At 43.6% G+C, this 66,341-nt stretch overlaps 1 protein-coding gene across 1 annotated transcript; it reads left to right on the top strand.

Moving 5' to 3' along the window:
* The first annotated feature begins 23,027 nt into the window (after positions 1-23,027).
* Positions 23,028-53,060, top strand: LOC140695063 (trafficking protein particle complex subunit 9-like). The gene is made up of 9 exons (XM_072958000.1): positions 23,028-23,370; positions 24,742-24,911; positions 41,509-41,567; positions 41,765-41,917; positions 42,454-42,577; positions 47,147-47,206; positions 47,305-47,462; positions 47,741-47,861; positions 52,963-53,060. Exons 1-2 carry the CDS (start codon positions 23,147-23,149, stop codon positions 24,749-24,751), a joined length of 234 nt encoding a protein of 77 aa, XP_072814101.1. The 5' UTR covers positions 23,028-23,146; the 3' UTR covers positions 24,752-24,911; positions 41,509-41,567; positions 41,765-41,917; positions 42,454-42,577; positions 47,147-47,206; positions 47,305-47,462; positions 47,741-47,861; positions 52,963-53,060.
* The last annotated feature ends 13,281 nt before the right edge of the window (positions 53,061-66,341 follow it).

Raw genomic sequence — 66,341 nt, forward strand, 5'->3', positions numbered from 1 at the left:
CAACGAGAGCCTGCAAAGGGAACAGCACCAGCCCCACCCGGCACTTAGGGCGCTGAGTCTGCGTGACGTTGAGCCAGGCTTCTGACCACAGCTCAGGGGTCTGGTCTGACCAGTTAGCCTTTGAAACCAACCAGCTTTGGATTCCTCAATCCCACCCTGAGGTTTTACCTGAACCATCAGCTTCTGTATCTCTGAAGACAGATGCTGAGGACCCTTCACGTAAGCCGTTCGCACAGCCCTGTTCAGGCCTTTGTGCTGCACGGTCTGCCCGGCGAGCTGACCGAGGTTGGTATTTTACTGATGTTAGAAGTAGTCTGGTTTCCCGATGTACTGTTTCACTGAACAAGCAACAGAAGCCACTTCTCGCTGATAAAAGCAGAAAAGGGACATAATGAAAAGATACTGGGAGGGTGTGTGGAGTGGCCAGGACCGGAGCCAACCCAGGAGCTGTAGGAGGTGTTAGGGAGCCCCAGGCACCAGGCTGGGAGGGGTGCTACCGGGCCCCCTGCCACCCCAGAAGGGACCCCCCTCCACCCGACCCTCCACCTCACTCACTGCAGGTTCATGTCCCGGCAGGGCCAGGTCACACTGAAGCCACCAGCACACACCTCAGTTGGGGAGCTGGCCCCGTCTGAGCTGCGGGCGTGCCTGGTGTGGGGAGAGGCCCAGTTAGAGGAAGGCAGTTCCCCTACTGTTCCGAGTTAAGGTGCAAGTCAGTGCCCATCACTCAGGAGAGCCAGGCTGGACGGACCTCATTGTGGTGACTAGGCTGTCTGAGTTCACTTATTACTTTCTACGTTTGAAGGCCCTGGAGGGAGAAAAAGTGAAGGTTCTAGTACTTATTTTGTGTTTCCCACATACCAGGTGTGGTAAACAAGCCACTTCAGACAAGGCCCGGAGCAACCACGTAAATAGGCCACGGAGCAAGTCGTGCAGTCAGGCCTCTGTGGTCCCGAAACCCGTGTCCCCATCGGCTCCATAGTTACCAGTGGAAACTAGGGGGATTTATGGGACTGTGTGCTCCTGTGAGGGCTGGGATATGTGTGTTTAAGTCCACATCTTCAGAAACTCGGCTAGAACCACAGCCACTGATTGCATGGTGGCAGAGGAAGGGAGGATTCCAGCCTCTGGTCCAGCTCGTGTGGAGCTCAGAAGTTCTTCCTCCTGTCCTGAAAATAACACCAAATCTGAGGGAGCTGCAAACCCACTGCTCTTCTTAGATCCCAGAAGACTGAGGGGGAAAGCTGCTTCCAACCCAGAGAGGTTGCAAAGGGAACAGCGGGCAGGCTTGGAGAGTCACAGCTCCCAAGGCAGAACCTGCTTTTGTAAGAACCCCGGGGGCAGGCAGATTTAACAGGTCCCTGAGGCCAGCAGGAGGCTCAGTGTGGGGAAATCAGAGTGTGACAACTCCAGGGGGCCAGTCAGAGGGGCCCCATGCTCTTTTTCATGTATTTTACATCCAGGACCGTGTCCTGTTCTCAGAATGAAGGTCAGAGGATAACTCCTCATGCTTCCTGCCTGGAGAGGAGAAAATAACTGTATTGAAATACACCCAGAACATTCTGTTCCATTGAGGGAAGTTGTTTTTTGTTTGTTTTTTTAATGAGAAATTATTTTACCAGAGCCTAACCAACCTGGGAGAAGGGAAATCCCTTCTGTGTCACCCAAATTGGGGTGGGGGGAAAGAGACACACTTGTGGAGGTCACAGCTCAGGGCACAGGCTCAATGAGAACTAATCACAGGACTGCAGATGCCCTGCTCTGTCCCGCTCCCCCAACACCTTACCTCCATGTCAGTAGGGCCCGTGTGTAATAACAGGAATAATACTAACAGAAGTAAATGTCTCAGGAGTGTCTAGGGAAAACCCAAAGACAGCGGGGAGATGAAAACAAGGACACACAGGCTGTTTTAGCCTCTCACACCAATAGCTGTAGCAAACTACACACAGCCCAGCCCCAGTAGATAAACAGACAACCTCACAGAAGAAATTATTTATTTTGGTTCTCTTACCCAGTGCATTCCATGGTGCATCCTCGCCTAGAATTGAGTGGAAGCAAGTCCATCTCAGAAGGGACATAACTGAAGAGGGATGGCTTCCCAGACTCTGAGGGGCAGAGAGAGCACCAGCCTGGGTTAGAGAAAGGTGAGGGGTGGGGTAGGGTGTGGGCTGCCTTCTTCCCCATATAAGGAACCTTCCTGAGGCCAGCACAGTAGGAGGGAGGGCCATGGGGTGGAAGCAGCCAGACTTCATCCTGAGAACTGTTGGGATGCCTCAAAGGGACCATTCAGGTGCCCAAACTGGGCCCTGATTGAGGGAGCCAGTCGGTCTGACTCAGAGCCCAGGACTGAGGTGGGCTCACAGCAGGCCGGTATTACTTGGCCGGATCCATTTCACTTCTCCGAAGCCCTGTGTAAAACATGAAGCGTGGACGGCCTGGTGAGCACAGCTCTGCCCTCAAGACCGGTTTCAACTCCTCTCTTCCCAGAGAACAGCATCTCTGAACCCGTCCTGGGTGACCTCACAGAGATCACCCTAGTGGCCCAGGCTAGTGACCGGGAACATGTACCTTCCTGCAGGCAACCCCTGACGTCCACTGATGCATCATATACTGGCAAAGAGTGAGTCACTGTGCATTGGTCTAACAGCAGAGACTCTGCCAAAGGCCCAAGAGGTGGTGTGTGGGACATGCAGGGGTGCAGGAGTGTAAGCAGTGCAAAAGTGTAACTGGTGACAGGGGTGCAGGGGCTGTGGAGGGCGCAGGCATTTCAGGGGATGTGGGGGTGGAGGGATGCAGAATTGCAGAGAGTAGCAGGGGTGCAGAGGTGCAGGGAGTGTAGGGATGCAGGGAGGTCTCAGGGACCTGGCCAGGATAAGAAGGCAAGTGCACATCCTTGCAGTCAGCCTGACCCCGGTAGGCTATTGCAATGCTTTTGGGCGGCGGCGGCGGCGGTGGCGGTTGGGAGGCTGCCCGGGCAAGCCGATCGATTTCTTCTCTTCCCTGCAGCCTGGCCTGGGGTGGGGCTTGGCCGCCGGAGATTCGCCAGATGTTGCACTCCAGGTAAGCTTGCTCCTGGGAGGTGGGGCGGTTAGGTCAGAAGGCAGTGGCAGCGGCAGAGGGGCGGAGCGGGTCTACCCCTGGTGAACGGGTGGAATAGCTGCCTTGTCCCGGCTGCTGGGCCTGGGAGCGGCCTCTTCTTCCCCAGGTCGCCGGACACTCCTGTCCCACTCAGCTTGCTGAGTGCGGAGTGGGGGCGGGGCCGTTAAGGTGCGGGACCCACGGGGGGAGGGAGGCTGCCGCGGGGGAGCCGATCAATTCGCTCCGCTCTCCCCAGAGGCGGAGCCAGGGGCGGCTTCTGCTGTCCTAGAGGTGGGACGCGGGTCTCCAGATGAGCTTGCTCCTGGGAGGCGGCGGCGGAGGCGGCAGGGGCAGGGGATGTGTTCCAGGGAGTTGCTCCATTTATTCTCTCCCCCACGGCCTGGCTTGGGGGCGACGTCTGCCGCCGGAGATTTGCCTGAGGTCCGACTCCAGGTGAGCTTGCTCCTGGGAGATGGGTGCGGTGCGGTCAGGGGGCTGGTAAGGTGGTGGCTGCAGGCATAGAGAGGCTGCCCCGGAGGAGACTGTGGATTAGCTCCATGTCTGCACCGCGTGGCCTGAAGGCGGCCTCTGCTGCTCCAGGTCCTGGGACACCCCTGTCCCACTTTGCCTGCTGGGGGCGGGAGGCAGGGTAGTCAGGGTGCAGGGGTGGCGGTGGTCGGGGGCCTGCAGCGGGGGAGCGGACCATTTGCTCCCATCTTCCCCGCGTCTTTTCCTGGGGGCGGTCGCTGTTGCCCTGTGTTATGAGACGCGTGTATCCTAGTCGGCCTGACCCCGGGAGTTGGACTTGGTACTTTGGGGGTGGTGGCAGCAGCGGCAGGTTTTCCCATGGAACTTGTCCATTTGCTCCCACTTCCCCCCATGGTTTGCCCTGGGGGCGGTCCCTGTTGTCCCAAGTTCGTCGGACGTCCATCTCCAGGTCAGCCTGCTCCCTAGAGGAGGCCACTGTGAGGTCATGGGCAAGAGTGGTGGCTGCTGCGGGGGTAGGGGCTGCCTTGGGGAGCTGGTGGATTGGCTCCCGTCTCCCCGATGGCCTGGTGTGGGAGTGGCCTCTCCTGCCCCAGGTCACCAGACGCACCTGTCCCACTCAGCCTGCTGGGGGAGGGGCGCCCTGGGCGGTGCCTCTAAGGTGCGGGGGTGGCGATGGCGGGGGTAGAAGACCTGCAGCGCGGAGCCTGTCAATTTGCTCTCCTCTTCCCCGTGACCAATCCTGGGGGCGTCCTCTGCTGCCCAAGAAGCCGGATGCCCGTCTCCAGGTCAGCTTGCTCCTGGGAGACGGGCCCGATGCGGTCGAGGGGCAGAGGCAGTTGCGACGGCCGGCTGCCCCGCCTAATGGGGCCACTTCTTCTCCTCTCCCCTGACCTGGCCTGGGGACGTCCTCTCTGGCGCAAGATTCGCCTGACACCCCACACCTGGTCTGACTGCTCCTGGAAGGTGGGCGCGGTGAGATCAGGAGGTGGAGAGGACAGGGGCTGCCCCTGGAGAGCTGGAGGATAAGCTCCAATCTCTCTGCAGGCCTGACGTGGGGGCGGCCTCTGCTGCCCCTCGTTCCCAGGTCACACTTCTTCGGGTCATATTTCCCCGGGGTTGCGGTAGGGTGCGGGGGCGTCGGGGTGTTGGCGGGGGTATGGAGCCTGCCGCTCGGGAGCTGGGGGTTTAGCTCCCATCTTTTCCGCAGATTGGCCTGAGGGCAGCCTCTGTTGCTCCAGGTCGCAAAGCAATTTCTCTGACAGCTTAGCCACCGGAGGTGGGCAGGATGGGCTGAGAGGGCTGAGGCAGCCGCCAAGGCAGCGACGGAGGGACTGTCCCTGGCCAGCTGGTCAATTTGTTCCCATCTCAACCTTTGCTGCCGCAGTTTCGCAGAACGCCCTTCTCCAGTTTATTCTTCTCCAGGGAGGTGGGCGCAGTGCATGCAGCCCGAGGTCTGGGCTCTCCCTTGGGAGGGGCAGAACTCTCTTGTTCTCCTTTGTCTTTATTCTTCAGCGAAGTGGTTACTGGACGCAATTCTTAATTCTGAGAAAGTGTAGCCTGTGTTATGGAAGAGCTGCTGGACAGTGAGGTTTCTGGGTGGATTTTCACATCAGCTGATGCCCCAGGCAGGCAGGAAAGCTATTACTCAGAGCTTCTTAGTCTGGGGTTGGGGATGGCCCCGCCATCCTCCCCATGCTTTTTAAAAATGTGTTAGTCCCCTCTTTTTCCTAGGTGACATTTTAGGTTATTGGGTCTCAGATTGCTGACACACTCATCCCTGTTCTCAGACATCTTTTAAACTTGGGTGAAGTGATAAGTAGGGGAAGATGATTTACTGAAAGGTAAGAATACTTAAATTCGCATTAAAGCTACATTCTGTCAAGCTTTCTAAAATGATTTTCCTCTGATTCTAAATCCACGACCTAGTGAATGTTGTACTCCTGTGTAAATTATTGATCTTCACATCACATTTGTTGAGTGGTCAACGAGATTTGTTAATTAGATTATTCCTGAAAGGAAAAGTTCAGGCTTTTCAGAATTCCTTGTCTGATGTCACCCAGGCAGTCACAGTAGAAGACAGAGCTGATATAAAAATCCCTCAGCTGCCTGAACTGCAAAGCTTCTGGGATTACTGATCCCTGAAATGCAGGTGACTCTTGATGATAATCTGGGGGATGGTTTAAATGATCAGATTCTTCCAGTCCTATAAATGGGTTCCGTGGCCCCAGCCCCGGGAGAACTGGACATAAGGGCCATATCGTGTGTGGTGGGATGGGAAGGCAAGGTGTAAGAGCTGGAATCACTGAGATTCCACACTCGCTAAACACAGTCTTCAGAGCCTAATTGTTGTCAGGTTCTGTTCTGGATTTGAGAGTGTGTTCATACATGATTCTTGCCCTTCTGGAGTCACTGCCTGGGTGGAAGTAACCTTTACATAGATCTGTGGAGGATGACATTTAAGTAGATGGGCTGTTATGGTTCTCAATGTGCCCAGGCTTGTTCTTCCAGGCACTCGTGGGACTAACGCGAGTCATGTTATTCACTCATTCACTGATTTATTACCCTTGAATTGATCACTCGTCCCACAGTAAGTGAAACAAGGTAACAGGAAGCTGAGTTTTGTCCCCTCTCCTATCACTGATTGTTTTTCAGTCGGGCGCCCTGCGTATGCATTGTGAAACGGTGGTATTTCGTGCCCAATGGGGCAGCACTGTCAGTTCTGAGAATCAGGGGAGACACATGGGTAGGACAGCACCCTGACACACATGGCACCCCCCATCCCGTGAGACAGAATTGTCGATGCTCAGGTGACCCGATGTAGACTGCGGTGCTAAACCTGAGCATGTTTAGTTATCCTGGTGGCTATGAAAATACAGACTACCAGTCGCTACCTCTGGAGACTCTGAGGGTGTGCACCCCAGGATTCTGCATTTTAAGAAGCACTTTAACGAATCCTGATGAAGAGATCTGAGTGTCCCACGGAGAAACACTGGTGTGCGAGGCACCAATATTGAGGATTCTCAGGGAACGATGTCTTTTTAGGATGGTCCATGGGCCCTCACTTTAGACTTTTGCCTTGAGTTTAATTTTATGTGTTCAGAAGTGATGTCTTTCAATTCCAGTGCATGTCAGCATGCTCTGTGCAGGGATTTACTCTCAGTAGATGGCAAAAACTATGATTCTTCAGGTCACCGAGCTACACTGTGAACGATATTTTATTTTGGTTTTCTTTGTAGCAATGCAGAGTCTCCCGAGAAGAGATTTAGACTCAACAGCTTTGTGTCAGACTTTGGAAGACCGCTGCTGCCCAAGGTGTTCTCTGGCAGTGCAATGACGAATCTAGGTCCCTCTTTCACTGCTACATCAATGAAGTGGACCACTTGGACAAGGCCAAAGCTGGTATCCCTACCATAGCCCTTTACAGTGTTATTCGGCTCCAGGAAGCCATCAGATGCAGCAGGTGGCCAGAGGAGGAGCCGAACAGACTCATGAAATGTGACATCCCCAACTTTATCAACACGGACCAGAACTCTGCCTTTGTGGAAGATGATTTCCTGATTTTGTAACTACCGATTGTTCTAGAAAATAAGCCAGTTGCCCAGAACTCACACAAAGACTTGAATTGAGAAACGTGCTTTCTCAGGTATCTTTCTGAAGATGTGAAGTCTGTCTTTGTATGGAAGGAAGTCCCCTTTCACAAAACTGAATGTGTTTGTGTCTGAGAGAGGGAAATGGAGACAGAAAGACGAAGAAGCAGAAGAGAGCCCCCTCAGAAGAGATCTAGTTAAGGTGAGATTTTGTGCCTTTAAAAACATTTGGGGTTTTAGGGGGAACAAAGTATTTACACTGTCTTATTCTCCTCATTGGAAACCTTGGCCCCGTCGTCAGAGTCAGCGGCCTTGAACGGGGGTTGCACGCTGCGTTTCATCTGGCACTGCCACTTCCACGCTCTGCCTTTAGCACGTTGCTTTGCCTGTCAGGGTTGCCACCCTTTTAACTGTAAGGTGAGGAGTCTGGAGTAGATGATCCACCCCAGCTCTGCTGTTTTGCAAATTTCTGATTTCGTATTCGGATGAGTCTGGGATACACCCAGAGCAGTATAAACCAGGCCCTACCTCCTGCCTATTGCTGGGGCATCCCTCAGGTCTGTGCCTTCTACTCAACCCTTTGCTGAGCCCAGCTTTTGTCAGGAGCCCAAGTGCCTACCGGGATGGCAGGGGACTTGTCTTTCGTGGTCACGGTGGCCAAGAATTCTATTGGTGTGCTGAAACAACTCTTCTGAGATCCTCCACCCACCCCTGCTCAAACCTAATGACAGCACTACGGTTCCTTTCCTAGGAGGAGAATCAATCCATGGTGCATTTTATGACAATCCTGTCCCCAGGGATGCACGGAAGTTTATCAGCTGAGTGAGGGGAGGTGCCTCTGTGTCCCTGTATCTCTGTCTGCTGACAGTTCGCTGCCACCGGCTACTGAACAAGAAAAGTGCTATTCACCATGTTGTGTGTTTTCCAAATGTGTAGGTGATGGTCTTGTGGCTCGTGCGTGGGCTTTGATTTGGGATGGTGAAGGGCTTATAAATACCTCATCAACATGTATTCGAGGTGGCCTGGTGCCACACAGATTTGATTCATGAAGGCATCAAGCCTGCACACTGGTTTGGAAACAACTTGGTTTTGATCATTCACACTGCGTGCATGACTCGCTGCTAATCTCTGGGTGGTTTTTTCATTTCAGATTTATTCACCCCATGTCTTGCTTAAGCTGAAAAATACATTTATTTCACCAGAATATTCTCTGATTCTTTGTTTACACACATCCAGTTTTTTTAATTCCTTTAAAAATGATTCTGTGTTTATAATGCCTCCTAATTTCTATCATCTCTATGTTGCCAGTGGCCTGAGACATGCACCAGATTTGATGCCGGAACAGTTCCACCAAAAGAAATCCCTTTGCCGTAATATCTTTTGAGGAAAATATTATTCTTTAAGGCTCTAACAGTAAATCGTAGAAGAAAGCATGGAACATTTCTTGTAGTTAATACATGTTCATGTGAAAAGAAATGATATTTTCATTAAACAATGTTGATTTTAATAACTTTTACAAATGTGAACATTATTATTCATAATTTAAGTAACCAGATAAAACCACAGTTATTTATTATGAAGATTGAAAACTATTTACACGGTCTCTTAATTAGAAGTAGCTTTATTAGAAGACTGAAGGGTATTTAAAAGATGGAAAAATACCCATGATGACACCATCATTTTTATTAACTAAATATCAAGAACTGTGCAGGGATAAGATTTAACCCTCTGCAAACTGCCAAGTTAGCATGAGGTAGTTTGTGGATGCTGCCAGAGGACAGGACACTCCCCCAGGATCAGAGACAAAGGACTTCCTGCCAGCACAGCAGGCAGCCTGTGGTTCAAGTTCATATTGGTTCCTGAGTTCCTTTCCTATTGCTGTTGTAACAAAGGACCACAGACTCAGTGGCTTAAAGCAATACACATTCATCTTCTCACTGTTCTAGGGTGCAGTAGTGCAAAGTCAATGTCAGTGGGCTAAAACCAAGGAGTGGCCAAGGCTAAGTTCCACACCGAGGCTCTTGGGAGGGATTCGTCATCCTACCTTTCCCAGCTTGCAGAGGTGCTCACACTCCTTGGCCCAGGGCCCTGTGTCACTGTGACCTCTGCTGCCACTTTACATCTCTGTCTCTGACTATATAGATATAGAGGAAGAGTCTTCTACATCTGGTATGGACTCTTTTTCCTACATGGACATTGTATCCCTATTTATGTGCAGATGAAAACCCCTTCCCTCCAGGGTGCGGTGGCATCAGCTCACAAGATGACCACTCTGGGCTTTAAGTGTCCTCTTTGTATTGTCATCAGGGAACTTCTCTCTCCATAGTTAGCTCTGTGTTAATTTGTTGTTATATTTTACCCAGAATTACTGAAAGTTTTACTTAAAAGGGATCCTAATTAGCTCTGTTTACCTGTTTCCAGAGCTGAAAGCTTCAGTTCTAGAGTATCAGTTTGACTTTTCCTAAAAATACATTCCAGTATAATTCTCTGGTGAAAGTCTCTAAACTGTTATCTATTGTCCCATCATTTCCTTATTTTCTTGAATATATTAAAAGTATTTTATAGCCTTTATTGGTAACTCTGATGCCTACATCACCTGGGGTTTGCATCCTTTGTCTAATGCTCCTTATTCTCATGTTATCTGTCATATAGTCTGGACATGTTGCATGTCTAGAAATTCTTTATTACATGGCAGACATTGCAAATGAAAAATCCATGTTATCTTCCGTGAGAGCTTTTCTACCTTCCCGTTAGGCAGACAGTGTGAGGGACTGATCATGTCACTCCAATCAGGCGCTGAGGTGGATCAGGACTAAAGTGCCTTTTTTCTTAAAACAGCTTTGAGGTATACTTGGCAAAATAATTTTCACACGTTTAAAGTGTACAGCTTAATACGTTTTGACGTAAGTATATCCCCAAGGAACCATGAGCACACTCAAGACAGTGAACATACCCATCACCCACAAAGCTTCTCTCCTGACTTTTGTTGTCCCTCCCTCCCTCCCCGTCTCTTCCCCTGGGAACCATTGATCTGCTTTCTATCACAACATAGTGGTTTGCATTTTCAAGATCCTTATATGAATGGATTCATGCAGTATCTACTCTATGTTGTCTGACTTCTTTCATTCAGTGTAATTATTTTGAGAATCATCTGTGTTGCTGTATTAATAGCTTGTTTGTCTTATAGTAGAGTATTGTTTAGTGCTGAGTTTTTACTGAAGAGTTTATTGTGAGCAGTGTTTGTATAGACCATCATTTCTTTCTGCATTTACTTCTTGATGGATGCATGGGTTATTTACAACTTGTGCTATTATAAATAAAATAGCAGTGAATGTTTGGTTACAAGTCTTTGTATGGACATATGCTTTTCCTTTCTAAAGCACCAGATGAGGAATGTCTGGATTATATGGTACACAGGTGTTTACCTTTTTAAAAGAATCTGTTAAAGACTTTTCCAAAATGGTTGTACTATTGTAAATTCCTCGTGGTGTGTATCAGTTCTGGTTGCTCTACTTCCTTGCCAGCACCTTGTAAGGTCAGTCTTTCTAACTGTATTCATTCTAGTGTGTATGTGAACTAGTATCTCACTGTGGTTTTTAAAAGCATTTCTCTAATGACTAATGACACCTTTAATCAGCATCTTTTCATATGCTTATTATCCATCTGGATATCTTTACTGAAGTGTGTTTTCTGGCCTCATTCATTCAGGTGTTTGAATTATTATTGAATTTTGAGACCTCTTTATTCTGGATCAGATACAAAGAGAGACCTTTATCAGATATATGATCTGCAAATAGCTTCTGTCTATGGCTTGTCTTTTCATTTGCTTAGCAGTGTTTAGAAGAGCATTGAAGAGTCTTCATGTTCATAAAGTTCACTCTATCAGTTTCTTTTTAAAATAGATGATACTTTTGGTGTCATAGCAAAGAAAAATTTGCCAAACCCAAGGCCATAAACCTTAAGCCTATGCTTGTTCTCCTAGCTGTTTTATAGTTTTAGATTTCCTATTAAGATCTATGATCCATTTTGAGGTAAATTTTGTATATTTTGTGAGGTGTGAATCAAAGTTCATTTTTTTTTTTTGCGTATCACTATCTAATTGTTCCAGCACTACATGCTGAAAAGATCCTTTCTCCACAGCATCCTTTTTGAGAATCAATTGTCTGTATAAGTCTTGGTTTAGTTCTGAACATTCTATTGTGTTCCATTATTCTATTTTCCTGTTTTACACCAACACCCTAATTTCTGATTACTGTAGCTTTATAAAAAAAGTTTGAAAATCAGATAGTGCAAGTCTTCCAACTTTGTTTTTCTTGTTCAAAGTTGTTTTGGATTTTTGGGATCCTTTGAATTTTTATATGAATTATAGAATAAGTTTTTAAATTCCTTACATCCTGTTCTGCCAAAATTCCACCCATGTCTTTGGCCGTCTCCAAAGCCACATTTTCTGAAGAAGTCTCTCTAGATCCCAGGTGAAAGGAATTTCTCTTTCGTCTGTGCTCAAATCACATTTGATATTATTTGATTACATTTAATCATATTTGCCTGTATGTACTTGTCTGACCTTTCCAGCCATTTAGTAAATCTCAAAAGATTAGGAATCTTGACTTGGTTCCCTCTGTGTGCTGAGAAACTAGTTCTATGCTTTGCAGGAGTGAGCCCTGCAGTAAGAGGTATCTGCAGCACACATCTAGCTCATTGCTTGAATATTGTCAAGGAATTCTGCAGATTTAGAATTGTTTATTGATTGTTGTCTCCAAGACGGCTCAGTCTTTTTATTTCTATTGCTACTGCTGCAGTTTCAAAGAACAATGGGCTAGTTATTTTGCAAATATCAAATCATACTCTAATTGTGTTGTCACGCAAATTATGTGCTGCTGTGTCTTAACAACCTGCTTAGTGTTCACAGGCTCCTTCACTCATGGAAAATTTGGGAGAATGTCATATCCTTAGAGATAGCAATGCTGTCTTTGGCGACCTGAGCAGCAGTATCTGAATTCACTCCTGCTGTTTTTCCAGTGTCCCCTCTAGACCTCCTCCAGCCCTCCATGGGGGGCCCTGCAGTTCTGCCCTAGAAAAGCCTGTTGCTTCTCAGGAAGACTTCCCTATGAAACATAACCATGTCCTTCTTGTGGGGACATTCAGTCCAGAGACCTGAAAGCAGGGGAAAATATTTAGCCTGCTTTTGGTAGTACCTAAATTCTTCCATACTTGTTAGAAGCAATTTCAATGAGGAAACTGTTTTGGCATCTAACAAATCAGCATAAATGACTGATGAGGAAGATCAGCTTCCCCATCCCACTCAGTCGTCATGTTGATGTGACACACACATTGGTAAACATTTTCTCCTGTGAGCAACATAAAGTTCAAGACGTTATGAATGGCTTTTTGTTTTTATTTCTTAGTCTTTCCACATTCACTGTGTCTCGTGAGATTATATGAATCCTGCTTATTTTCAGCCCAGCACTAAACTTTTTAAAAGGATCACGTGTTTAAAAGGCTAGTGGACAATTTTTTAGAAGACAGAAATCCTTAGATTTTGGTCCCAGAGTTGAATCTTGGTTAGTGGTGAATGAAAATTCCCGTTAAAATTTTAAATTCAGTGATATAAAGTCTTAAAAATAGTTAAATATTAGTCAATTTCATTAAACACTATAAGAGTTATTTACCTTTAAGCCTGTTTCTGGGGCAATTTTGCAATGATTCCCTCCCTTTATCGATTCCCTCTTTATCAGAATCCTTGAGAGGCCCCTGTCATCATTGTCAGTATCATCATCATCATCATGGAACTGATTCTTCTGGAAGATTCTAGGAAAATAAAGAGATGGACGGGATTATGTGTAGGTCAGTGTGTGCATATACAATAAGAACAGCTGTCAGACATTAGATGCAAGATACCCATTTCATTTAGGGGAGAATGTGGTCATGAAATCCTGATGTGGTGAATGAAGGAAGCGGTGGGAACAGGATAGTCAATGGAAAGGAGGAGGAAGTGAGTGAATTGGAGAGCATAGATCCTTGGTTAGTTGATCAGCACATTGGTGAGAATGAGGGGAGTGTGATGGCAGAAACATGTCCCTCCCCGGCCACAGGGTAGCCACCTGTGACATGTTACTGTACATGGCAAAAGGGATGACAGATATTTTAGGATTAAAAATCTTAGAGGATTTCTGTCTCCTAAATTGTCTATTAGTTAGCCTTTAAACCCATGATACATTATTATAGATTAGTGCAGGGGCACAAATAAAATGGATTCATATAATCTCACCAGACAAACTGAATGTAGAAAGGATAAGGAAGAAAAACAAAAAGTCACTTATAAGTGCCTTGAACCATAAATTGCTCATGAGGAAATGTTACACAAGGTGAATGTCACAGCCACATACACACTGCCTGAGTGGGATGGGACAAGGGGATCCTGAGATGAGACAATAGGGTGAGTAGTCTGGATTGTCCAGGTGGGCTGAATGTAATCACAGGGGTCCTTAAATTGGAGGATATTTCCCAGCTGAGTTTAAAATCAGAGGGAGGTGTAGCGATGGAGCAATGTTCAGAAAGGCTGCTGACCATGAAAATGGAGGAAGTTGAGGGGCACAAGCTGAGGAAGGTGGGTGACCTCTGTAAACTGGAAAAAAAAAGGAAACATTCTCTTCTAGACCCTCTAGAAGGAAGGAACCCTGCTGGTATCTTGAATTTATCCCAATGAGAACTATATTGGATCTCTGACATCCACAGCCATAAGCTGATAAGTCTGTGCTGGTTTAAGCTATTAAGCTTATGGGAATTTGTTACAGTGGTAATAGGAAAATAACATAGTGAGTGGTAGTGTAAGGGATTAAAGGTCTAGGATGGGGTGTGGAGAGAATTCTGACATTTACACCTAAAAAACAACCAGGTGAAGTGGGAAGGTGTTTTAAGGAAGACCTACCTGGCAGGGCTGTCAAGCAGACTGGAGTGAGCGAATCCTTGGAGTTAGAGGAATCAATTAAACCTCACAAGGAAAATAAGAAATAAAATGTAGCAGGGCTTCAGTGTTAGTAGATGTAGGAATGGAAATGGGCAGAGAGATATAAACATTATTTTGAAATTAGCTACAGGTTTGATGACTGCATGTTTGGGAGAGTTAGCCGATGTGTGGACTGAATGCATCCCCTCAAAATCCATATGTCGAAACCTCATCTCCCAGGGTGATGATATAGGGATGCGGGGCCTTTGGGAGGTGATTAGTAGGATAAAATGAGGTCATGAGAGTAGAGCCCTCATGAATGGTATTAGTGTTCTTATACAGGGCCCCAAAGTGCTTGCTTCTCTCTCCTCTCTGGGCCATGAAGATAGTGGGAAGACAGCCATCTTCGAGCTGGCAATCCTCTCCCAGATACATTGACCTTGAAAGCCTCAGCCTCCAAACCATAAGGAATATGCTGGTTGTTTAAGCCACCCGACACACGGTAATTTGTTACAGAATCCCAGACTGACGAAGACAGTGGAGAATGCCACTGTGTTTTGCACTGATTGCCTGGAGAATGCTGAAACCCAGGGAAGTGGGCAGCACAGACGTTTACTCATTTAATCCTGCCAACACTGTAGGGGATAGAGTCTACATTTTCCTCGCTATTTAAAAGGTAAGGAAAAGAGGCACAAACAATAACAATGACAACGACAACAACAACAACAACAGCAACAATAATTTGTCCAAGATTCACACAGAACTCCCTGGAGGGAGAGTGAGAATTAATACTTATGCAGGCTGGCCCCAGAGCCCCTGCTCATAACTACTAAGTCAGATCACCTTGCTTATTTAATCAGTTTTTTTCAACTGTGATATGAGTGTACTGTGTCCAGTAACTTATAATTTCAAAATACCTCACTGTAAGGGAAACATTAGTCGCAGGCATTACAACCCACAGAAAGCTAGACATACAAAAATAACTTGTTAAGGCAAGATAACCAATAATGTTTTTAAATATTATACCTGCTGACCCTTTGCAATAAAGTGTTTATTTATAATTCTGTCTGGCTACAGAATAACATCATAATCCTGCATGTGGCTGGTGGCTCCCGTGTTGGACAGCACGGGTCTAGAGAATTTAAATGACTTGCCCAGCCTTGCCCAGGAAGCTCGTGGTGGGATCAGAGCTATAGTCTGGGACTGTTCCTTCCTATCCAAGTCCCTCATGGAAGTTTAGAAGCTTCTCCTTTGGTGCCCAGCTGTCTATCCGTACTTATGACATCTTGTCAGGTGCCCCGGTCTGCTCCTGAACATCAGCCAGAACCCACTTCTGCTCTTTTTTGGCCAGGTAATACCTTCTAGCAACTTCCATTGCCTTCTTGGCATCAGTTTTTACATGGAAGGGTAGTGGCTAGAGAAGGAAATGTGTCCACATGACAGGTTTTTCATAAATAAAGTAGGAGTGGTCAAGAGAAGAAAACCTCAGGAATACGAGTGGAAGCAGGTCATTTAATATACCAAATGCGTACTTTCAATGTATGTTTGTGTTTCCGAGTCCACGCTTGTTCTACTCGTGCATTATAGGCCAACACATCAGGAGACAAGGATTTGGGGCAAGAAATAGCGGCTTTAATTTGTAAAGCCAGGGGAGAAGATGGTAGACCAATGTCCTGGAGAACCATCATCCCAAGTCAGAATTCAGGCTCTTCTTATATTAAAAAGGGGAAGCGGGAATGCTTGGTTGATGCAAACTTGGTGTACGAATTCTTTGTTTTTAGAATCCTTTGTTCTTGCAGCTCTTCACCTGGGTCAGATCCGTGTAAACCTCCAACAAGCAAATGTTATTTTCTATTCTGTATCTTGTTATCTTTATACGAATGGAAAAGTGATAATATCCTTCAAAGTCAGAGCCTTGAGAATAGGGTCTCCTGTATAGTTCAGGATCTAGGCAACATTGTTTCACAAAAGGTGCAGAAACAGCAAGACTAAGCCTAGGAAACAGGGCACAGGTTTAAAGTCAAAGGAACAGATCTAATATGGAGTCAGATTTGTTCTTTCCTATTTCAGTAGTGCCATGGAGAAGGCACTGTGGGCAGCTTTCTGTAGGGTCCTGGAGGCTTTCTCTCTCAGCCTCTGTGCGCCTCTATTGAAAACCCGTCATCGCTATCTGGCCTGCTGGAAAACCAGTCCGCCTGTTTTGCCCTGAAGTTGTGTTCTGTTTATAACTCATCTCTACTCCTTGGAAAACAACTCAATAAAAACTCAGTTGGTTTCCCACCAGCCCTGAGCAGGGGTGAGGGATAGCATGTTATTATTTTATAAAAAAATATATAAAAATGTTTTAAAACAGCACTGGGCACATAGGAGAGAGACAATCAATGCTTCCTGGCTTAAATCGAAAATGATGACTCAGTGAGTCTATGGCTGCTGTATTTGCTGAACTAGTTACTCCTTTGCTCCATTACACATTTATTTTAACTGAAAAAGAAATATATGCATATGGTTAAAACAATTCAAACAGAGCAAAAAATACTCAAGTGAAAGAAGTTTTCCCTCATCCTCTGTTCTTACACGCCTCCCTGGAGATGCCAATGTTTACAATCCTTTGTGTGCTTTTCCAGATATGCTATGCAAGTTCCCACCAATGTATGTAAATTCCTTTAAAGTTTTACTTATTTTTAACTTTAAGGGATTTAAATCCTCAAGTGGCTTCTGCCACAGTAATAGAAAAGAAGAAATCTGACTCCATATTAGATCTGTTCCTTTGACTTTAACCCTGTGCTCTGTCTCCTAGGCTTCTTCTTGCTTGTAAAACAATGTTGCCTAGAGCCTAAAATATACAGGAGAGCCTATTCTGAAGGCTCTGACCTTTAAGGGTATTTAACACTTTTCCAATCATATAAAGATAACACGTTGCAGAATAGAAAATAACGTTTGTTTTGTTGGAGGTTTACAGGGATCTGACCCAGGGAGATAGCTGCAAGAACAAAGGATTCTAACAAGAAGGAATTCCTACACCAAGAAGTTTGCAAAAACCAAGCACATAGGAAAGCAGCCTGAATTCTGACTTGGGGAGATGGTTTTCCAGGACATTAGTTTGCCATCTAGGTCTACAGAAACTTGCTATTCCATGCCCCAACACTTGGTCTCCCAACTTACTGGCCTGTCCTGCACTGAGGAGAATGAATTTGGACTCAATAACACTTCTACCTACCTAGCAAGTTGGACACTGGGACTGAGGGCAGCTCTCCCACACACAGGGGCCTACGGTGAGCCCTTGATTATTCCCCGAGGTTGGGGTGTGGTTTACCCAGGAGGGATGGGGACTCTACACCAACACTCAGGCAGTCTGCTCCTTCTGGGGCTCTGACATTTTACCTCCCGCTCCCTGCCAGCCCAACATTTGGGACAGTGGAGCTAAGGCAGAGATCGTGCCTGCCTGTTTCCCAGCGTGTAAAAGGGGAATATGTACTCTTCCCAAGGTAGTTCTGAGAAACAACACCTGCGGGTGCTTGGTTCCCTGAGCAACAGTAAACCTAGCTCCTTGTGGGGGCAACGGGTATGATACCCGTAGGGTTTCTGCAGAGACCTTAGCTGGAGGGCTGGGCCAGGGACGTAAAAGATGAGCTGTGGGCAATGACGGGTAAGAGAAGGGTGTATAGGCAGGACTGCTGCCTCCTTCGGGGTGCCACAAGAGGTAAAACGCTTTCTCCCCATCTCTGTTACTCCCCTCCCAATTCCAGATAACTGCCTTCCCTCTGCTCCTCCTGTCCATGTGTCTCCCTCCACTTTTCCCCGCCTCCCCTCCTCCTCCCCTATTCTCTCCCTCCCTCGGTTCCCCTTCTCTCTCAGGACCCAGAGCGGATCGCTGGCCCTCCTGCGCATGCGCAGTTGCTGCCAGCTGGACCGCGGGTTGGAAGCTCCAGCTCCGAGCCGGGGATCGGCCCCAATGGCTTCTCAGCTCTGTCGCCCTGTAGGCCTTTGGCTACTGCCTGGGGCCGGGGCCTCTGGCTGTGGAAGTGCAAGGTGAGGGGATATCGGGAAAGGGGTGAGGCGGCTGCGGGAGGGCGGTCGGCGTGTCACAGCCCCCCAGGGCGCCAGTCAGCGTGTGTTCAGCTGGATTGCTCGGGCCAGACCCCTCTGCCCGCGCCACCTGCCCCGGCGCCCCGGCCACAGCTGTCCAGGGCCAGGTGTGCCCCTGCGCCTCTTGGCCCAGCCGGGCTCCCCTCAGTCCGCGGCTGGCGTCCGCTTCCCCTCTTCCGCCCGCGAGTCCTCCCCTCCCGGGCTTCCTCTCCTAGGCCGCCGACCCGTCCCCACCACTGGGCGGGCTGTGTCCCGGGCGGGCGGGGTCTGCACACCCGGACGGGGCGGGCGGCTTGGGCTGGGGCTGGGGCTGGCCTCCGAGCGGGGCTGCAGCCCGCACCCCCCCTTTCCCTCCCCCCTAGGGCTGCCCTCCTTTCCCTTTCACCCTCCCTCAGGACCAGCTCAGTGGCGTGTGTGCTGCTCCCCGGACTGAGCCTCTGGCTGTAGCGCCCAGCTTCACCTGGTGGAGTCGGGAAAAGGGAGCATGAGTGCTGAGCAAGCTTCTGTCTCCTCCCTCAGTGTTTCTGCCGCAGGTAAGTATCTTGAACACTTTCAGGTGTTATGATGGCGGTGCTTGTTGATGTCACATGTTTTTATACTGAGAGGGATTACAGTGGTGAAAGCAGGGCTTGGTTCAGTGAAAAATGTGCTGAAGGCATGAGGCTGTCTCATCCTCCATCATTCACTCTCCCAGGGTGAAACGTGAGACCGTCGATCTTAAAAAGATACTTATAGTCCCTAACTAGTCCAGCCCAGCTATTGTGTGTTAACAGGAACAGCACAACCTGAGGCGTTGGAGACCCAGGGACATTGCACTCCTAAAGAGCTCCTGGCAAAATCTGGTTTGTTTTGGTTTTTTTTGTTTGTTTGTTTTAATTAAATTGTGGGACAGACTAGTAGTATAGAGGGAAAAATAATTGGCAAGAAGGATTTTTTCATATAACAGCTTTATTGTGATATTGTTCACACACCATGAAGTCCACCCACTTGAATGTTACAATTCAGCAGCTTTTAGCATATTCACATTTGTGCAACCATTATTATTCCAGAACGTTTTCATCACATCAGAAAGACCAGTTGAAATGCATGACCTATCCACCCCTTCCCAGTGGTGGTTCTAAAGAAGTTTCTTGGCTGTTCCTGACCATAAATTAACTTGTTACATTCCATGAAATATCTGGGAGGAATTCTAATCAGAATTGCAATGAATCTGTCTATCAAAGCAGGAAGAATTAATGTCTTTATGGCATAAACTTCTTCTACACATGAATATATCTGGGACCCTATCTTTTCATCTGTCCAGAGCCAGGCCTATGGGAAATCTTGGGTTTGTGAATGATGAGATTCAATACATCATTAGATGCAACTGTAGCCTTTCACTGAAGAGAAAATTAACCTCGTAGAAGCCAAGTGATTCTCTGATGGTTAGAATGAGTGACCGCCAGTGCTGGAGTATTCGAGTGGACTTGGTGCTTGCAGAGTTCTCCACCACCTACAGCTAAGGGGATTACCGTGTTCTTTTACTTTTTTTTTTTATGGTGTTGCTTTTATTTTTACTTATTATATAAAATTATTTTTTATTGAAGTGTTGTAAATTTACCATGTTAGCTTCAGATGTACAGCAGAGATTCAGTTATAAGCTTATGCATATGTATATAAATGTTTTTCAGATTGTTTTTAGTACAACTCATTACAAGAAATTGAAAATAGTACCCTGTGCTATATAGTAGGTCCTTGTCATTTATTTTATATTTATTAATGTGTATCTGTTAATCCTCCCTTTCCTGCCTGCTAACAACAGTTTGCTTTCTATGTCCATGAGTCTATTTCTAGCAGCACCGTTTTTGCTAGCAATATATGCTGGTTGGCTCTTTTCTGTTTCAGTAGTTCCATCTTATGTGTGGGCGTTTTTCTTCTGGTGGGCCTGTGTGTGGTTTGCACACGTGATAATAGAGATCTGTATTTGGGAGAACTCCAGGCCTCGTGTAGTCCCTCGTATGGAGCGCCCACTGAACTGATGCTTGAACTTGGAAAAAAACAGTAAATGTTGGAATTTCCACTATGGTTGAGACTTCCAGGTTTCTATAACCTCTTTAGCCCACCTAAATTTTGGCTGCACCCAATACTGGATAATTTGGTGGAACTTCATGGTATGGTGGTGTAGAGACAGGGCCTTGTATGCTTCTTCTCTTTCCTTTTTCTAACAATCATTTTCCTGGGCCTTCCAGGTACTCCCCCAGAAGGGCCCAGGGCTGGCTTGGTGTTGCACTGAGGCAATATTTGTTAATAAGTCCCTTTCCTCATCTCTTCTGAGCCTCCATTTCCTTCTCTGCACAATGAGGGCTTAGACTAGATAAGTGCTTTTCAGTTTCTTTTAAAGCCATGTTTCCTTTGAGAAACAGAAAATTCAAATCTCTCCTCCCATCACAACCCTTTAGATTTTGACACGTCCTCCAAGGAGTCACATAGCTCTTTGTGGTAAATTGACGTGATTGTGATTCCACGTGGCACAGAAAAGACTCTTCAGAGATTTATTGCAGGGAGAGGGCAGGAAAGGGGCAGTATGTCACACTTTCTTGTGTGAGCACTGGAGCAAAGGCTTGGGTTTAAATACAGTGTCTGATGTGGCATCTCTCTAATCTTGCACAATGTGATAAACCTCTATCCCTAGTTTCTTAATGTGTCAAGTTGGGGTGGTAATGTTTTAAGGCTTTTGTGAAACATTATACACATAAGCCATTTGTGTCTCGGTAGATACAAGACCTGCTAGAGAGTCGGAATTTCTTTAAAAATACATATATATTGTCCACATCACTCTGTCTGTGTGTATTTTGAAGTTCCTGGAGGGTGAGGGTTGAGTGTAATGTCCATCGTGGGACAGGTGGCCCATGGGTCTGTGTGCCTCAGATTGCCCCCTCCTCCCCAGTCCTCTTCCTCTCAGTCCAGGATGAAGTTCCCTAGTAGATTTACACACAGGTCTTGTGGAAATGGCTTTTCATTTTATTGTTTCACCAAGGAGGGTTGCCATCATGATCTCTGTGGTCAGGTTTTGGTGACCTGAAGGCTATGCAATTGGGGATTTCTATTTTATAAAAAGAAAAAAAATTACAAATACAAAATTAGACCTAGGTTGGTGGCAGGGGCTTTTGAAAGTGGGGACCATTAGCTTTTTTAGCTTCAGGTGCAGTGGCCTCTGGCCACGAGGACACATCCTCATGCTCTGAATTTGGAGGGACCAGTGGGTTCAGTGGGAATATTTACTGAGTGCATCTCATGGGCTGCGCATTCTCTTATTTGTACTGTGTGTTCCTTATTTGAGACGGTGAGCTGATTTAAACTCAATAGCCTCTTTAAAATAATAGACTTTTTATTTTTAGATGTAATGTAGATTCCCATGTAGTTGTAAGAGATAATATGGAGAGGGCCTATGGACTCTTTGCCCAATTTTCTTTAATAGTTCCATCTTGCAAAGTTGGGGTACTATTCATTCGTGACTCACTAACCCTTTTAGGTTTGTGTTATTGCCCTCATTTCTATTTATGAATAAACTGGTGTTGAGAGAAGCACACAGGTCTGCCCAGGTCACCCACGTGGTTAGTGAAGATTTGGGTGGAACGTGGGCATGGCATTTCCAAGCAGTACCATTATGATGGTCTGTGGCAGGGAGCAGCATTCACTTTGCTTGTTTATTCATTCATTCAACAAACATTTATTGAATAAACTCTGTGGGTCAGATGCTTTCATAGGGTTATCTGATTCTTCAGCAGTATGGAGAATCAGGTAATGTTTTCTTTTTCTTTTTTTTTTAATATGAGAAAAATATCTCTGAGAGGTTATAATCTCCCCAAGGGAAAAATAGCTCATAAATGAGGGATAGTACATTTGTACAGTTCCTTCTTCTTATGCAGGTGGTACCCTAGGCATTTTACATTTGCAAACTTCCATAATCCAGATATATTCTTGTAAGGCAAGAAGTTTTTTTTTTAATTGAAGTATAGTCAAGTTTACAATGTTGTGTCAATTGCAAGGTGGTTTTTTTTGAATTTTGAATGGAGAAAATATTTTTTGAGGGGGTTAATTAAGTTTATTTATTTGTTTCATTTTTCTAAAATGAGGTACTGAGGATTGAGCCTAGGTCCTTGAACATGCTAAGCACGTGCTCTACCACTGAACTGTACCCTCCTCCCCAAAGCAAGTTTTCTTACCCATTATTCTGCACCTTAGGAGTTCAAATAAATTGGCGTTGAAATCCAGATATTTTGATCCTACTATGGTTCTTTGCATTATATCCTGCTGAGGGGTGGGGAAGCAGTTCCTTTATTCATTCATTTATTCAGCAGTTTTGAGCACCGACTTTGCATCAGGGCCTGCCTAGGTGCTTGGAAACAGAAAACAAGAAATGATCCTTTTCTGCAGGGGATGGAAGCCTAGACCAAAAGCTGGGTAATGTGATCTGAGCTTCAGTAGCCATGTGCAGATGCTGAGGACAAAATTATCCCCGATTTGCTTGGACTTCCCTTGCCTTCTGGCTGGTGCACACCAGGTCGCCGCATCCCAGTGAGGCCCGCAGCCCACAGCACAGTATGTACATCGATTTACCCTCCCTTCTCGGCAGGGCCTGCAACATGAACACCCCTGACTACGTGCAGTGCGCTGAGGACCACCAGACTCTCCCGATTGTGGTCCAACCTGTGGGGATCATCTTAGAGAATTTCTTTTGCATCTATAATGGAATCTCCTTGGTGAGCCAGATCAGACCGTGCGGCTCCCAGTGGGCACTCTTTATCTACTATAGGTATCTCTATGCGCCCGAGAATGGATGGAGTGACTTCCAGACACACCGCAATGTCATGGGCCTTGTCACCATTACTGACTGCCTCTTGGCCAAGACCTTCTAGAAGCTCCACGCACAGAGGAGCTGTATGGCACCACGCTCTACGACTCTCAGCTCTTTGTCTTTATGCTGTATGGGGAGGTGGCCGAGCAGCCGCACACCGACGTGGCCTTCAATCTACGAGGACTGCGGGTGGTGGAGAAGAGGATCGACGACTTCACTGAGTCACTCTTCATCTTGCCCAAGTCCAAGTGGCTGGATGGGGACCCCGAAAATTCTGGGGAGAAGACCCCCCTCCTCTACATCCTATTTGACAAGGAGGACTTCGTGGGACTGGACACAGACAGCAGGCAAGTCAACCTGAAGGCCGGGCCACCCTGGCTGTGTGACAGATTGCTTCCTTACATCCAGAATGGGATCATCAAGGAGGAGGGCTTTCTTGTAGCCAAGGCGGGAAGGAGGTGTAGCCCGCCGGTTTTCAGACGTTTAAAACTAAATCCGCCTTTGTTTCAGAGAGATCCTTTTAGGGTTAGTGTGGACACTTACTCCCCCTTTCAGCCAGGACACTTGGGGGGACCCCTGGAGTTGCTGTCCAATAGAGTAGCCACAGCTACTGATGTTAGTAGTGCTGGGGAGGAGGCCGGTCTGAGCTGAGATGTGCTGTAAGTCAAATGCACATCAGACGCTGAAACTTGTCTAGTAAAAAGAATATAAACTATCTTGTTACTTTCTATATTGATTACACGTCAAAATGATAGTATTTTACATACAGTAGAATAAGTAAGGTCTGTTCTTAAAATCAGTTACTTGGTTTTTTTTTTTGTTACATTTTAAACGTGGCAACTGGGAAACGTTATTTACATGACTCTCATTTCATTCCTGTTGGACAGCCTGTCCTGGGACAGTTTCATCCCTTTGCTTATAAATGAGACTCTGAATCCCGAGACGCAGAATGAGGTGCTGGTTGAGCTCAGGGTGGAGCCGATGTCTCCTGCCTCCCAGGCCCAGCACCAGCACGGCTCAGGCCCTCTCCCCTGCCTGACAGCCACCATGCCAAGTTAGGACATCAGAAACACTGCCAGGGGCTTCCGAATTAGCTCCTTACGCAGGGAAAGGCGTGTCACGGTGTATGGGACACAGTAGGGAAAAATTCGTCCTCACTTTGTCCCTGTGATTAGGTCAAAGGCCCCACTCTGCCTTGGAAGTGCAGACGATCACTTCTGGGCTGCCTAACCCCTCACCCTCTACTATGTTTCCCTGTGTATCTTTCAAGCTGTCCCTCGGGCAGAAGAGGGTGAGACGTCTTTGCCGAGAGGTGGTCCCCCTTTACTGGGGAGAGTGAGGTGAGCTGTGTCCCCCCGGCCTACGGCCTCGGGCCTTGAGTCTGGAGAGCGCTCATGGCGGTCCCACAGGTGACGGTCGGAGGACATGGTACGTGCTGCCGGGCCCGCTGTGCAGGAGGGGCTCTGTGATTCTCTGTGATTCTAAGGTCAGATTCTACTTTCTTGTTGTTGGTAAGATGGAGGAGAAGATGCCAGAGAATTGATAAAAAGAAAATCCACACCAGTCCTGTGAATGACAGACACAGGGGATCCGTGTCCCACCTGCGTGTGGTGCCTGGCAGGCTCTGGAATAATTTTCACTTCCTCCCCGGACATTCCTCTATGGCTTAAGGAAGGGGAGAGGCATGTCGTGGCCATGATCTGTACTTGTCCTCACAGGGCCCTGTGATCTACATGCCCACACTACACTTCTGCTCCTTGGAGATGAGGTGTCAGGTTTAGGAAACTGGGCACTGCTGAGGGCATAGCTGCCAGAACCGTGCTACACCAAGGCTGGCTCCGTTCACCTCACCTGTCACCTCCTGTTGAGTCCTAAGGCGTCATTCAAGGTAGGTGCATCGGTGCAATGAAAGCAGGGACCTCCTTCACCCCCTGGACAGACTGGTGGGTGATCAGTGGAAGCCTGGAGCCCTGCCCCAGCCCCACGCCAGTGCCTCCTATTTTGTCATAGGAGGCACTGGTGACATTTTTGCTCAGCAACTGCTTGGCTCTGATTCTGCAGAGCCAACAGAGAATGCCAGCTTGTTTTTGCCTTTTGAAGTCTGCCCTTGGGATTTGGCGGAGTAGCTGGATGTGTGCTTAGCCCATAGTGGTTGACACTGTCACCATTGTTTACCCAGAACCTCGTGTACCAGGCATGGCTGCCGGCATCAAAATACAGCAGCGCATTAAACCTCCCTCCTGGTGGGTCTGTCTGTTCTGGTACCATAAGGGCTCAGCCAGCATCTGAACGTCAGTGAGATAACGTGGCCAATGAGATCGGGTCAAGCACGTTCTCCGCCAGTGACTTTTACTCCATTGTTGCTTTTACTATTACACAGTCATTAATTTTTTAAACAATGCTTTGGTTCAGGAGCAGAACCTAATTCTCCCCTGTTCCTCTTGGTGGGAGTGAGTAAAGTTGTCCAGCTTGAAATGCGACCACATTTTGTAGCTCAAAAGCTGTCTACACGCATCTAGGTGAAGTTTTGGTTTGGGGCGCTGACCACGTTGGGGTCCCCCGGCAGCATCGCTCCCCTCAGGCCCCTGCCTTCCCTGGATCAGGAGGTGAGGGTGGGTCTCACCGTCCCTGCGTCCCTGTCCTCATCACACTGACGTAATTTCTTGTAAATGCTGTCAAAGTCATTTTTGTTCTCGTGTGTTTCTAATTTTGGCTGTTCCTCTATTCCTTTTTCTATTTTCCTTTTTCCCTTATACCACCCCTTGAGCATGTTGTTGGGTCTGAAAATGTGGGCTGTGCACACCCTGCATTGGAATAGCCAGATCGCCCTCTGTGCCGTCTCCATCGCTATAAAAAGCAAAAACTTAACAGTTGCCATGATTCGTATATTATCCTAGTCATCTTATTTTCTACTTTTTTGGAATTTTTGCTATGTTAGCACATCACCCACTGGAGTTTGATATCTGTTAAAGTCCTTGCTTTGAGGAACCTGTTAGTTCGTCCTTATATTTGGTAACAAATGCTCTCTTACTAATTTTGTTTATTTGTTTTGAAGAAGTGAGATGCGAATTGATTTAGGCGGCTGCTGAGGGATTTTTTTCATGGAGTATTTAAACTTGGAAAGTCAAATTCTGCAGCACCTTGCTTGATTCTGGCTTTTACACAAACGTGCTCGGCACGAGGTTCCTGGCTGTCGCTGTGTGACGTGCGTGACGGCGCTTCCTGGCCGGCGGTCACTGGTGAGGAAGTGGCCGGCTCGGGGGTGAGCAGCTGCAGGGGACGCTGTTGGAGGAAGCAGTCACCGGTTTTTTGTTTTTTGTTTTTTTTTTGCATTCACCTTCCCAGTGCCATTTACTTTACTTTGCATTCATAGAGGGGCAGGAGCGGGCCTAAAACCATGCCACTCTTTTGTTCCCTTTATGAGGCTGGTTTTTCTAAGTATCAGGAAAACATTGCCTTGTCCTAAGTAACTGGTTCACTTGGATCTGGTGGACACAGGGACCGCTAAAGGGGACCGTAGCTTCCTCTCTGCTTCAGCCAGTGGGCATTCAGAGCCAGGTCTGAGGTTTGCCTCAGCAGCCGTGCAGTCCTCCCTGCACCGGCCTTTACTTTTACCCCTTTTTGGCAGTAAATAGCTGACTCTGTGTCTGTTGCAGCTGATGTCCACCACTGACGGCCGTGTGGTTATTTTGCGGTAGTGAGTCTCCAACACCCCTGTCAGCCATGAAGGGACCTTGCATTCTCACCCCGACCCTGGTTCATCTCACCCAGGGAAAGGGCTTGGCCACCACCGTCATGCTGGACATGAGGCCTTGTTTCTCCTTTCATGCTCTGGTCCAAATGTGGACACTTCATCCTTCACTGACTTGGTCTCGCTTGAGACAGTCCAGACTTTCTGAAAGAGTCCATCACATTCTGGGGGGGAACAGAACAGAAGTAAGAGTCGCAAGTAGGAGTCTAGGCTGTCTGGGTTGGCAAATGCAGGCTGGGATCTGTGATGGCCGGTCTGTGCCCTGGAAACTGGCCTTTCCCGTGGCTCCCGAGAGAAAAGGGGTCGGAGCGAGAACAGACTTGCCTGGGTTCCTACCATCCTCATCTGCTCACTGACAGGAGTGTCAGCTAACTAGGAGCTCCCCCAGACCTCGGGCCCTTCAAACCTCAGATCACGGGAGATCCTTGAGTCCTTTTTCTGGTCCTTCTTTGTGAGAATCCAGTGCCTTCTGAGGTGACTGGCAGCAGGAGATGCCTCCCCCTCCAGGGAACTCCCTTCGGAGGACTGTGACTCAGTGCACCTTGCTGTGAGCTTGTGGGTTTCCATCGTGCTCCCTGCAGAACCAGACTTGAGACTGGCTTAGCGACAGAAATAACAAGACTGATTCCAGGGCAGGGCCAGGTGGAGGGAACAGTGGAAATTGAATGTGACCTCAAACACCTAGGTGGGTGCTGGGGCTGTTACTAAAATGGGGAGCCTGGGAGGTACCTGCCAGGAATCGAAGTCTAGAGTAAATGGTGGACATAAGGCCTTTTTTTTTTGACATATGGCATTTTTAAGATGCCATTTGTCATCCAAGTTAGGACTTCCAAGAGGCACTCGTGTCTATGAGCCTGGGGCTCAGGTGAAGGAGCCGGACTAGAGATACACATTGGGATTCGTCATTCTTAGCTGGTGTTCACAGCCGTGCAAGTGGATCAGCTCATCTCAAGAGGTGCAGACTGTGTCTGAGGGGGGGCAGGGCTGTGCCTGGTTTGGAGGAAAGCCCGGACCATGCAGCTTTGGTGTGTCAGTCAGCGGCGTTTGTGATTTTCAGAGCAATGGCATTTATCCTTAAGGTTCTGGGGGGTGGGCAGGGCCACACAGGAAGAAATCTGAAGAGAGGGTTTTGGCCACGTGTGCGCGTCTTGGGACGATCCAGAAGCTGCAGGGTCCAGAAGGGGAAACTCCTCAGAAGCTGGAGTCGGAGTGGGGAGTTGGGAGAATGTAGTCACACTCTCCTGTGATGAAGGGAGGGAGGCCTAGGGAGTCTGCACCCTAGCGGACTCTCTTTCCCACGAACAAAAGGCAATCAGACAGAAGATTTGAGGTAAGAAGGGATGGGCGTTGGGAGAGGAGCCAACCTGGAGAACGGTGGTTGAACAATTCTTGAATAGTCTCCCTGAAACATAGAGTTAAAAAAACCCAGACTCTTAAGAATATTGATAGTGACTGGGGAGGAGGCAGTTGTTTTTCTGACCTCCTAAGGGTAAGGTATGTATCCGGGGATATACAGAAGAATCGGGCAGTCTGTTCCTGGGGCTTCACCCTTACCAGGGGGAACAGTGCAAGTTTAAAGGGGGAGAAGGGCAGCGGAGGGAAACTAGCCAGGCCCCGTGTCACGTACCAGTCGGCCGCCCTACTTGCGTGTTGCATTCACATCCATGCCTCCCAAGTGGGCGGTGGCAGCCCCGTTTTGAAGATTGGGAAGCCTCCTCAGAGGTTTAAGGAATTGGTTCATTTAGCAGCTAGTAAATGCTGTAGCAGGATTCCAGCAGGGCCTTGTCAGACTTCAAGGGCATGTTCTCTCTACTAATTCCGGTTGTACCTGAAATGGTGAAGTGAGTCAGTTTCGGAGCCTTTCAGAGAAAGTACGCTTTAAGTGCCTCAGGACTGTTGCACAAAGCCCAGTGTTCTTTCATGGTTCGGAACCACCGCAGTGCTTTTTGCCCCACAGATGTAAGGTCTTACTCCTTTGACGATGGCGTGGTTGTAAATGACATACAGGTGCAAAACCACACTTAGCAGCTTCTGAAGGGAAACTCTCCTGTTCTCCCTTGATCGACTTTCTTCCACGGGATGTAACTGTGCTGCAGCTAAGGCCTGAGCTTTCCGTATGGAGTGAGGGTTTGATATCCAAATTTAGCATAAAACAGTCAGATGGAGAAAATCGAAGATGACAATATATTTTGGGGTTTCATTAGACAAGACATACTATCTGTTAATGGCTCATAAAGCTAATGAGATTGAGTACAGAACATTGCATTTCTTACTTTCTACTGAGAGCTGTCTTCCAACATAAGGTTCTCTGCTTTGGAACTTCAGCTCAGCCACTAGGGCGCCTGTCATTGTGTTGGTGTGATTGCATTTACACAGTGCATGTAATCTGGGCTTCCTTAGCCCCAAACACTCCAGTGCAGAATCATAGGCTGTAGCCATCACTTAGTTATACAAATACTTCTAAAACTATATGATACCAAAAAAAATAAATAAATAAAAATAAAGAGAGAGAGGGAGATTGCCTTTATCAAAGTTCCTTTGGATTTTAACTGCAAAGTGTTGTTGAGCAGCTCTGGTTTCCTTTGGATATGAATATATACATTTCTTTGCATGTAACTTGGATTTCAGGCTTGAACACCAAGCTCTTGTTTTCCATGAGCCACAAAAATCATAGCCAAATGACACACGTATGAAACAGTTTATTCTTTTTATCTGAGAGAGAATCCTTGAATTTGGGACTTGAGCTGCGACTTTCCTGTTTGCTCTTCCCACCCCTCTTGTCACCTCACTCCTTTTTCCCACGTGGCCTCCAAGAGGTCATGGTCTCATAAGAGCAGGTGGACAAATACCAGTTGGTCGCCAAGCAGTGCTGCTGTAGATGGAGCCCAGCCAAGAGCTAAAGGACATCATCAGGGAGGACTTCCTGGAAGAAATTGGCTCTACATTCAGTTCTGGGGACAGAGTAAGAGTCAGCCAGGGGAAGGAATCAAGAGGGTGACTCAGGTGGCAGGAGCAGCCCGGGTAGAGGCCTGGAGGCTTGTGGGGTGGGGACTCGGGGAGACTGCCCTGTGTGGTCCAGGGTGGTGGGTGACCCTGCTTTGAAGGACACTGGAGAGGGCCTAGGGGTGGAGGGCTTTGGAGGAGCTTGGTTTTTACTAGAACTGACACAGAAGAGGCAGTGAAGGGTGTCAGCAGGAAGTGACCCTTAGGAGAGCAGCTCTGCCTGTCCTTTTGAGTCCCACCCCTTCATTCTTTTATTCACAAAACACGCAATTCTGAGTGTCTAGGGGAGAGGGGGTGGACCCACAGTAGTAAGCAAAATGTACTTGCTTCTTGAGAGCTTAGCAGTGTCAGAAGTTGACTTAGATTAAAATGTTTTATTAACACAGCAGGGCACCTAATCCAAAGTGCGGAGGTTGGAGGGAAGGAAGACTTCCTTGACAAACAGTTAAAATGAGCCTGGAGGCTAGTGGGAAGTAGCAGCAGGTCACGGGGCCCCTGAGGTCACTGGGGACCTGGTACTGAGGTGAGGATGGACAAGCAGGGTCGGGGGTGGGGCTAGAACTCTACCAGGGAGCCTCTGATGGGTTTGAAGTGGGGGAGATGTAATCAAATTTGTGCTTTGGGAAGGCTGCCTTGGCTGTGTGTGTGTGTGTGTGTGTGTGTGTGTGTGTGTGTAGCGGGGAAGAGGGGGAGGGTGTGACCAACTGGGAGGGTCATTAGAAGACCATTCACAGGCTCGGAGGCCACCAGTGGGAGAGGGGCGTCGGGACTGCTTGGGGACCGCAGGGGCAGAGTGGATGCCGGGTTTCCTTGTGTGGAGAGCTTGTTAGCGGGGTCGCTCTAGCGACACCTTGTGGCTGGAAGTAAACAGATGGAGGCCGCCAGGTGGACTTACCTCTTCTCTCCTTCCCTGCCTTGTGTGATGATCTTAGCTCTGCCAACATATGGAACAGAAGAGCTAAGTTCCAGAGTAGCCCAGGACTTTGCTGGGCTCGTTCAAGTGAGAGCAGATAGGATTTAGGCTTGTGTTGAGATCTGTAAGTTAACTTAGCTAGAAACGTCCTGTCTTTTGGATTTTCATAGGGGTAGTAATTCTTGATAAAGATTGCTTTCTTGGTGAGAGGAAATTTAATACAACTGATGTCTTTCTCAAAAAATATCTTATCTTTAAGAAATTTAATATTCAAAATAATAGGAATATTTTAAAATGATAAACTAAGGCTTTCGTGTAGTTTCTTTGGTTTCTGAGTTGATGTGTAGGTAGACCCTTTGCATTACATAATAGCACATCTTTGACAGTATTTAAAGAGCTGTTAGTGAGCGCCCCCAATTTGAAAGCATCATTAAAGCTTGCTCTGAAATAGTGAAGTCATATAGGTCTTGTTTGCAGAAGCCAGATATTTGGTTTATAATCTGCAGCATAGCTCCCTTTATAAAATAATAATAGATTCAAAATTAACAAAGTGGAAAATAATTGATTTTTTTTAAAAAATGAAACATAAACTTTCTTGTGCTATTGTTGCAACTGGAAATTTTGAAAAGAAAAATCCTATTGTAATATCATCTAAGTGAAATACATATATGTCTGTCACATTTGAATAGTAACTGCACAGTGGTTTTTGAAGTCAGGATCATTCCAGCTCAGATACTGGCAGTGATGGTTGCTGGTTTTCAATGGAAGAGCCTAAATTTGCTTTCTTAGCTTTATTCTTTTCTTTTCTTTTCTTTTCTTTTCTTTTCTTTTCTTTTCTTTTCTTTTCTTCTCTTTTCTTTTCTTTTCTCTCTCTCTTTTTTTTTTTTTTTTGGGTAGTGCGAGGGTTGAGTAGTGCTGTGCCAGCATGATTTGGGGGCAATTTGTGGGCAGATGTCGTGCAGCAGCAGTGAGATATTTCCATGCATTTTACTTTCCGGACATCACCAGGGAACATGTGTGGTTTGTGCCTGCAGGATGGGATGCTGCAGGACTCCCTGGTCCATCAATGTTATGTCTTGGAGCTGCTCCGGTCAGTGAATGATTTTCTGTGGCTTGGAGCTAATGTGGTCTGATGCAGATGATCAGATGTGTAACTAAAGTACTGTTACTTGAAATAAGAGAAAAGCTAGCAAAAATGTCTCTAAAATACAGGATGAGGGAGGAGAATTGGCTGAGCTGCTTGCAGTGGGGAATATTCTCAGGTGACTCCCTCACTGTGTCTCCTGTCACTATCCCCCACAGCCCTGCATGGCAGTCCTACTGAAGCAACCATGCACTTTCTCAGAAACGCGCTGAATTTCCTTGTGCCTCTGATTGTTCACTTTTTTTTTTGAAAGCACATCTTGCCCTTTGCTTAAATGCCATCCCTGCTAGCCACCACTTACACTCATTCTTCTGGACCTCGTCCATATATAGCTGCTGAATGAAAGAACAAAATGTAGTATCTCCATTTAGTGGAATATTATTCAGACATAAGAGTGAATAAAAAAGAAAAAATAAATAAAGGGGAATATGAAAAAAGCCATCTGCTCTGGGTAGTCCACCCTGACTGCTCAACCCGGCCTTTTCCCTTTGAAACCCCATCCCTTATACCCCACTCTACTATTTTTGATAGTATTTACCACCTTCTAATAAAGTTTAACATTTTCAAAAAAAAAGAGACATGCTGATACCACTTCAACATGGGAAAGCCTTGATAACAGCACGTTAACTGAAAGGAACCAGACACAAACAGCCACATATTGTTGATTTCAGTGATCTTAGAAATGCCCAGAATTGGCTCATGCAGTGGCAGAGAGCAGATGATGGTTGCAAGGGGCTGGGTGGAGGGGGGTTGTGGAGTGACTGCTAGTGACAGGGGTGTTCTATTGGGGTGATGAAGTGTTCTGGAAATAGATGGTGGTGAGGGCTGCACAACCGTGAGTGTGCAGAAGACTGCTGAGCGCTGTCTCTGGGAGTGCTTGTTGTTGGGGCGGCTTTATTTTGTTCTCATCCTGTAATGTGAAGGGTCATCTTGTGCTGAGACCATTCAACTCCTGTGAGTGGTAAGGCTAAGAGACTTTGCAGAGTCATGTTTCTTTTTTCCCCTTGCTGAGTGTAGGCAAAAATGGTTTAAGCCTGAGAAAGTGCTCCATATGCAGAAATGTCTTTCAGTTTTGGCTGGTGTAAAAATCTTGTGAGCTTTTTAATCATTTAGGACAGTCTGTAGGGGGAAACAGCCTGTGAAGCCTGGGTGAGACTTGGAAGAGCCGCGCTACCCTCCCAGACACGGGTGGGGATTTCACCCCCATTCAGGCAGTGAAGGGCCAAGACCCGTGAGAGGAGTTGACAGTCATGAATATTTATGTGTATCCGCTGCTTCATCTTGGATATTAATTTCTAGCTGAGTCATTTTGTGGCAGCAGCCTCATCCTACATCAGGAATTTATAGTATCTGCTCTTTGAGGTGAAGAGCTGACAGACTTGATTATTTAACAGTCTATCTTGTATTGATATCTCAGATTCCTTTGTCAACCGCAAAACAGCAGAAATACAGACGTCCTTTAATGCCGATGTGACCTGGAGCAGGTTTAGTTTCTGTACCTCAGTGACCTTATCTGCGTGTGGGGAAGATGATAACAGTGCTTCCCTCAGAGGGGCTGGTGAGAGGAGACTGAGAAGCACAAGTGGAAGACTTACACGAGATGCTCATGAATGACAAAATTTAGTGCTCTCAGCCTGGTGAGGCCTCAGGGGCAGAGATGTCAGAACAGAGCAGTCCTAGCCGGAGTTCGATCCGCATTGGCAGGTTTTATGATCACTATCACCACTGTGGGTTATCAGGTAGTTTTAAGACTTGGTAATATGAATTCATGAATAATGTTAAAGACTAGACAACTCAGATCCGGTTTACATAGTTGTCAAGATTTCCTGTGAGAAATGGATATTTTTTCCCCATCTTAAATCTGAGTGGATTCTCTAAAAAAATTCTGTAGTCCTCCATCTTTTTCCTTTAATTCTCCTTTTTTTTAAATAAAAGTTTTTAAATGGAGTTACTGGGGACTGAACTGAGGGCCTCATGCGTGCTGAGCACATACTCTCTCAACTGAGGTATACTCTCCCCCATAATTTTTTTAAACTTTACTTTCTTAGTATTCAGAGGTTAGAGGCCTCTAATTCTTTTTTTGGAGACTTGTCCATAAACCGGTAAATCTAAAATTAATGGACAAAATTTGGTTTATTAAAAAAATCATTAGAACTTTTATCAATCCATTCAAAAGGAAATGCTTATTGAGTTAAAATGTTTCTCCTTTATGGTGATTTCTAATTTTTGGTCTAGCTTAACTTATTAAAAGTAATCCTCATCATCATAATGACCAAGCTTGCTGTGAGTGGACACCTACCAAAGGCTAAACTGTTTTTCTCATGTTTTACTTCAAAGCAGGTGTTTGACGGTAGGTATCAATGTCTCCTTTTTGCAGCTGAGGGATTGAGAGGTGGGCAGCTTGTCCCAAATCAAACGCAGCTGGCGGTGCCTAGCTCGGTGCTGGAACCCAGGCTGCACAGGATGCATTCTCAATTTCTCCTCTGATCAGCCTCCCGTTGAGTGGTTTCCCGAACTCCTGTGAGTCCATAAATGACCGATTTTGGCGATCTCAGCCTGATGAGGCCTTCAAAGGAGAGACACCAGTGAGAATGTGAGACAGAGCGGCATAAATTAAAATTGTACATTTTCACAAATGTTGCATTCTCAGGTAATGACTTAAATAGTTTATGTTTTCTTTATATTAGTGCTATGTAAGCACTAAAAACAAAACATTAAAAATGATTATAGTGCAAAATAGGAGTGGGCTTTGAAAGTCCAATCATTGCTAATGATGTTGCTTGTTTTTCTCTAGTGGTGCTTATTGACAGAATAATTTACAATGACTGAATTTGTTTTATGTATGTAGTCTTAGTATGGAGGAAAAGTTTGTCAGTGCATATTGAAAGTAAAATCTTTACTCTTTTCTTTCCTGATGATAAATATGTACGTTGTTTCCATGGCTTAAGTATATTTCCTCATTTGTGAAATTTGAGTGATGCCGTTTACCATGTCTGACTGTGAGAGGTAGACGCCTTGTATACAAAGCATCCAAGAGCTGCTTAGTAAAAATGTGCTGTCACAATGACAGATAGTTTAGAAGGATCAACTGTGAATACTAAAGAGGGTGGCTTGTTTCTGATGCATATTCAATATGGATATATATGAATATGGCTTAAAGTAACAAGGATTCAGGGTTTTGTGTGTGTGTGTGCGTGCAGTATGAAGTTTTAATGAAATCTGTATCATTCTATTGAGACAGGGACTAGTTAAATTGACTTAAGCAGACGACCTTGAAGATTATTTACACAGAATGTGTATTGTTACAACTCAGTGTTCATGCTGCCGTGTAACTATACACTCAGACATTTAAATTCGTAGGACTCTGACCAGAAGCATTAAGTTTAGAAAAATCCACATTGATCATTTTCAGGGAATAAGCTTCTCTCTTTTGTGATTAAAGAAAATTTTGATTTATTTTTCTGCACTCTTAATAGGTTTTAAAATATCAAAACATTGATTTGACATGTCAGCTTTTTTAATAGAAAAAAGCTCATGCTGTTTTAATATGTAAATAAATGTTTTTGTATTTCAATACACTTCTATGATTTCCTGGCTCTTTGAGAAGTATTTTGCAAGATACTTAGATTACCTCCTGTTGGAAAAATACAGACATGACTTTTATGAATATAGGCCTAGTACAGGTCTGTTGGTTTTTGCTACAGTGCAAGACATGAGGACTAGGAGAGCAGTATGTGCTACATAAGCTTTTAGTTATCTGATTCTTGTTTCTGATCCACAGGCAATTTTTGTGTTGCACCTTTCCAGGCAACCAGGAAGGCCTTTTAAGCCATAGGTGGCGCTGTTACACCTTCTTACAGTCTTAACTTTCCTGTTTGTAAAGGAAGTCTTAAACAACGTTTTTTTGTTTTTTTTTTTTATTCCTTTGCTTAGTGCTTCAGGGTAGCACAATGTCCATTATGTCTGACTACCTGGAACTATTATTCTGCTTATGTCTTAGTTTTATTCTATCATCTCGCTGTGAACATTTCAGACTTCCTGTGCAAACAGTTGCAACATCGGACTTTTCTTGCAGTGTTAGAAACCAGTGAGCCGGGATTTTATAAAAGAGCTAGAAGCGGCCTCTGGAGCACCTTAAAGCTGAAAAGTGTACTGAGTTCCCTAAGTATTATCCCCACCGCTGTGTGTCAATGGGTGGTAGGAGATTTGGTACATATACAAAGGGGTGTGGTGTTTTGACTTGGGTTTGCGTGCACGCGCTGCCACTGAGCTACGTGATCCTGAGTCAGTTCTTTCTGAGTTTTTCCCTCGTCTGTGAGATGGGGACACTCATTTCTGCTTTGTAGAATTGTGAGAATTAGAAATTATGTAAAGTGTTTAGCACAGTGTGTATGACAAGAGGGCTCATAATCTTAACTGCTGTTTGGTGTGAAGCCATCATTTGATAGTCTTTGGCAATTACTGAGAAACAGGAAAATAAGAAAAGCTGGTTTTATGATGAAAGATATTTGAGGAGGTTCCATAGTTCCTATACACATAATTTAGCATCAGCAGAGTCAGGACAGTTACACAGTCGCCCTGAACCAATGTTAAGCCACAGAATTTTTGTTACTTCATATATGTTGGGGCTTAAGGGGACCCAATACTTATACACATGTTGTGTCCAGCAGCCAACTGAGAGATGACAAAGAAGAACAGGCAGGCGATAAATGTCTCCTTTATTACTGATGAAGCCACGTTCTCCATGAAATTCAGGGCTGTGGGAGAGTGAGTGTCATGACACTATGTCCCAGAATTAGAGACTTACGCAGTCCCAGGTAACTCTGGTCCACAGCGAGCATTCCCTTGAGAGATTCTGACCCATAATGCACAGGACTGTCTTGCCATGGAACTGAGCATCCCGGCTGCTTCCTAAGGGTGGCCAACACTGGAGGGGAAGGAAAGCTTTCATATGCCCTGCTTGTCTCCCCGGACTCACACCTCAATCTGTTAGTGTGAGGAGGGCTAGCCGTGGGCCAGTGGTCAGGGGTGTGAAGGGAGAAGCAGTCTCCCATGGACCAGAGGAGTGGGGAGGAGGGAATCCCCCCTCAGATTAAACAGGTGGTGGCTTGAAACAGAAGGGTGCTCCTCAAGAGTTTATAAGAGGGGAAATAAGGATTTCCTTTGGGACTCAGAATAGTCATGAAACACAGAAGATGATTAGATGGGAGACTTGTAAATCACTTTCTTATTAAATTGAAATTTGTTGGGCACCAAAAATGTGCTACATTCTTTTCTGAGAGTTTTACAGAAATGAATCCTCCAATTTTCACAACAAGTGAGTAAGAAAGATTTGATTGTTATCCCAGATTTACAGTGTGGAAATTGAGGCACACAGAGGGTAAGTAATTTGGCCAAGGTAACAGAGCTAGTAAGTGGCAGAGCTGGGATTTAAATCCTGGCTATCTGGTTTCCAGGCTCCCAGGGATGGGCTTTGGGTGTTTACAGGTATCTGCATCCCTGGATCTCTGTACCTCTGCATCAGTTAGACCAGAAAGGACAGGGAAAGTGGAGTTATACAGGTACTCACAGTCGTGTTTCAGCCACTGTCCATGGAGTGTGCCCCGTGATTGGCATTAATTGTTTTCCAGGCAGTAGATCTGTTCTTATAACAGAAATTTAGTCCATTGAGTTAATCTAGAAACCCTTCCTGCTCTGCTTCTGTCCACGCTTGCCATGTGACTGCCTGCCCGAGATTGGGCCGTGGAGGAGAATCTGTACTCATGGTTGAACTCTGATATTTCAATCTGGTTTGTAGTTTCACATCTCCTGTTACATTAATAAATTAAATTTCTGGTTTTCTTGCATCAGTGTGTCATAAGTTTGCTTAATGTGAAACCAGTCCATGGGAGCCGAGGGGTGCTGACGGAATAATTTCTGAGCATGTGGCATTTCTACCCGTGCAGAAATGGCTGGAGGATGTCCACCTTCCTCACTGATTTCTCCCAGCAGCAGGGTCCTCTCCCACCCCCGGAAGTGAGGATGGGATCTCTCTGAGTAGGCCATTCAGAGGCCGAGTCCACCAATCAGATGAAGTACCTGGAAGTGGGTTTAATAGAAGAAAAGGGCTTCCAGGTAGTCCGATGGGCTGTTTGAGTCCGTTTGGTGAAAAGATGTCCACTGTCTGTGGTTGAGCTGCTTCTTTGCTGTTTAAAAGTCTGTATTACATGAAGGGATTTTAAAAAGCAGAAAGGTGTGATTTCAGGTGGTACATCCGCACCGGTGAGTAGTGCTGGATGACCGCCTGTGTGAGGAATAGACAGAGTCTTACAAACTTCATAAAACAGCTTTTAAAGCTCTTCCATCTGAGTGCACTTCGTATGGGGTCCAGTTCATGACTGGTCGCGCTGAGAGGGCACGTAACTGATGATGGCAGAAAGGACACGGAGGCATCAAAAAGGTCCCAGACATGTTCTGTGTTTAGAGGATGGGGCACAGAGTAACATATTTGAGCTGGTTTTTCATTGAACACTTTTGAGTATTTTCTAGGACTCCCCAATCCCCCATGGTTCCATGCAGCTGGGTGTCCCCTCAGTGCAGCTCTGTCAGCGCTTGCCCTGGGCTGACGCGGTGTCACGGGGAGCAGGACGGTCAGTGTCCCCGGCTCCTCCGAGCTCCGTCTCCTCATCCGCAGAGCCGGGTTTCTCATCCGTGTCTACTTAGTAGGATTGCTGAGAATCACACGTGATGGTTGTCAGGTGTGACTTTTGGTTGTCTCTGTGATTGGCGTATAGTCAATATTTGATAGAAACACTTGTTTTTTATTATAATTGTGGCTCCTAGATTGCAGTGCTTTTAGTCTGCATTTATTTTTTTATATAAATTTATTCTTATTTTTAAGTAAGCACTTGTATTTATTTATTTTCATGAAGGTACAGGGGATTGAAGCCAGGAACATGTGCGTGCACAAAAGGTGCTCTACAATGGAGTAATACCCACCCTCCTTGTCTGCACTTAAAAATAAATATTTCAATACACAAAATATTTCTTAAACACCATCATGGGTCCTATTTTCTGCATAGACAATTGAATACATATGCCATCTCAATAAGAATAAATGTCATGGGGACATACCTTTCTAAATCTGTTTACGTGTTTTAAAACGATCATAGCTAGTGAAAAACACGAGTCTTGGATCCACTACTTCTTAGGGTCTGCTTTGCCATCATGGGGAATTACATTCTACAGAGAAGGCTTATTGGATCTCATTGATATTTGGATGATTTTGCAATGTTCAAGGCTTTCAAAAGCTGACCGTTTTGTATTTTAAACTAACTACAAAGTTATCTTCTAGAAGTTGTAAGTCCTTAGCTTGTGAAGTGCCCAGTAATTCAGTTTGTATATGTCTGTGTCTCTGTGAACGTGTATGTGTGTGATTTCAGGAATATAGCAATAAGTTCCATATAGCCTTCTGAAATCTTTCTCCTCCAGTTCAAGGTGTAGGTATATATTTACACAAATAAATTGATACTCTTTTGTGATTTGGCATATTGGTGGGAATAAGAGGTTCTCATAATTGTTTCAGAAGGGTTGGGGAGCATGAGCTTAGAAAGTGGGAGGAGATAGAGGCAGGGAGGTTCTTTAAACTTTGTGCAAGATGAGAAACAGTAGCTTTTCTTTTTTCTTCTAAAGCAAACTGGCACTGAATTGTAACATACTAATACTCAGAATTGCTTTTCTGATCAGAGACAAGTGCCTCAGATTTTTCAAGGCAACATGAATGATGAAATGTGTTTTAGCAGTTATCTTTAAAAGTAGTTTTATTTTTCAAGTATAAGTCTATAGACTGTTCTTTTTTTCCCAGCTGTACAAGAATTTCTCATTGATCCAGGTACGTGATCAATGTGTTTAGTTTCTTTGGGTTATTTATTTTTTTTAAGTGCTTGATTCATTCTGGTGTGAATGAATGTTTAAAATTTCTGGATTTTGATCTTTAAAACTTGCTGATTTATCAGAACTGCAAAAAACCTGATGTTTGTTCCTTGTTTGGTGGGGCAACCTATTGATTTATGTTGTCTGTTATAGAGGGAAATTCTTCCTCTAGCCTGTAGATAATTAAGTGAATGGTTTGCAGTGTGCCTTAAAAATTATTTGAATGCATTGAGCATGTTTGTCCAGTGAATTTTGGATTGAGTCATAATAATGACTTTGCTTTGATTCTGTGGCTTTTGTCCTCTCCAAAAGAATTTGAATTCTCTGTTGCATTTTGTATTCGTGTTCTTAACAGGGGAAGGAATTTTGCATTTTTTACAGAGGTGGGTTTTCCTATCCCCTCTGAATTCCTTCTGTAATTGATACAGCGAAAATCTGTTATTGCAGTGCTTAATTATTTCATAAAAAATTTTTTGGCTTAATCAGAAACAATGACAAAGAATGATAATAAAAAATACGAAAACCTTCCTTCCTTTGAAGAATAGAAATGAGGTGGTCAGGCTCACGCATGCTTTGTACCTGACACACTTACTCTCATGTCATTGTGTATCATGAGTCGGAGATGGAGTTGCTTCAGGTTTATAGATTTTTGTTTTAACATTTGTGTTGAATTCATTCTCTAGGCCTGATGATTCCTGTTGCCTTTGTGGAAAGTGTAGATGAAGGGAAACAAATGCTTTGTTTTGTTTTCAGGAGGCCTGAGATGCTGATGAGAAAAGAGTAGAGGGTGGGCTGAGGAAAATAGTGATAGACCCTAACCTCCAGGCTGAAATTGATGAACAAAGAAATCAATTAAGTGTATCGGTATTTGACTAATAGAAGTCAGACAGCCCAGACTGTCTAGTTATGCCCAAAGGAAAGTACTGAATTCACCTGCAGAATTAGGTGCTTTACCATGTAGAAGCAGCTTAGAGCAATCAGAAAAATCAGTGATGAGATATAAAAACAATATAATATCTTTTATTTCTGAACCTTTTCTACATTAAGTTGTGTAGAGCTAAAATTAAGTTTCAAGCACCAGGAGTTAAGAGTTTAGGTGGTTCTGTGGGATCGTTATTCAGGGATGTGTCTAGACCCTGCTGGAGTGGCCGAAGCTGGCAGGAAAAGATCCAGAGCCAGGATTTTTCATCCTAGGATGTCCTCCATAATGGTTCCATGTGGGAGCCCATGATTGAGTTAACAAGTTGTAACACATCGCAGCCGCCTGTCAACTTTAAGAAAAAAAATGTGCTTATTAACTGCTTTAAAGCAAACACCTGTGCATCCTCACTCCTGTCTCCTTGCCATAAAAAGCAGAGACAATGCCTTGCTTGCATATTTGAGGTTATAGATAGCACACTGCTTATTGCACAGCAATGACCCAGGCCCTCAGCTATAAACGCCAGGCCTGCGTGGTGTTAGATAGTCTATTATCCCCAAAACAGGGACCAGGCTGGTCTGGTGGTCTGCTTTGTAATGAACATGTCTAAAAAATGTATCTTGTTCCCCTCAGCCCATGACTTCCCTAAAGGTAAACTAAGCCTTAGTACTCATGGTGGAGTCTACAATCTCTGTCTCATCCCTTCTTTCCCCAAGTTCCTGCCTACTATCTCACAACTGTTATTGACTTTTTACTTTGATTATACACAATAAATATGGGAGCATTTGAGAGACTCGTGGATTTGGCTCCCTAATCCCTCTCGCTTTCTTTCCTTTTTCCACAGTCTTGAGAAATTCATTCCGTGTCGGTAAGACTTCCGCCAGCCAGAACCCACAGTTCCAGGTGAGAAGGATGCAGGCTTTATCCCTCCTACCCGAGGGAGAGAGAGGAGATAATTGAGATATGCTCCCCTGTGGTCCCTTCCTGCCCCAGGGCCACTCCAGTTCACCTGCAGCCTTCTGGCCTCTGCTCACAGGGCCTCTGTCCCAGGATTGACCGCAGCCTTTTATTCCCTTGTCAACATTCCCTGTGCCTTTCAGAGGTTGCTCTCTTCTCTGCAATTCAACCCTGGCAGATGTGATGGTGGTCAGCGTGCTGATGGGCAGTTACTTGGGGACTCCCAGGAGCCATGCTGATTCTCCTGAGTCACTCGGGGTTACAGAACTGTCAAGCACTGCAGGAAGCCCATTCACGTGAGTTCAACACAGCATTACATCACTTTCATTTTATTTTTGAATTTTCAGTGGAGAAATTATTTGTAGCACACTGTTCCAGATTTTAGGCCGCCTGCTTTCCTCACCACCATTTCCTTGTTGGCTCTGGTGCTTGTTTTAAGAACCAGGTTTCTTCTCTGGTCATTTGTAGCAGCTGGGCTTGCCGAATCCTTGGTTTGCATTTGAAGCAGAATGCTTCTTCGTGATGTCAAACTGATTTTCCTTGTCATGTCTGAATATTTCTTGTACACTCAGCAACAGTTTCAAGTGAAATGCTCTTGTCCAATTTCGGTTAACTAATATTTGCTGATCTCCTGCTTTCATGCTGAGGGCAGTTTCTTCTTCCTGTAATAAATGTTAGCAATTTGCATTTACTATGGAAGGTACTAATCCGAGGTGCTTTTGTTCTTAACAGTTTTAATACAAATCACCCATTAAAATGTACAGCGGATTTTACTCTATGCCCAGAAATGTGCATCCCAGTCAATCTTAGAATATTTTCTTCCCCCCAACAGGAAACCCAGTACGCATAAGCAGACATTATCAACTTCCCCATCCTCCCCAAGCCCCAGGGAGCCACTCTTCTGTCTCTGTGGATTTGCCTGTGCTGAACATTTCATGCAAATCGAGTCACTTCATGTAAGTGGAACCGTCTATTTTGACTGACTTCTTTCACACTGAGTAACGTTTTCAATGTTTGTCCATGTTGTGGCCTGAGTCAGTACTCTATGCTTTGCTATTGCTGAATAATATTTCACTGTATGGCTGGGCCCCTTTATTTACCCATTCATCACGTGATAGTCATTTGGGTTGTTTCTGTTTTTTGGCTCTGAAAATTAATGGCGAAAAGTAATGGTGAATATTCCTGTAGGAGTTTTTATGTTAACATTTGTTTTCAGTTCTCTTACTTGTGTGCCCAGGAAGCAGAATTGCTGGATCATTCAGAAGCCAAATGTTCAACTCTCTGAGGACGTGCCAGGATGTTTTCCAAAGTGGTCACGCTGTGTTACATCCTCACCAGCAATGGCTGCGGGCTCCGCTTCCTCTGTGTCCTCATTAGTGCTTGTTAACCTTTTTTTGATTTTAACCTATTGTAGTGAATGTGAAGTGGTTTCTCCTAGTTGTTTTGACTTGATTTCCTTTAGAGCTAATGTTATTGAACACCGTTTCATTGTGCTTATTGGCCATTTGTATATTTTCCTTGAAAAATATCTTTTCAGATTCTTTTTTCATTTTTTAATTGAGTTGCCTTTTTATTGTTGAGCTGTGGAATTTTTTTTTTTGATACACAAATTCCTTATCAGATAAATGATTTGAAAAAATTTTCTCCTGAGTGTTGTTTTTTCACTATCTGGATGGTGTTTTTTGAAGCAAAGTTTTAAAGTTTAATGAACTCCAATTTATCTCTGTTTTCATTTTTCCTTGTGCTTTTGGGGTAATATTTAATATCTGATGTATTTTATTAAAACTTGTATATATAAAATAACTTAATTCTTAGGACCGTTCTAGGAGATGGGTGCGGTTGTTGTCCCCAGTCTATGCATCGGAGACTGAGATGCAGAGAATTTGACTGACATATTAGTGTCAAAGCTACCCAGTGCTGTGGGAATTCAGACCCTCATGTTTTTCCCTAGCATCTGAGCTCAACACCACCATGCTCCAATCTTTCCAGGAAACGTTAATGAAAAAATCTTTACTTTTTTGATTTCTTGTTAGATTTTTTTCTTATTGGGGACCTCAAATTCTCATTTTCTTTTCGGATATCAGTGTCGATTTATTTTAGGTCTCATGTAGGGAGAAGCATTGCTATCAGTTAACTTCTTTATTACTCACTCTCCAGTGATGATTGTTGCTAGTTGATCTAATCAAGTCATGCTTAAGTCTTTCCTGCTCATGACACTAACAGCAGAGTCATGACTTATAGAATGCTCAAAGAAGAAAGTACTTGAGTGATTTTATTTTGCCAACCAATCAAACCAATCAAATAAAACCCTGGTGTTGACACAGACTATAAGCCCTCCAAAATAGGGTCACTGTCTTCATTGTGTTTCATTTGTTGGGTCACAGTGTCTGGATAGTGCCTTGCTGTCCAGCAGTTTTGTGAGGATACGGTGCTCGTGAATCATTGTAAGGACAGAATTTTGACAACAGACTGTGTTGTTCATTTCACGACGGGAAGGTAATATAGAATTACTGTTCAGATCTGTTTTAAAATTAAGCTTTGAATTTTGAGAATAGTTCAAGAAGCCATACAAAGCTCTTTTTCACTAATTTTAGATCTATCTTAGACACATTATGTTTACATAGCAGAGTAACTTATCAAGTAGATTTGACAAAGGAGTGTTATATTGATTATTTGTTTTAGTTGAAATATTCTACCAGGGATAAAGTCATAAGTGCCCATAAATGAACAAATATATTTGTATTTAAATGCAACATGGGAGCAGACTACATATGTTTCTATATAATATATATGACTGTGTGTTTTAATCTTTCTGTCAGTGTTTTAATAGATTTTCAGCAATTTTGTAACTTTAGAATTCTTCTAAAAAATTCACCCCCAATTCTAGTGCAGTTTGTACTGTGTATCCTGTCTTATGCATGGGATTCCACTGTCCCCTCAGTGAGGAATTTCCTCTCCTATTGTGTTAGGAGCAGAGTTAAAGGAACTGTGATTTCTAGGCCTTTGCTCTCCATGTGTTTGCAGTTGGCTCTCAGTCACAATTTTCCCTTTCCAGAGTTTTCATTGTTAAATTAGAATTTCTGAAAATAACTATTAATATGTTGCATTGGTCTCCCTAGAAACTTGACGTCTTTGTGCTTTTCAGTTTTCAATTTATGAAAAATGCAAATGCACTCTTGTTTTTAAGTTGTCCTTTTTCAATAGATATTTATCTCTTAATTGATAGAATAATTTTTCCCAATGAATGAATTGGTGTGCATGTTTTAAAGGATAACTTACTTTTTATTTTTCTTATTGTAACAGTAATATTCATTGTAGAGAATTTAGTAAATAAGGATTAACACAGTAATAACTTCACAATGGCCTCTAATCTCACCTGGAGATACAGTTGTAAGGTTTGAAATTGAGAATTATAAGTCCTCTCAAATTTTTCTTTTTCAAGTACGTATAGGTTACTGAGATCCTCGAATTCCCATATGAATTGTAGCAGCAGATAGTCAGTTTCTGCAGAGGAGCCCGCTGGGATTGTGATCGAGACCACGTTGAATATACGGATCGCTCTGGGGAGCACTGCCATTCCAAGAGCACTTTCTTTTGATAGGGGAATGTGTGTGGAGTGTCTGTCCTGGTATTTAGGTCTTCTTTAACTTTTTTTTTCAACAATGCTTTGAGTTTACAGAGTATTATTTTACTTTAATTATCTTTGCCTTTATATTGAGGACAAGTGTGCAAGGTACTGGCATCAGAAGTGTATTTGAGCCCCGCAACTTGCTGCCACCATGGACGCTGCACTCTTGCTTCACCCGCTGTACAATCTTGCACAGAATACGACCTCAGTAACTCTCTCTTGAATGAATGATTATATGATTGTTGGATGATGCTTGAGAGTCCTTGTGATGATTTTTTTCCCCAGCCTTTCCCCAGTTCTTAACTATGCCCTTTCTCTTCCTAAACTCCAGCCTGGGTTTCAGCCTGCCTGTGGCATTGATTTTCCTTGTCTGTGGACTCTTCCTTTCACTGGTTCCCGATAATGTTACATGTGGGCTGTGGAAACTTGCTAGATGTCAAGAAAGAGCTAATCCATTGTAGGCCAGTATTTTTAGAGTTTGTTATTGTTTTATTGATTGAAATTAAATGAGGCTGCCCCCTGAGCCCTCCCATGAGCACTTTTGACCTTCCTACAGCTGATACTGCTCTAGTTGCTGCATGTGCCCTTTCCCCAGCCTTGATTTTGTAATTGAATAAGTCACCATCACTGGAGCCCTCTCTTTAAAAGATAAAGAGAACATTTGCTCCTTTTCCCTGTTTGGGGACTTCAATGAGATGAGATCCCAGATAAAGAATGGAGCCCCACCTCTTTCTGACCCCCGCTGTTTCCGTTCCTTTCTTCAGGGGAAAAGAGTACAATTCAACAGTATAAAGATTGATTGTGAGCTAATGAGATAGACAAGACAACCGATCATTTATTAAATAACCTTTCATGATAGAAACAAATGTATTATACACACAAACAGCACACAAAGCACTGTAGTACCATGGTTACAATCGTGGGTCCGAGTTCGTGTCCTGCTCTGGACAGACCAGTCCTGTGAGATGGAGAACTGGTAAGTCGGCTTAGCCTCTCCAGAACTGGTTTTCTGTCCTGCAGAGACGGGGCTCGCTAGGCATCCCCCCCGTAGAGGTGCTGTGGGGTGTAAATGACGCGCGTGGGCAGCCTGAGCACAGCTGCTCATTCCTCGTAAGTGCAGGGTAGCATAGCTTTTGCGGTGATGGCTTTATGACCGCCCCATGTAGACTGTCAGTGCTCTGAAGGGATGCCTTGTGGTTTGGAGATGGGATTCTCACTTCTGTAAATACCCAAGTATAGTGTTATTGGGTCCTGCTGATTTCAGTCTATTCTTTAGAAAGTACATATTGTAGATATATTTTTCAAGCATGCGTGCTTTTTTTCTTTTACTATTAAAGTTCTACCCTCTCATCTCTTGGTGTTACTTTTCATGGAATCCAGGAAACAGTCCTAAGCTACCTGCCTCTTCACACTTTTCCGTGGTGGTTTCCTTCCCTGATTAGAAGAGGGTTTTGCATAGGAAATTTTATTTGTTCCCCTTTTCTTGGAGTCTCTCTCTCTGTCTGCCCATCTCTCACCTCTCAATCTGTCCATTTCTCAACCCACTGCTTCTTCTGACATGTTCCAAAACGCATTTCAGGTAGCTTACAGAAGAACAGATACCAAATAAACAGGTGAGAAAATGGGGCCCAGTTCAGACAGTGAGGCTAGGAGGCGAGCCTGTGTGAGGGTTGCAGGCGTGAGACACATGCCTCTGCCATGTGACTTATAAGATCGACAGCAGCAGTGTGTTTCAAGCTCCCAGCAGACACAGGGAAGCAGGATTTGAGGGAGATGCTTACTGGCTGTGAAATAAATAAGTGACTTAGGAGAAGCCCAGCCTTTCCAGCTACTAAGGCTTAGGAGAATATTTTGAGTGTCTTCCAAAATCAGAGTATGGCATCTTTTCTTTTTTCAGAGTTCTATGTATAGTTGGTTACATTCTATACCTGGAAATTTCTCCAAAACTGCTTCCCACGTGAGTCCCATGGCTCGGGGATTGGGTGGTTCTGCTCATTGATGGGGGTTGGCCAGAAACAGAAAATGAGAGCCTCAAAGCGGCCTGGGATTTGTCAGTTATGTTTTGTCAGTGCTGTAGGGTTCAAGAAATGCTTTCACCGTTTCTCTCCATCTGAGGCGGCAGCGTAATCTCTTACCAGCATCAGGAGCTCAGGGCCACGGGATGGTGGGGGCTGACTGCACTGCCGTCAAGACAGCTGAGCTAGTCACTGCAGGTGTGGTTCTTTTACATACTGCAGTTCATGCTCTTTACTAGAATGTTTCAACAGGGAGTTAATTAACTGAGTTAATTAACATTTAATAAATATGATCTTTGTTGAAAAGACAGTTATAGGCAGAATATAAGCTGTGAAGTCTTTAAAAACGGTTTCATTACTGAAATTTCATTTGGGGAGATACACGGTTTATCTTATATATGGCTCTCTTTTAAAGTAACAAAGAAACAAGACAGAAAAGGCAGAGGATGATTTCTGTTCTTCCTCTCGGCTTGCAGGTGCCTTCACCTCCAGTGGCATCCATCCAGACACCAGCACTGACACTGGCCGTGCTCAGAACTGCCTCAGCCCTGAAGACACTGCTGACAAATAGAAGGGGGCCACGCCCTGTTACAGCAGGTGCTCTCACTTTGTGGGTCCTTATGTAACTGCGTGGTGTTAATCAGGATCGCCCGTCCTACATTGTGTGATGCTGCTGCTTTGTCTCCTAGTTACTTGTTTCTCTAAGTATTCTTGTATTATTCTCCAATGCATAGTACTACACACCTAAAAATGCTTTTTTTCAGATGAAACAGAATGTGCATTTAAAATAATAACTCTGAAAAAGGGGGCAAAAAAGGCTATCCTTGTCCCGCTATTCAAAGATAATAATTAACACGTTAACGTATATTTTCATCAGTGTGGATCACCTCTGTCATAAAAAACCAGAGAGCACTCTGTGACTGTTTACTGTGTGGACACCTCCATTTTCCATTCGGCTTTTTATATGTTTTTCTACAATATTCTATCTCCTCTGGCATGATTTTTGATGACCAGTATAGCATTCTGTCTTGTGGAGGCATTGTCCATTTTACTTCGGACTTAAATAAACTTTTAAATTCCAAGTATACTTAACTGAAATACTGAAAAGAGAACTGTGGTGGTAGAGGAAGGCCCTACCTCCCTTCCCCTTATTTCCGAAGAGTAAAAACTGTTGAAAATTTGATATATATGTTTCATGACCTTTATGCCTATGACATACATATATACACACATATGAGAATTCCATGTATACCTGTGTGTATATATGCTTTATTTAAAAATGAGACCATACTATCTGTTTTTCTGCAGCTCGCTTTAATCACTCAGGTGTATATCATAGACGTCCTCCCACTCCAGACTCACACGGTCCTTTCAGATAGAGTGGAGGGGTCTCCTGATTTGCGGGTGTGGTCTCTTTCCCACGCACACCTTTGGTGAGAGAATGCTGTGGACAAGGCCCTGGACCACGGCGAAATGCCGGCTCCCTCATTGCTCGCAGCTCGTCGTGATTTAACGCATCATTGTCTTGATGGTGGACAGTTAAGTTTTCTCCATTTTCCACTGTCAGAAAGGATATTTGACTGGCATCCTTCTTGTACAGACATTCCTGTGATCTTTTATGAGTATTCCTTTAGTTAAGGCTTCTGGAAATTTAGTCCCTGGATGTGACATTTACATTCATCACAGACTCCATTCAAGTAACTCTAGAAATTCCTTCCATAGGGGAATGAAAAGATGCACAATTACTTATGTAACCAATTCTCTATTGCTGGATATGATTTCACTTCAGTTTTTCTTCCCACCATTGTAAACAGTGCTGTGTAAATGCCCTGATGGGTACATCTTTTTGGACTAAATTTGTTTTTTCCTAGAGGAAACGATTCGTAGAAGTGGTGTTGAGTCAGTGTGTACGTACGTTTTTCAGAGTTTACATATCCATTGACATGTCGTCCTCTGAAAATGTCGCTCATGGTTTCTTCTCCCACAGATGGACACTAGATAGAATATCTTTTAAAAATATTTGCCAATATGATGAGCAAAAGTGCTTTTTCATTGTTTTAGTTTGCATTTGATGACCAGTGAGGTATTGAGCATTTTTCACTCATTAGCCATTTGACTTTTTTAAAATGAATGATTCCTTTTATCCTTTGCACACATTTAAGTGGGGGAGCTTCTTGTTGGTTTGTGACAGCTCTTTGTATGTTATGAACATTAACTTCTTGTCTTCAACAACATGTATCACAGAGCTTTTTCTTGTCATTTCTTGCCTTTCATTTTGTTTAGGAGGATTTTAATTTTGGTAGTGTCTCAAAATATTCTTATGATAATAAATGTATTCCTTATGTGTTTTATCTTTGAAATTATTCTTAAAAATAATTTCTTATACTGGAATAAATCTCCTCTGTAGGTTTTTTTTAATCTCTAAGATGGAGATGATAATAGTACTTGTTAATGTAAGGGTAAGTTGAGTTAATAAGAACAAAGTGTTGTATTTGCTGTTATTAGTACTTTTTTATATTTACATCACTGTCTGTAAATTATCTTGTGGTCCTTATGAGAGGAATAGTATTTATTCTTTCTAGGTGATTGTCTGATTGTCTCAGGACAATTACTGAAGTCATACTTTTCTCTTTGATTTGAAATCCCACCTTTACAAAATACTTATGTACACTAGAGTCTCTTTTTGAGCTCATGGTTCCCTTCTGTCAATCTGCCTTTCTTACTCCAGCACCATAACTTACATATTGTAAAAATTTATTTAATAATTGGCAGTCTGATTTTTTTTTCATTCTTTTCTTCCATCCCAAATTTTCTTGTCTAGTATTATGATTTTATTATTCCTGAAGAATTCCAAAATATTTTGTTCAAGTTAAAAAAAAATCAGATTGGAGTTGTCATGGGAGTTTTCAGTAAGTTTTGAATTATTCTGATGAGAACTTACATCTTTACAAAACTGCTTTCCTCCATGCAATTTGTTGATGTCTCTACATTCTCACCTCTTACTTTACCCCTCAGTACAGCCCTGAAGTTTCTCCATTTAGAACATGGGCATTATTTTTTAACTTATTCCAGATTATTGTTTATGTTTTTGTCAATTTTGTAAGTGAAAATTTTTTGCTATTATATTTTTAAACGCTTAAAACTGAAATTTAGAAAGGAAGATTCGGTTTGTAAATACTCACTTTGTAATTTGTCATTTAAAATTGTAAGTATTAAGTAGTTGTTCCAGAATCCTTTCTTTTTTGTTTTTAAAAATCTGTGTCGAAGATTCTCAAAATGTTCATAGCTAAGTAGTATAGGTGGGGAGACAGATGGAGAGAGGTAGTGTGGCTCATGTACAAACTGTGAGCAGTTTCATGGCTGCCTTTAGGCTGGAGAAACCACAGAAGAGCCCAGGTTAGACAAGGAATGGCTTTGTATGCACTTGAAAGCCAGCTTTCCTGCCTGTATGGTGAAGCCTGGTGGGCGTGGCAGGTAGATGATCAAGGTCTGATCAAGGTCATTTGCTGCACAGAGCGCTGTGTCTGTGAGAAATGGTGACCATTGCCATGGCAAATGCTTGGTGCCAGGAACAATGCAGGGGAGCTGGGGAGCCTGTGTTAAGGATTTTCCAGTCCTGGGAGTGGGAAGATCAGACTCTGCATTCAGATCTGAGTTTGAATTAATCCTCTTTAGTTTACTGGACCTCTGACTTTTGTCAAGTTATGCATCCTGTTTGAACTCCTGCTTTGTTGTCTCTCAAAACAGAAGAATTACAGCCTGCTGCTAGAGTGTTTGATCAGGGTAAATGATTTGTGTCTATAAGATGCCACGTACAGTCACAAGCTCAGTGAGCAATGAGCTGTCCCCTCTTCTCCTGCAACTCAGTGCTTGATAAGTCATCAGCAGAAAGCGAGTCCCTAATTTGTATGTGGTGCAAGGAAGAACAAAACTAACGTCTTGCCTTTCCCTGGCAGTATTCTTACTTCTTTGCTTCATGTACCTCTTTCCTCCTTCACTCTCCCCTTTCACCTCCTCCACCAAGAGCCCGAGACTCTCTCAGAACACTAGATTCAAATTATTTAAATGTTGGCTCATTCCCATGAAATGACAGTGACTTAAAAAAACTGTACACATCCCAGAATTCATTGTATTTGATTTACACACACACACACGTGCACACACACACACACACACATCAGGCTACCTCCCATTTACTGAGGGAGAAGGGCCACTTTTTCTGAGTTTTCATTTACTCAGCATGAGAGCAGTCTCTTAAGCAGAATTTCACCTGGCTTCGTGCATGGTTTTTTAAATTGGATTTCTGCTTTTTGTCCATAAAAATATTCTCCTATTAGAAGACAGGAAGTGGAGACATAGATATTCTGCTGAGATATTGGTGTTATCATATTTGAGTTTTAATGGACATAAGGCGGCATAGAGTCATACATTATTATGGATGAGAATCCTTGATGATGTAACTTGGACAAGAATCTGGGTCTCCTGCCATCGTGTCCATGCGGGTGAAGAGGCAACTGGGTGGGGGATGGCAGGGAACCTTCTTGCTTGAGTTCCAGGTTCTTGTTAGTTTTCATTGCTCAGCTGCCTTTAGTTTATGTCCATGAGGCCTCTCATGGGAAGGTCACTATGTCCTGAGAGACTGAGTTACTAATCAGCAGAAAGCTCTGGACCCACTCATATTTTCCAGAGTTTTTCTGCTGACCTGCTGACACTTTATATAAATGAGACCTAACAAACTACTGGATATAAAATACTTATTGTTATCATTTGCCCTCAAGTTCCATAGGAATGGGGTGCTGTCTCAGGCTGTCTAAGGCTAGATCTGAACAAAGATAGGGTGATAGGCTCCACTGCTGGACCCTCCCCAGTCGAATGGGATTTCCACCTTAGTTTTTAGAATCAGGCAGATGAGTTCAAATCTTGTCTTTACCAGTTATTAGCTTTGTGACCTTGGGGAAATAACTACTTTTTTGGTTCCAATTTTCTTTATCTGTAAATAAGTTCAGTATTTATTTTAGGGATTTTGTTTTAGAATTGAATGTGCTAATTCCCTAATTTATTCCTAAAATACTGATCACATGGTTCTATGCTGGTGCCTTAGTAGTTGATTGCTAAGGGACTCAACAGTGAGAATGGGGATGGGGCCCCCTGGATCATACAGCTTATATTCCAGGATATGCTTGTAAAAGACAAGATTGCAGTGGATTTTTAGTAAATGTCCATTCCTTTCCTAATCCCCATTGATTGTGTATATATCTTTATACTAATATATGAACAATTTTTTTTGCAGTTTAAATCTCTTTGTAGTATTTAAAGAATGTAACTATAACAAAAATACGTGAAATAAAATGACTTGACTTTTATTTTCCTTTCAATAAGCAAAACAAAAGAAAATAGAAAAGAAAAGAAAAAGTATTGAAGGAGTAGAAATAATTTTATTTCCGTGGAATCAACTCCCTATGTTAGGTTTTTCCATTGTGTTGTTCAACATCATATAAAATTGACAGGTTGTGACTTCAGTGTTGATAGCTAGGTGAGTATAGTTTCTTTTTGTGGTTGTCTTTGATGAATTATTTGCACTAGATCATAAATGATGTGCATGTTACATATTGGAAATGAGGAAACATTGGAGACATACTACCTCCAATGCAGTCATTTTGTTACCGAGTCCAAACTCGTTCTGCTCGCCGCATGACAGGCCAATAAACCGGGAGATGAGGTGTTGGAGCAAGGAATAGTGACTTCACTTGCAATGCTGGCAGACCCAGAAGACGGCAGACTGATGTCCTGGAGAACTATCTTCCCCAAGTAAGAATTCAGTCTCCTTTTATACTAAAAAGGGGGGGGGTTGTGGTTGGTTGTTGCATACTTCTTGCTTTATGAATTGTTTGTCCTTTGAATCCGCTGTTCTTGCAGCTGTCCATGTGGATCAAATCATGGTACCCCTGTAAAACCTCCAAAAAAACAAAGGCTATTCTCTATTATGCAACTTGCCATCTCTACAGAAGTGCAGATGAGCTAACATTTTTAAAGATCAGGGCCAGGAGAATAGGCTTTCCTGCAGATTTCAGGCTAAAGGCAACTTTCTTTTTCAAATGGTGCAGAGCTACCAAGTCTGAGCCTAGGAAACAGGGCACAGGTTTAAACTCAAAGGAACAGATTTAACATAGGGTAAAAACTGTTACATTTTATTACAATTCCGTTTCCAGCTTCATAGATAATATTAGTAAGAAATATGAGCAATTTTGTATTTTTGCTTCTTAATAACCGATAAGTGTACCAACTATATTTTGTGAGCAGGGATGCTGTGCAGGCATTGGGGTGACAGCAAACTCTTGTAGGGGGTGGCCGACCCTGCAACATCTCTGATGCCCCGTGAGTGTTGGTGAGGGTCCCCGTAGCCAGGGGCTCTCTTCAGGAACCAGCATATGGGCATTGACCTCTGGAGACCTCTTTTTCGGCTGCAGGAATTTTTTCAGATATTGAGATTGAAAAATCACTCCAGCTGGGAATAATTAGGGAAAAAAAAGAAAAGGAAAAGGGTTTGGAGTAGAGTAGAAGAGTAGGACTTAAGATCACGGAGCCTGAGTGCTTGGCAGCGGGGCCTCGGGAGGGAGGGGAGCAGAGGTGGGGAGGGGCCTGGCTCCGGAACCAGCTCCTGTAATTGTCCCTGCACGCAAGCCACATAGCTTTAAATTGGCCTGGGCCACCTCTCTGGGCTGGATATCACCCTGGGCAGAACCATGGTATCTGTAAAGTAAAATGACTTCACAACTATTGCACAGAGCTGCAGGTGTAAGAGAGCCTAAGCCTGTCTCAGAGTGCAGGGGACAAGCGGAAAGGAATGGCAAAATTTCCACTGACAATTGAAATTTTGTTAAATAGCCTGCTACAGTTGTTTGCATCACTTGAATGAATGCAGGCATATTTCTGTGGGCATTTATAGGTTCACTGAACCCCACCAGCCCCTCTTGCCCCCATCGGAGATGGGCTTTCTCAAGCACAGTGCCCCTCCTGCTTGGGTGGAAAACGCTGCTGGTCCTTGCCTGGGGCCGGGCTGCTGCAGGGCACTGAATCCCCGAGGCACGGCCTGTGAGACACGACAGGAACATCTCTGCTCTTGACTGGGTGCCTCCGTTTCCCCTGCAGTGTAAAAATGCCGATGACTGAGTTAGAAGCATGCTTCCAAGCTGTCCATGTCCTTGGCATCCAGAAGCGGAGCCTGGAAGCTTTCGAATTTATCCAGAATGCGGTTTACATTCACCTTCAGCAGGTGAGTGTATGTCCTTACACAAGTGGAGGAATTACTGCAGTTTTCCTGGAACTTTCTCACTACAAGTCCATTTGATTTTTCTGTGCTAGGATTCAGTATGGCCTGCTAAAAACTCTGGAGTGAGATCTTGAAACCCTGATGAAGAGCATTATTTATTTCATTTCTCTATATGATACTCTTTTACTTTTAAAATTCAGAATTTTTGGTTGTTTCAAAAATTTTTTGGGGGGGTTGGAGAATCATGTTTACTCTTACCATCTTTGCAACCTGTTGCTTTGTGCCTCTCACCTGTCTTCTGTCACTTGTGAGGCGGTTCCATTTGTGACCCTGTCCGGGTTGTTCATGTTATAAAACATAAAGCCTGTAAAAGTACAGTCCCTTTTCCTCCGAAGACATTCCACAAATACTCCTTTAACCTGGGTGTGGTTTTAAGAAGACAGAATCTTTAGAACATGTCCTTGCAGGTTGCTAGTGCAAAATCCCAAAATCAATAGTCTAGCTCAACATCTAAAATCTTTCTAATTTACCTTGGAATTGTATGGATAAGTGAAGCAGTTTGCTAAGAACTCAGACCAGGTTTAGAATACAGGTTGGTGTAGCTCAGCAGGTCCTCCCAAGCTGATGCTCTGCCAGAGGGCGGGGCCGAGGGGAGAGGGCGGGTCCTGCCCTCCCTGAGGTGACAATTTCATGGCAAAGACTTTCACCTGGTGAAGAACTTGGAGTTTCTTCTAAGAAGAGTGGGTCTTAAAAGAGTCCAAAAAGCGCGGGAGTGGCACAGTCCCATTTGTCTCAAGTAGGGGAGAGCGGCTGTGGGGCCACTTAGGAGACTCGTGAGTCCAGGTGGGCAGTGTTGGTGGCTTCCACTTGAGCTGTGGGACGGTCAGTGTTTAAAAGCGAACATATTGAAGGCATGTTTAGATGGTAAAAAGGAAAGGATGAAGGCTGGCTGTGAATGCAGGATGGAGTAAGGCCCAGGTTTCTGGGTGGATTAATGAGGTAAATGATGGTCCTTCTGTGCTCTGAGGAGGGAAAGCTGCAGAGGGAGTTCTGCGGAAAACTGATGAGTTCAGCTGTGGGTAAAGTGAAAGGTTGTTAGATGTGTGGTCTGGGAGCTCAGGTGAGAGCCAGTAGTGAGTAGGGGGAGGTGAGAGGGACTTTCAAATAATTTTGTATTGTGAACATACAAATAAGTATGAGTAATGACACATTTAACACCTCTATATTCTGGATTTAAAGCCCAGTAACATTTTGCTATACTGACTGCAGAGGTTCTTAATATTTTTTAATAGAAATAAGTAGAAACAAAATAGTGGAGTTAGTGAGCATCTTAGAGTAGATGTGTGTCCTTGTATGTATTTTTATACCTCATCTGTTTATAACCATAATCTACAAAAAGTTATCTTGCTTAGCATAAGAGTTAAACACAGGGACGTGACACACATTGTTGGGGGTTGAAGCTGATCTTCTCGGGCAAATTATGGACCCTCTCTTTGCCTTAGTTGCATCGTCTGTGACTGCCCCAGGGCCCCTCATCACAGCTGATTTCCTAGAGTAGATGTTGGGAGGGAGGCTGCTGAAGGGAGTAAGAGGTGGCAACTGCTAGGGATATTGAAGAGAGACAAAAACAGATTAAAGCCGATAAACTGAGTACAAATACCCTCTAAATAGAAGGAATCCCGCAGTGTTTTGAGCCGCTTATCATAAGGGAAAGAAAATCACTTGGATCCAAAGCTCTTGAGCATATGAATATTGTGGGTGGGAGGGTGTCATTATAAAAGTGTTGAGAAAAGGCCTCTTTGTTTTCCTTGACATTACCAGTAAGGATGGGGAGCAGAAGCGAAACCCTCTGCTTCACAGTTGAAGGTGCTGTTTTGTGCGAAACTGACCAAAGTTTGGAAACCAGTCATCAGCGATGCTGGCAAATGAAGAGGCTTCTGGATTGGGTGGGGCACTTGCTGTGACTTCCAGGTGACCTGCTGGCTGGGGGCTGTGTGGCGGGCAGTAGTTTTGCAGGGTAGCCCGGGCATAATCCCTAGCTCTGATGCTGCTGGTCTGATTAACAGACCTGGGCGCACACTGTCCTAATGGGGCAGCTCGGGATGTGGCCCTGCCGTGCTGAGAGCGAGAAGAGGGCTCCCCTGAGGAGGTGTCCCTGCAGAGACTGGAAACGTCCTCCTGCAGGGGAGGAAGAGCCTCTGAGCAGCGGGCCGGATGCACAGGCAAGACCAGCATGAGCACTGATGTTTCCGGGAGCCGGAAGTCATACAGTGGCCCAAACGGCCTTGTTCCTCAGAGACTGGAGGGAATAGATGCTGAAAAGGCAGGCTAGGGTCAGACCCTCTGGTGGGCTATGAGTGACAGGAGAGGATTGTTCAGGCAGGCATGAGACAACCCTGTGGGCGTCCCAGCTGGGGCGTCACGCCGAAGGGAAGAGCAGAGTTATAGACTTTGCCACTTATTAGCTGTGTGACTTTGAGCAATATCACCCCACCTCTCTCTCTATATATCTTCATCTGTAAAGTGACACAGTGACAAGGTCGTGTCATCAGAAGTATTAGCTTAGCTCTGATCCTCTTTGTCGACTCCTGTCAGTGCTTCGCTGCAAGGTTCTGCAACGGCTGCTTTTACCCTGAGACGGGAGGGCATAGAGGGACACTGTAATACCCGAGGGAAGGAAGGGGTTGCTTTAAAAGCAGACATGTAACAGCCTGCAGTTGCAGACCTGCAGGCAGTTTGGTTGACGGTCCTTGAGAGGACTTTGGAGGCCTTAGCGTCGTCTTAAGTCTTGTTTCCTCTTGGGGACCGGATTTGCCTTTGGGGATTGATGTTGAAGATTTGAGCTTCTGCAAAGTTGTTTTCAGAGATGTGTATATACGTAAAATATCATATAAAATAAAATGATTTATTTAACGTGTGCGAATTTGTAGCTGTTAGGAACAGCTCTGTTGGCCTGGTCTCCACGGAGGACACCAAGGGTCAGCAGAGCGTACAGGAGGGCAGGCAGCCTGCAGTGCTTCTGCGGGGTGTTCTCCCCAGCAGGGTGCTCTGCTGAGTTGAGTCTTCTACGAGTTTTGTTGCCAGAGGAGCAGACAGCAAATTAATGAGTTCTAGAGGGATTGTATAATGACAGGAAGAAATAGGAACCCGGAGATTTTCTGGACTAAAACACGCTTTGGTTCCTGATTCAGTGTGTTCCATTACAGAATTGATGAGTTGTGTCTATTCTGGAACGTCATTGAAATAAACGTTCAGCCTATATGTTAAGGGCTTTGTTTTATTTGGCTGGAGGACTCGAGCCGGGATGACAGCCTCTCAGATCACTCTGAGGGACTGCTCCCAAGAGGTAGGGGAGGAGCTAGGATATATAGAAGCTTACAACAAAGACCAGGTAATTGGAACAATAAAATATTGCTTGTTATCTAAAGAAAACCAGATATCTCAAGTTCAAGTATTTACTGCTTTTCTATGTATGGTGAGAAGCAAACATTTGAGTCATTGAATTCATTCCTTTGGCAAGCCCCTGGCTATCTAGGGCCAGTATCCTGTCCTTTCTTACTCTGAGTCTGCTCAGAGGGCACCACTGTGAGTGGCTGAGAGGCCGGGCTGTAGGCATGTACTCGCTGGGGTTTGGCAGCAGCCGCTGATGACTCGGATTCAGCATTCTTTGTTTACTGTCATGGTTGCAGTATTTTCATGCACATTGTAGTATTTTCATTCACAGTGCTCCCACTTGGTCCTAAATTTGACCAATATTTTGAGAGAAATTTCATGACCAATTTTGTCCCACGGTGCTAGGATGGCTCATTCCTAGTTCAGGTGAAGAATCTTCTAAGTTGCCATTCAAGGTGTAAGTTTTTTTTTGTCAGACCCTGTTGATACTAAAAGTTCTCTGGATCACCTGTCTTACTAGTCTATTATGATACAGAAAGTGTTTACCCATCTTTGCTCATTCCCATAAATAGAATCACACTATTATATTTATTTTATTCAGGGTTATAAATTTTATCTGTTTCTTCAAGATGTTTAGCCATCATCAATCTTGTGGGCCTAGTTACACATTGGGAAATGTAACAGACAACAATTTTATAAAATAGACAGGATATAAGTAATACAGCTAGTAACGTTAATAAAGTCACGAGTAAGAATTTAATAGTCGAGAAGTTGTATTTTTGGGTTAAAATTTTGCTTGTGTTTCTGAGTTTGATCCTATGAGAAAGTTCATATTTATGGTCAGGGTCAGAGCAGGTATTAATTGGCCAGTTGAAATCTCCCACCTTGCAAGATCAACAGTGGCCTAAACAGAACTATAAATTCTTTTTAGAATAACATTTCTGAGGGCTATCTAATTAGAGCCTTGGAGTAGGGAAACCCACCAAGGTAACACAGAAGTACTAGACATAGGTAATTTATCATAAACTTAACAATTGGAGTAGATCATAATCAAAGGTTGGAGAAATTATCAAAGTAATTGGTATACAGTCCTGGTCCGGTGTCTTGGGTCAGCTGTCTAGCTCAGATGTCTTCTTCTTCTCATCCTGGTCTGGTAGCTTTTTCTCCATTTGGGCATTGTTTTAAGGTGAGCAGCACTCGATAGGCCAGTGCAGTGCAGGGGATGTTTCAGATAGGAAATGAATCGGAGACTCCGTTTCCTTCAGCTTTGGTGTGTATGGTCTGGTAAAGAGTACCTGAAAAAGGGTCCTTCCATTCAGGTTGGAGACAGTTCTTTAAGTCATGCCTGTTGCAGTATGTATAATCCCATGGCTGCAGGTCATGGGGCATTGGAACTTTACCCAAGGATAGATTTCTGAGCTTCAGAAACAAACCTAGAGTATCCTTTTCATAATTCAATTAAACCTTACAGTAATGTGACATGACAGCAAGGAATAATCTGGGAAGTGTCTTAGTAAATATGGACCTCAATTAACAAAACTAGAATTTAATATCCAGTAAAATATAATTTATTTTCTCTCTTAAGTTACCCTCAGTTTTCTCAAATATAGCCAAATCAAGATTAATTTTTTACAAGTTAAGTCTGATTATTTGATCATATAGGCTTTTTTAAATTGGCTGTGTTGGAAGTTTTAATACGGAGTCTCAGGCTAGAATGTTAAGGTTTGCTAAGGCCAAGAAAGACACGTCAAGGCTTTTCATGGGTTTCTGCCTTACAGATTTAGGTAAATTCTTTTCTCTTTAAAATCCTTAAAATATCTTTATACTCCTATATCTGTTAGGAGATGATCTCCCTAATTTGTTTGATAGAGCCACTGGGGACCTAAGTGTTTTTAGTCTCTTGAGGGATCAGATAGAGAGAAAAGATAACTGTTCCAAGTGTGATTACATAGGTATAATTTATCAAATTGCTGTAAACCATAACTAGCTTAAGGAGAAGAGATTCTTTACGTCTGGGAAACAGGTTAAAAGCCAGTAGTATTTCAAACAATATCAAAAATTATAACCATATTCAGCAGGTTAATCAGTCCCTTGTAACTAATTCTTTTAATGAGAGTTTTCATTAGAACTTTAAAATGTCTTACCCAGTTTAGTTCAGTGCTATAGTGTGAAATTTATTAGGAATCAGTAAATCTCCTTGAAGAGAAAGCATTTTGCAAAACCATCAGAAGAAAACAATTAACTGTCTATAAATGACAAAAATTTAAAAGCATGGTTAAACACCGTTACACTATAATCAATAAAGAAATCTGTTCACTATACCCATAATTATCACTGGTAACATTTCAGATATACCAGAATTTTAGGGAGTCCATATAATTTCTACAATATCTATATTAATAATATTGTCTCATTCAATATAACCTTAGAAGATTTATGATTCATTTGACAATTCCATGTTATTTAAAATGCCAAATGAAACTTTATAGTTAAAAATCTCTCTTTGGGATGTTTCAGGGGCCTTCTGTAGCATCCCAAACTTAACTGGAGATTAAAAGAATTTTAATTAATTAAATTAATTTTTATTTAATTAATTAGAATTTTATATTTGGGGAGCTTTTTGAAAGATTTCAGAACACTTGATCAGATAAACATATAGATCACTGTAAAGTAGTACTAATTCATTAACAAGAAAATACGTCAAAAGTAAAGGCAGAACAGATCAGCTAAGTGGTATAAGAAGTTTTACAATCTGTTACTGAAGGAGGATTAACATTTTAAGAAAATTTTTTCCTCTTAACAGAGAGAAAAACAATTCTAATCTTGTACCAGCTTACTTCTAAGATTCATTTACGTTGCCCAATTTGTTTCTAAACTTAGCCAATTCTGACCATGTACAAAACTCTTCCCTCAGGGTTCCTTTTCCACAAGCCTTCCACAGCTTTCTATACTTATATTAGTGTGTCCCTTATTTTTCTTCTATTCAGAAGTAACCAGGTTCAGGAGAAAGTCACTATTTTTCATTAACAAAATATAATTCCATTCTTATATCTTCCTTTACGCATTAATATTACTTTCCTAGGATACTGAGATCATTCCCTTACTAATAGAGACTATTTCAGTGTGGCACCAACCATTTATTAATATTTCTATATACCTTTAGTTTCACTGTAAGAGGAAGTTAAATGTTAAGTAATTCGTATTTCAATGTTATTTTATCTGAAAATGGCATAGCTATTTAATAAAATCTTGTCATTTAACTTAATTTAGCACAACACTAGAATTTAAAGATACCAAACACTTAGAGATTATCTTAAACATACATTTTAAAAATATATTTTAAATATTTACCCAAAGCTCTCATCTCATTTGCATTTAATTTAATTAAAATTTTACCACAGCACATTACTTTTATTTTTTTTTTGACAAATCTGCAACAGATATAACAGGATCTTATTTGACTTTCATTAAACCTAGGTACAGTAAAGGTATTATACATAATATTGATGACTTTAAAGATGTCTATATTAATTAGAACATACTTAAACTAAACAATATCAAATATTATCTTAATATTGAATATTTTCCATTTCACATGACGCTGAAAGTCAATTTGTTCAGTTGTTATTTTAAAAATACTCAATGTTTAAGCTCTTATATTTTTACGTCAATTAAGCAGAGCTCTATGACTTTGAATTTTTTTTCTTTAGCAGTAGAAATATCTCACTTCTATAATGTGTACACAGGCTTATAATCAGAAAAAAGCTAGAGATCTCATAGCTTCACTTTAAAACTTACTTATAAGATAGGTATAATAATAGTTGGAGTAAGCTGAATTTGCTTGCTCAAATCATTAAGGCTTACTATTTATGAAACAGACAGTTAAAATTTCTTCACAATGTCTGAAGGACCCTTCAGAGTTCTGAGTTCTAATATGCCAAAAATTTCTTGGCCTTAAGGTTTATTTCGTTGAGCTAATTAGACTCAGTCCTAGGTCACTGTTTGTTGTATTTATATTTCTGATGTGCAAGACAAAGACACTGTCTTCCAGGTCCCCAGAGAACTGCTCTCTCACCCAGGCCGTATTTTATCTCCTTAAATGGCATTTTTGTATCAGTGAGAAGAGCTGTAAACAAAGAATTCCATGTTTTAAAACTTTAAGGCTTACTTAAATATGTCTTCCAAAACTTGCATAAGGCATTTAGTAAGATCTCTTTTCCTTGTGTTATAAGTTAAACCCAGGGTAAACCTGTATTTTTTTATTAGCCACTCAAATTAGTTTTTAGTTTTACATTATATTGGACGGCTTATGTAACTATATTGGTTTATTTTAATTTGTTCAATTAATATTTTCAGAGGGACAGATATGTGCCTAGCCTTATAATACCAAGAAGGGGAAGTGTTTTTCCTCTTAAACATATGTATCCCACAACACAAGCAAAAGTTTTGTATAAAGACCACTTAAATATACCAATTTCACAAACTTTTATCTCAATTTTATTAAATCTTATACCTTTAATTTTTATATTTATTAAGTTTAATCAATAATTCTTATTTCTAGAAGGAGTGCCAGAAACCTTTTTTGTGTGTGTGTGCATTGTATATAATTTCATAGAAGTCTCTAGGATGCCCAAGATTCAGCCAAAGAGCTTAGGCACTTCTCAGTTTTTAATTTCATTAATTGGTCTGTTATCCCAATTATTGATCAAGTATTTCAGTCTATATATACATATATTTCAAACTGTGGAAAGTAAAATGGGCTTGTTTGAACTTTAATCTTGGGGGGGAGTAGGTGAACTCTTTGGCCCTTTTTTTTTTAACTTTACGTTGTGTAGTATCAAAACCCTGTATGTAAATCCAAAAATGTCCATTTTATTTATTTGATTCAAAATAACCATATAAAAATATTTATCCTTTTGGGATAAGCCACTTATTTTTTTTTTCGACATTTTTACAATCATTTTTCCAGTTATTCAACCTAATTAACATTAATTATTCTAAGTTTTTATTAGCATATCTAGAAACATTTATCAGAAAGGAAAACACAAACGTAGCTTTTCAAACCAGTTTTATTTTTTTAACTAAGTTCTTAGGTTAACCATTAGATATATTTTTCTACATTTAAACTTGATTTTAATAGAAACCATAAAACAACTGTTTATAATGAGATCTCTTTTAACTTTCACCAATTAAAAAGTTTTTCCAAATTAAAAAATCCATCATATGGCCGTCAATTTATATACAAATATAATATATATATAGTGATTTTAAACCAATAAGATGCAGAGGCCCTTCCACATGAGAGTCGGGGTGTTGCCTAAATAAAATTCAAAGGTTTACTCTCCAAAAGCTAAAAGCCTTTGTGGTCCAGGCTGATGCAGCAAAGTTTAAGATGGCAAAATATCTGAAAATTGGTACAATCAAAGAATTGCTTAGAATCCCAATTTATTTGCGTGGCCACCATATGTACACAATACTTGAAACTTTTGTATGGTGGAGTCCAAGGTTTCCTTTAAAAAATAAACTAAACATACATATACATACATACACACACTTAAAACACCCAGAGAAAGATAAAACATTTACATTTCAAGGACACAGGAAGAGAAATCCAAGTTACCCCTAAAGGGGATTTTGTTTTTATAAGTTCAGAATTCCAAAAAATGTTTTTATCAGGCCTGGTTAGTTATTTTCAGAGTGAGTTTTTTTTTTTCTTATTCCCAATTAATGTTGTAAATTTTGTATGTACATAAACCTGGCTGGGGTAATAGTTGGAGACTGGCAATCTGTCATTTCTTTTTCTTTTCTTTTCTGTTCTTTATTTTTTTTTTTTGAAAGTTCTATTCCCCATTGTAAGGTTGGGTTCTCAGAATAAATTTGCTAGTAAGATTTCCCACAGGGACAACTCTGTGTCATGAAGTCTTTGTGTCTACCTCTCCTGGAAGATTCTCTGTCACCCGAGAAAGCTGTTACCAGCCAGGAGGATGGTCCGAATTTTGGAGTTGAAAGTTTCCTCATAAGAGTTTTACTTTTATCCTGAAAAATTCAATGGAGGTAACCAAATTGAGGAAAATATTAGACCAGACCCTTACCTAACCACTCAGTCCTGAACCCAGTGTCTTTCTACTTGGACTCACTCAGGATGTCTCCACTGGGTGAGTATTTTCCTCATATGTTTCCACCAGCCCCACTTTGGACATATTCTCAAGGTGGATATTTCCTGTTATCTTTCAACCAGGCCCCACTCAATATGTCTCCACTGGGTGGGTAATTCACCTCAGTTTCTTTCAACTGGAGGGCCACGTACCTGGATACACCGCCAGATAAAACTTAGGATCATCAACCAATATGTGAGATCCGAGAACCTAGAGAGACTCACCCAAATTCATCTGGACTCCCCGAGGAGGTGGATGGGCACAAAGGGCCACTGCTGGTACCAAGGCTCCGGTTACTTGGAGAGTTCAGGTGGAGAGAAATCTGCTGTGGTGCTTCATGGTGTCCAAAACTGTTGACTGAAATACATGTGCAGCCTAAAAGTTAAGAGTTATGTTTCATTTGGCGGGAGGACTCGAGCCAGGATGACAGCCTGTCAGAACTCTCTGAGGGACTGCTCCCAAGAGGTTGAGGCAGAGCTAGGATATATAGGAGCTTTACAACAAAGACCAGGTTGTTGGAACAATAAAAGATTGCTTGTTATCTAAAGAAAGCCAGGTATCTCAAGTTCAAGAATTTAGTACTTTTGTATGTGTGAGAGGAAGCAAATATTTGGACTCACTGAATTCATTTTTTAGACAAGCACCTAGCTATCTCGGGCCAGTAGCCTGTCCTTTCTTATTCTGAGTCTGCTCAGATGACACCATTGTGAGTTGCTGTAGCAGCTGAGCTGCAGGCCTGTCCTAGCTGGGGGGTGGCGGCAGCCTTTAATGACTTGGTTTCAGTATTCTTTGTTTACTGTCATGGTTGCAGTATTCTCATTCACATTGTAGTATTTTCGTTCACAGACTGATTATGGATAATCTGCAACCTTGGAAAGCAACCGAGATGGAATTACTGCAGGTACCTTCTGCTTTAATAAGCCGTGTGCAAACATAAACAGGGAGGAAGCATACACTTGGATTTGGAGGTGTAGGAAAGGGATCCTGCACATTGCAAGAGAACGCAATGCAGAATTCCTTAAGTCCACCTTTCTTTACTTTAGTGCTTTCTGAGAACAGTTTATGGTAATTAACCAACATTGACAAACTGCACAAATTGCATTTAAGAGCTGGCCGGCTGAAACTTGTGTATTGGAGAGGTGGAATTCAAAGGCAAGTGGTCAGGTGGATTGGAGAGAGATGGAGCCAAGGCCTGGGCCCAGATTCCGGTTTAAATTGCCATTTCTTCACCATAGGGAATTGGAATAGAATTCAAAATCTCTTAACCTGTTGGTGAATCTGTGAAATGGGCATAATATTCGTTTCACCCTGGGATTGTTGTAAGATCTAAAGAGTATTATAGCACACATGAAGCACTTAACCCACTGGCACTTAGCAGTGTTCACTGTGTGGGGCCGCCCCGCTTAGCATGTGTCAGAGCCGTAAAGGCAGCATTTGTCTGTTGAGGATGCACTTGCAGCCCCTTGGCTAGGTTATGAATTTGGTGATTTCCTATAATCCTTGTAATTCTATGTGCCATGGACAGTTATTTTCATGGACAGATGAGGAATCTCATGGTAAAAAGACTGTATAATTTGCCCAAAATCAGACCATAATTTTGGGTGCAGAGGCCTCGGTTCAGCATGGGCCCCTGGGCCTTCTGCCCTCTCTGTTCAGCACCAGAGCCAGATATGGAGTCGGCTGTTTCCCTGCCCAGAATATCCGGCAGGCCGCAAGACACATCTGGCCCTGTGCTGCTTGAGCAAAAACTCCGAAGGAGAGACAGTTACAAAAGGGATAAACATAAAAACAGACGACAGCAAATTGTGATCAGCTCTGAGAAGGAAAGGAACACGTCTCGCCGTGCAGAGCTGGGAGCTTTCCCGTCTGGGCTGCTCTGGGGGTGTTCATCTCAGCTAAATAAGTTCTGCTGCTGCACCAAGGCAGGAAGGCAGGGCGCGTGTGGCCAGGTAGACAGGGCCTCGTTGATCTTACTCATTCCCCATTAAGCGACAGTTGTCTCGGGCACTTAACTAATAAACAGATGTTGGCCATAATCATCACGCACTTTGCTTGGTAGTTTTATTGGCCCCAGCATTGAGATGAGGTCATTGAAGCTGGGAGTTTGCTGCATGCCCGTGATTACCTTGCAAATACCCCAACTGTTCTTTCAATCTAGACTGGTGTGGCTGTCATGTCCCAGCCCTGTGAATGGCATCGTGTAGCTTCTCCCAAGTGGCCCAAATGACTGACATTGATATGCTTAATTCGTTGGAAATA

This window comes from Vicugna pacos, unplaced genomic scaffold (genome assembly GCF_048564905.1).
Source record: "Vicugna pacos unplaced genomic scaffold, VicPac4 scaffold_129, whole genome shotgun sequence".
NCBI classification, from domain to species: Eukaryota; Metazoa; Chordata; class Mammalia; order Artiodactyla; family Camelidae; genus Vicugna; species Vicugna pacos.

Bases quoted from the DNA above. Each gene is read 5' to 3' on its own strand.
- LOC140695063 (XM_072958000.1), top strand. From the start codon at position 23,147: ATGCTGTATGGGGAGGTGGCCGAGCAGCCGCACACCGACGTGGCCTTC.